The sequence below is a fragment of the Bombus impatiens genome, unplaced genomic scaffold (genome assembly GCF_000188095.3).
Source record: "Bombus impatiens unplaced genomic scaffold, BIMP_2.2 scf_0673, whole genome shotgun sequence".
In the NCBI taxonomy this organism is placed as follows: domain Eukaryota; kingdom Metazoa; phylum Arthropoda; class Insecta; order Hymenoptera; family Apidae; genus Bombus; species Bombus impatiens.
Window position 1 is genome coordinate 186,552 of NT_177092.1, and position 72,089 is coordinate 258,640.

General features: G+C 32.6%; 8 protein-coding genes across 8 annotated transcripts in view; 6 read left to right on the forward strand and 2 right to left on the reverse strand.

Moving 5' to 3' along the window:
- LOC100749928 (proton-coupled amino acid transporter-like protein pathetic) overlaps positions 1-524 on the forward strand; it is a 3,996-nt gene extending 3,472 nt beyond the window's left edge. Inside the window, exon 3 of the mRNA XM_024370235.2 lies at positions 1-524. This exon is cut by the window's left edge and continues 667 nt beyond it. The gene's annotated coding sequence lies outside the window, so the exon portion shown is untranslated.
- A 4,707-nt stretch (positions 525-5,231) lies between these two features.
- Positions 5,232-20,002, forward strand: LOC100748104 (proton-coupled amino acid transporter-like protein pathetic). The gene is made up of 8 exons (XM_003492319.4): positions 5,232-5,305; positions 10,699-10,764; positions 11,469-11,561; positions 11,895-12,252; positions 14,559-14,834; positions 15,300-15,478; positions 15,941-16,110; positions 17,306-20,002. The coding sequence occupies exons 1-8, from the start codon at positions 5,232-5,234 to the stop codon at positions 17,545-17,547; spliced, it is 1,458 nt and encodes a 485-aa protein (XP_003492367.2). The 3' UTR covers positions 17,548-20,002.
- A 313-nt stretch (positions 20,003-20,315) lies between these two features.
- On the reverse strand, positions 20,316-23,547 carry LOC100750049 (sensory neuron membrane protein 2-like). The gene is made up of 8 exons (XM_033322841.1): positions 23,383-23,547; positions 22,808-22,962; positions 22,262-22,424; positions 21,732-21,980; positions 21,244-21,451; positions 20,803-21,011; positions 20,501-20,743; positions 20,316-20,327 (listed from the first exon to the last, which is right to left on the reverse strand). Exons 1-8 carry the CDS (start codon positions 23,545-23,547, stop codon positions 20,316-20,318), a joined length of 1,404 nt encoding a protein of 467 aa, XP_033178732.1.
- Positions 23,548-24,367: 820 nt separating this feature from the next.
- LOC100748228 (endothelial zinc finger protein induced by tumor necrosis factor alpha) lies at positions 24,368-33,989 on the forward strand. Its single transcript, XM_003492320.4, has 6 exons — positions 24,368-24,508; positions 25,395-25,550; positions 31,505-31,746; positions 31,899-32,188; positions 32,276-32,567; positions 32,970-33,989. The coding sequence occupies exons 1-6, from the start codon at positions 24,368-24,370 to the stop codon at positions 33,247-33,249; spliced, it is 1,401 nt and encodes a 466-aa protein (XP_003492368.1). The 3' UTR covers positions 33,250-33,989.
- A 3,547-nt stretch (positions 33,990-37,536) lies between these two features.
- Positions 37,537-41,475, reverse strand: LOC100748345 (procyclic form-specific polypeptide B1-alpha). Its single transcript, XM_003492321.4, has 3 exons — positions 41,316-41,475; positions 40,511-40,774; positions 37,537-39,878 (listed from the first exon to the last, which is right to left on the reverse strand). Exons 1-3 carry the CDS (start codon positions 41,328-41,330, stop codon positions 39,447-39,449), a joined length of 711 nt encoding a protein of 236 aa, XP_003492369.1. The 5' UTR covers positions 41,331-41,475; the 3' UTR covers positions 37,537-39,446.
- Positions 41,476-48,380: 6,905 nt separating this feature from the next.
- On the forward strand, positions 48,381-53,461 carry LOC100750166 (putative cyclin-dependent serine/threonine-protein kinase DDB_G0272797/DDB_G0274007). Its single transcript, XM_012390001.3, has 3 exons — positions 48,381-48,519; positions 50,671-50,773; positions 51,327-53,461. The coding sequence occupies exons 1-3, from the start codon at positions 48,508-48,510 to the stop codon at positions 52,352-52,354; spliced, it is 1,143 nt and encodes a 380-aa protein (XP_012245424.1). The 5' UTR covers positions 48,381-48,507; the 3' UTR covers positions 52,355-53,461.
- A 10,319-nt stretch (positions 53,462-63,780) lies between these two features.
- Positions 63,781-67,644, forward strand: LOC100740065 (ataxin-2 homolog; the record flags this gene model as incomplete). Its single annotated transcript, XM_033322840.1, is given in 5 exon segments — positions 63,781-63,919; positions 64,590-64,847; positions 65,095-65,365; positions 65,810-66,157; positions 66,604-67,644. Coding segments are annotated over 5 exon segments (1,677 nt in total), but the record flags the coding sequence as incomplete, so codon positions are not given.
- Positions 67,645-72,055: 4,411 nt separating this feature from the next.
- The window catches only part of LOC100740189 (cell division protein ZipA-like), a 3,444-nt gene continuing 3,410 nt past the window's right edge, over positions 72,056-72,089 (forward strand). The window contains exon 1 of the mRNA XM_003492339.4: positions 72,056-72,089. This exon is cut by the window's right edge and continues 64 nt beyond it. The gene's annotated coding sequence lies outside the window, so the exon portion shown is untranslated.

The following is a 72,089-nucleotide window of genomic DNA, read 5'->3' on the forward strand; positions in this document are numbered from 1 at the left end:
AAAACCCAGTGATTATCGAATTTTTTTAATCAAAATGCCTTTTCCTCCATTTCTTAAACTCAATGCAATTCATTATTTTATTGCCTACGAATCGCTAATCGGACATTTCAACGTCGCGCGTTACGTAGTAACCGATACGTAAGGATTGGATCCTCTCTTTCCGCAAAATATGTGTTCATCATTTACTTATTTTCTGCACCTCCTCTATCTCGAGAAAATGCCAAGTCAGGAAATTCGAGTGTCCATCCCCAGCAACGTGCCTAACTTTAATCATTTCAACTACCAACTAAACACGAATTTTTAAACAAATCTAAGTGCGCTCCTATTTTGTTCTTTTTTTTTTTTTACGAAGCGTCGTTATATTTCGAAGTTCGTTTGCTGCATTAAGTTAGAGTTCGAGAGTTAGTCGATGGCGAGCGTGAACGATCGTACTGACACGAATGTGTATTGAATCAGCATGAATAATTTAATATGTAAAGCGTAGAGATTTGAATATTTATGCAGACAATTATAGATATACAAATGGTCTCTTATCCAAAAAAGACATGATTCTCCGCCTTGAATTCTTTTATATATATTTTTTTTATACCTACAAAATACATTACAAAAATTATATTGCATGTAATATATATAATAATAATATATATATATATATATATATATATATATATATATATTATATATATTACATGCAATATAATTTTTGTAATGTATTTTGTAGGTATAAAAAAAATATATATAAAAGAATTCAAGGCGGAGAATCATGTCTTTTTTGGATAAGAGACCATTTGTATATCTATAATTGTCTGCATAAATATTCAAATCTCTACGCTTTACATATTAAATTATTCATGCTGATTCAATACACATTCGTGTCAGTACGATCGTTCACGCTCGCCATCGACTAACTCTCGAACTCTAACTTAATGCAGCAAACGAACTTCGAAATATAACGACGCTTCGTAAAAAAAAAAAAAGAACAAAATAGGAGCGCACTTAGATTTGTTTAAAAATTCGTGTTTAGTTGGTAGTTGAAATGATTAAAGTTAGGCACGTTGCTGGGGATGGACACTCGAATTTCCTGACTTGGCATTTTCTCGAGATAGAGGAGGTGCAGAAAATAAGTAAATGATGAACACATATTTTGCGGAAAGAGAGGATCCAATCCTTACGTATCGGTTACTACGTAACGCGCGACGTTGAAATGTCCGATTAGCGATTCGTAGGCAATAAAATAATGAATTGCATTGAGTTTAAGAAATGGAGGAAAAGGCATTTTGATTAAAAAAATTCGATAATCACTGGGTTTTTCCTGTTTGTAAACGGTAGTCGTCAGTTGTTGATCGCTTAAGTTATTTCTAAAGACTCGATTTTATGATCTCACTGTTGCGCTACAACAACATGTATCATGCAAACTACATCTCGATACATAATTATTTATAGAATTTTCTCGTTAGCCGCATGCTTACGTAAGAGTTAATACTTCCGGAATTTAAACATCACGCCTTTCTGATGATGATTATATTACCGCTCGAAAGTACCCAGAAAAATGTAATTAATATCGTTGCTTTTTATAAGATGTATTTTAATTATAGAACTACGGATAAATCAACTACAATAATTTAATTCCTTGTAACCATCACAGTTACACAGGATAACATGTTATGATCCCATTAAATTGTTTTTTGAAACCCAGTATGCTGTAATAAAACTATAGTTTGTAATCGTCAAAGCTCGTAGAAATATTTTATTGCTTGATAAATCTTCTATCTTCAACTTTTGATTTTCAATTTATAAATCAAAATTGCAGAATCTTTTAAACTGATAAAAACATTTCTACGACTTAAAAAGTTCTTTGATATAAATACAATCACTGATTTAAATAGTAAATACGTGTATATGTAACATGTACACATAATAAATAGTAAAATATGTTATTGTTATGCTATTTCGTGGATAATATAGGATTATAATTCGTAAAGCTTGAATAATAAAAACGAGGTTTCAGTGTGATTATTTTATCTAAATGTATAAATTATGCGTCTGCTTAAAATGAATTTTATCTTTGTAATTTCATTATCTTTATTTTGTTTCAATATTCCAAGTTACGATTATAATTTCACCTGAACATATCTTAAGTGGAAGGAGAATTAATACCGTCTATATGAAATCATTATTGATTGTCGCAAACATACCTGATTGCTCCATTTGTTAGACTTTTTTAACTTTAACTAACATACGAATAAGTGATAAAACAACTTATTCATTCGAAAAATGTTTTATCTATCGTATTTGTAAAAGAGACCCTATCACTGATAGAAAATATTTTCGAAAGGATTCATTGGTTGATTATAAAAAAAATGTAATTTAACTCGTAAGACAGTCGAAAAGTTCACTTTCAAATTTCACGCTATAGAAATAAATATATTTAATTGTGAGGCAAGAATAATTATTATTAATTAAAATTTATTGTAATTTAAATTATATTAATTACTGTTAATAGCACCCATACAATAAACATTTCTTTGTTTGAAATTTTGTTTCATTTAAAGTTTTTGTTTCGAGACGGTTGAGTTTAAACATACGTATTTATTTAAGAACTTGTCGAATTATTCGCATTCCACGAATTTTCATATTCGTCTTTAGGCCTTGAACGAAAAATTCTATTCTACATCTTCTTAGGTAGTTTTACACGTAGAATAACATCTCGTCCCATTTTACCATTCTTTGTATAACGTTATCAATCACTAATCATCATTATCTATCACTTAGTGTTAGCAATTAATTTATTTATTCTTAATAATTAAAAGTAGCCAAAATTTCTTTCATTTCTGAATGTAAATCAGTCTATTAATGCAATTACGTAAACACGATTATCGAGAGGCAAAAATCTGAAGACAAATTTCTACTAATACCAATTTATGATATTATTGCCAATCCTAGTATTTCCTCATCATTAGTTTTACGTATAGTTACTTACGAATAACCATATAAATATTTAAACACTAACGAAGTCTATCTTTCATGAGGTGTTAAATTCCTGTAACTATTTGCCTGTAACTCGTAAATTAAAGTACATGGGGAAATTATTAAGTACATTGACGTTGACAAAATATTTCAACCTTATTAAAATCGGCAAGGTGTTCCCTATTCTAAATAATTACTAGGCTGCAAATATCTGATGTTCATGTAAATCTGAATTTTTGTGAACATAGTCAAAGAAATAGAATCTAAGTAGAAGGGTTTATTTAATCCAATAAATATTGTCACAAGTGCATATATTTTTATACTTATAAATTAAATTAAATATATCAATATCCGCAGTTTAGTAATTCCCAATTTTCCTTCTTCTAAGCAATTTCAAGACTATGGATATTTATGGAAATTCATGTTTCTATAAATATAATGTACAAAGTGAAAATTACGTGGAAAATTGTATTGTTTATTAAATATTGCAAAGGTTACTGTACTTCGTATATTTTATATATCTTCGCATGTTACGTGTATTCTGTGCATTTCTCTATCTTCAAATTTCCCATAAGTTCATAAAAATCCGCAGTCTAATAATGGGCAATCTTCTTCTCGCGAACTATCACTAATTACCCCATTTCCCCCATAAACCAAATTCTTTGACATTCTCGCACGTCGAAACTGTATCAGTGCGGCGTGATTCATCCGCTTGAGCCACTTACGCAACGTTCGAAATCACGAAGTGGGTCGGCGAAGAGGTGACAGGAGGAAAAAGAGCGTCGCCAGGGAAAAGAGTTCAGGAGATCAGTGACATTAGAGAGGGTAGCTCGATGGAGGGAATGATCGTTTCAATTGGGCGAAAAGACGAAGCTGATTTGAACGGAAGGAGATAGAAGGAAGGTGAAAGGGACGAGGCGAAATACAGACGATACGAGATCGGCTTGGTAGAGCAAGAGTCGATTCGTGTGGTTCCAGTGGCCCTCGGTACGCGCGATCGTCACGATGCTAAGGACGACTCGCTCGAACGACAACCGTCTTTTCGCGAGCACGTTCGATAGAACATATTAGGAGGACGGCCTCTATCTCCCCTCCCTCGAGTTACGACGTCAATTCTAGCGGGACACTAGCGAGTTGAATCGCGCGTCTCTGTCTCTATACACACCGGCTCGTATATATACCTGCGTAACGCCGAAAAAACCTGGCCAGTCGTGTACGACGCCTGTCACCGTTCCACGCGCGAGTTTTCCTGCGCCGCGTTTCCTCCTTGCTAATACGTTGACACTTTTTCAACGTTCGTGGACGATATCTTTCATTCTTCCTGCGAGAACCTCTCCAGTCAGATCATTGGAAAGAAGACGCGGATTAAAGAAATATCGAGGATTTCCTGTAATTTAGCAGGAATTTTGACAAATTCAAAGGAAAAAGATTTTTAGGAAGTCTACAGTTTACTAACAGTGTTAGTAAAAGTGGAATAGTTGGAAAGATTTTTTAAACGTAAGAATCAGAAAGTAAATTAAACTACGCTCGAAGAATTAGGGAATATAGAAAAAATTGAAGGTTATGGAATTGAGAGTTCCTGCGAGACGCATAAAAGGAAACGATAGAACAGATCGTTCACTGACAGTGGCGAAGTAAGTACAACGTCAGGACAACGTCTCGACGTTAACATCAACGCGGTCGCTTGAAAAGCCCAAATTCATCAGGTTTAACGCTTTCGCGTTTCAAAATTTTTATCGAGCTGTACCCATCAGCAACGCTGTCTTCTTCGTTGAATTGACAAATTTCTGCAGTTTTCTGTATACGTTTAACGCACGTTTCCTCGCAACGGTGACAGAGCGACTGCCGTATGAATTTTATTGCCCTTAAATCATCATAAACCTAGTATAAACAAATAATTAACGGTGATAATAAAATATCAATCATCGAAAGACGATCGAGAAGCTGGGTTGTGGAAACAGAAGCACACTTACAGTCGAGTTTCGTGTGTGAGGATCATCTAGCGCTGTATCAATGAATCAATAAATCATACTGCACGATAGTAGCCAAGACTCATCTAAGAATCGCCGATAAATCGTTATCTCCTGCGAGATTACTATTGCGTGTAGAAAGGTAAATAAGATACGGGAAGGAGGACGAAATAATTCAAGTCTTCAGGAGGATCGAATCAGTGAAAAAACGATTCGAGGGAGAAGGATCTTTTCCAAGAGGCTCGTTCGAGAATGTGAATTGCAAGTTGATCAAAGATCGAACTTTTTTTATTGATGTTCTTGGCAGAACAATCGGAAGGCATCAGCAATTTCTCAAGAGAATTCGGAATTAACGACCGAGAATACAGGTAAGTACATTTATGTAAAATGTGTTAGCAACGTATTTCAAGCTAAAAAGAATCGTTTAAAGCAATATGTAAGTAGCTGTTGATAATTCGCGTTATGCGACGAAATAATCTCGATATTCGTTTCGCGATTATCGAGAACGTTTATTGATAATCAATGCGTTCCGATGGGCTGGATATCTCTAAATCGAAAACCAGACTTTCGAGCGTCACAATTTCGATAAGATTTGCCCCACACGAACGATTCGTTGTGCTTCCTATTCAAATCGTTTTTGAATCTTCACCTGAGGAGATTTTATGTAGAGATTACGATGAATGTATGTTAATTAATTTTCTATCGGTAGATCTCGAGATTTTTTTAATTTGTTTGTTTAAAGAGCCCAAGGTATATGAGATTGATCGAGAAAAAGATTGAATCCGTAGAGCTGAAGTACAATTATGTTTCCTTAAGTGTAATTGTTAAATGAGTTAAAAAGAGTAGGTTGTAAAGATAATATGTCTGTTCATTTACCATTTGAAAAGACAAGCGATTTTAGAGGGACATATGTAAGACTCTGGATTTATTTTTATGGATCCTGAAATGAATGCACGTTACGTAAACATTGCAACGTGTAGTCGTGAAATACATTTTCGCAATCGTTTGATATGGATTTTGAAGTGGCTTTGTTTATTTCCATAAGTTGGTATTCTTGTACACGTTTGAAATTTAACAAGAAAGATTAATTAAAATTGTTAAAAAAATCATTTCTACCTTTTCAATTATTTTCTAAAGTTTATATTTAATATATCTATCACAAAGATTAGAATTTAAAATGAAATTATACATGCATTAATCTTTATCCGATGCAACTATCTTTAACGTACTAGAATTTAGAAAACCTCCAAATTATTTTAATTCTATTGAATATAAATATTAATTTGTTTTTTAGTAGAACGTATAGCTGCAATCGCCTGTTGAAATCTAAGTAAAATCGCTAATTATAAACTTGTATTTTATTAGGTATCTTTAAATGATAATTTGGAGAAAATGTTACAAATTTTTATTATTCCTTAAAAAATAGAAATATATATTATTATTATCATTATTATAAAATGCTAACATACTTTTTTTTGTTAAAAATGCTAATATACTTTGCTTTAATATTACCAAGTTATTAGTTATTATATATGAGGTAAATTGCCTTAAAAACCAAAGTATCTCTTTTTCTAGAGACTATCGTTTTAGAGCATTTTTTATAGGAAATGTCTGTTTTTCGCCACAATGTGCGATAGAATATGTATCGCTGGAAGGCTCATTTTTGTGTTCATGTTAATTGCCGTAACAGAAATCTTGACGTTAACATGTTTTTCGCAATAATGTATGTAATTCAAAGTTCATCATCACGATTTTCTTAAACCACAAATCTTTTTGTTCACAATATACATGTGTGTATTTCCTGGAAACTGCGCACCACATAAAATCGGGCAATTTCAGCGCTCGATACAAACGGCATTTACAATTATGTAAAATTGTCGATAGTAGGAACGTATTATTTGTGAATTTTTGCAAATAATACATTACATCAAATGATATCTCGAATAATTGATGGCTTAATATGAAAAATATTTTGAATAAATAATTTAAGATAAATTCTATAACAACAAATAGAAAATTAATTAATTAATATAAACTATTTTTAATGACTCACAGTCTTCTTGCAGACTTATACATATGATTCTTCTAACGTAACTAACTACAACTAACATAAATGAAATCTACATTTTCCAAGAAATGGTTAAGAATATTAAAAAAAATCTACTTTCTTCAAAAATAAGAAAAAGGTTGAAAGAACATAGTTTTCAATATACGTATAAAATGGTAAAAGAATAGCCATATTGCTTGATTATAGATTCATAAATTTTCAATTTGAGATACGAGTCGCGTGCCCGCCGTGTGTACCGGAAGTCAACTATCATTGCGTTTGTGTAATAGTGTATCGGGTGGACATTGAAATGTGAATTTATCGTAGAATGTGGTTAACAGGTGGGAAAATAGGAAACGATGTGTTCCGGGATAATTGAGATCTGCGCAATTACATATGTATATGCACGCGATAAGGATTTATGACGAGCAATTTTTAAATTTTATTACTACGCTGTGAGTTAACTCTTTCGCATAAGTGAACGAAATATCTTAACAGGCTATGTCGTTCACGTGATACTTCGGACGAGATATCTCGGGGCCATACAATGTCGTCTATATCACCGTACTGTCGGAAAATAATGGGATTTCATAAAAATGTTCAGAAATTTATAGGTAATAAAAAAGAATAAGAAAAGATAACAATATTTTCCAAATAGAAAATTGTTACCTATTAATATTTTAACGAAAGGAGACAATTTCTTTCGTATCGATTTCCTTGCTTATAGATTCTCGCAAGCGCACACTACCACTTTCTATCATAAATCTGTAAGTGAAACTGTCCGCCTATAAATTTGCAATAAATAACGGAATATTCGTATGTAACAGCGTTACTAAAATATAATGAAAGTACTTTCGTACGAAATAGAACAGCTCTAAGCACAATAATAGCGCATTATGCAACATTTTACGACAAGAGGAAATCAATTCTAATGTGACCTTTCGTAAATCACGCTCGTGCGAATTTGCACAAAGCGGCCACGACAATTCGTGCAGACATTATCCTGAGATATCGACATTTTCAGTCCAGGATTCCAGATCTCATCGGATTAACCATACTCGTCGAGCTTGGTATACCTAGAGCCTAATAGTAAGCATAATTTACGTTTAAGAAGCATTGTGGTTATTCGTGACTCCTTTCTGTCTCTTGCTCACATCTGAATATTTATTAGCTACATCGTGAACTGTTTTTGCATCCTTATGTTAGAAAATCCCACGTAGATTGTGTATCATAGAAGCATTCAAGAATATGTCTGAGTTGGAACGTTGTAATCGTACGTACGATCGGTCGATTGCTTAACGAGTCTTGTCGATACCTCGATCTTGCGGGTTTAACGGATCACATCATTGTGATCACGGAAAAATAAATAGAAATAAATAGAAAAATGGATATTGTGAAATTCTCGTTACATTGTGGCATTCGTATCATCGTGGTATTAAAAAAGTGACCAGACAGATAAGAACGAAATAATTGCAAGGACTTGCGAAGTTTATGCTTCTTGTGCCTCGATTTTTCAACAACTGTCCTTCGTCGTAAAATTCTCTTTTCTTTTTCTGCTTTATTCAACCGACGATAATAATCGTTTACTAACCTTGCGTAAAGTAGGAAAAATGTTATCACAAATAATCTAAAATTCGTAAATGCTGACATTAAGCTCTATTTTGTATCGAATGATCGAATTAAACCTTACGTCGTAGCATCGAATGTTATGCAACGCAATTCTGATCCATCTTATCCATTCCATGACGAATGTTTGCCAGCCATTTGCACCTGCTATTAACGCATATTAGTATGAGAAAAACATGTATCTTTTTCTATAATACAATAACAATAAAAACCATTTTGTGAATAAATTATCTAATACAATGCGATAATAAATGTTGAATCATGTGTTATATTCACAATTCGCTTATGTTAATTGTTGTCGTTAATAAATGTAAATGTACGTTCTGCGATATTCAGATGCAAGTGTAACTATTGTGGAGCTGAGATATTGCGTTTAAAACATTTTGTAAATTTTTTTACATAATATCATGAAATTCTTTTGTATAATGTTGATTCGAAATGGATAGCATACAATTTTCTTTCATTTAACTTTTAATCTATTTTCTCTCCTTTTCTCCGATTTATTTTGTAGCTGATCGTTGTTGATAACTTAACACTGTATGCAATTTCGTGTTTGTTGATACCGGTTCCTGAAACCAAGCCGAATTCTTTTGAATTTTTACAATTTTATAATCTTATCATGTCTATAATTATAATTAACATTTGTATATATTATACGTAATCGTATTTTTCAATGCCACTTCAAATATGCATTTTGAATTTGGTATCCACTTGAAGTCGCGTTACTTGAATCAATATAATTTCAAGTCGAATAGCTTGACTTATATGAACACAATTTTCAATTTAAATCACTTGAATTCAAGTCCCTTGAATCTAAGTAATTCGACTAATCTGAACAAACTATAGTTTTCAAGTTACATGAATTTTAGTAACTTTGAAATATATTATATTATTACTATTAAAATATTAAATAAATAAATAAATTTATTGAAATGCATTATAATATACCATAATAATGAATTCTTAATAAATATAATGGTGAATCCAAATATAAAAGTGAATAATGCAAAGTGAAATTCATACCAATAAAATTACTTGAAACCATATGGGTTCAAGCAACAAAGCGCTATGTGATATGAACTTAAAGCTTAAAGCTTTTTAAGATAATCGATCAGAGAATTAACAGACATAAATTTTTTTAAGTCATGGAAATAATCTAAATGATAAGTAAGAAATGGCGATCCATATCCGTATGGAAAATTTTTATCGATAAAAGTAAGACCTTCGCCGATTGTTACATTGGTGCCGTGCTTAAGTCTAACATAAGTACCTATGTACCATCTTAAAAATCATTTTGTTTTCAAACATCATCGTTATCAATGGCAATCAAATTAAACTTGAGACATTGTCATTGAGATCATCATCATTTTTGATGTTGATATTTGTGACGTCATATGATAGGCAATCGTATAGATTTTAATCATTGCTGGTTTGATTATCTATTTTAACGATATAAATATTGCTACCACGAAATTCAACTTACAGAGATTCTATCTTAATCGCTCCTGTATATGATCGATAAAATATCGAAGATTAGTAGCAAATGTATTAATTGTGATTCTAGAAAATACTTTTGGAAATCTGATGTGCTTTTTAATTAGGACAAATGCAGTAATGAGCGTAGATACATAAATATTGAAGTTAATTAATACGCAAAGTTTTAATCTATTTTATCGAAAGTATTATTTGCATAGTACTATGACGTATAATATATACAGTTAAGATTTTTAGATATTGGCACTGATATATTATGTATTATATAATGTTAAATATTTAATTTATCTTTTTGTACTGGTCATATGTGAACGCACTCCTAATCTTTTCGTGAAAGTTTTAGATAAAAATCTGCATACAGTTGAGGAACTGTTCTTTCTCTTGTTTTATTCATGTTCGTTTTAGTATTATAAGCATCTACAATATTCGTATACAAAAGGAGCACATATTTATACTATAGAATATAGTTTTTGGCGAATAGAATTCAAAAGTAGCAGTCTTAAGGTGCGGAGATCATTATTTTAAAAATTATGCGTGTATGTAGTAAAATGATATTGCGATATTAATCAGATAATTGTGTATATGTTGTTTTAGATTCACCATGGGGAAATGTACAAAGTCACAACCTACAGAAAGTCCTATGCAGGAATTTAATAGCAGGTATGGATTAACTTGTGTTTTATTCGCAATTTCATTCACGTTAATTAAATGTGCAATATCAAATTAAATTTATCTTAAATTGACAATTTTGTAGGTTTTATTAATTGTATCATTCCTATCGATAGACGTAAAACCTCTTTGATAATGTCATTAGTATTAATTTTCATTAAATTCATTAATTTCATAAGTGAATTTGAATTTTTATTGATAATTCTAATCTCAATAAAATTTTCGTTATCAATCATTATTAACGTAAGGCACTGTGTATTGTGTATGTTGCTACACGTTCTATATTTATGTCAATTATTTGTTAAAACTTAATGAAACCCCATTCTCCAATGATAAATAATCATTGATTAACTAGAATTAATTATAGAATCTTCATATTTAGATATTTCTTGCGTATGGTACTTGAAAAAAGAATTTACATTTACTTTCTTCTAATATATATAACCAAATATAAATAAATATAACCAAATTGAAAAATATAGGATCTTTCAAACAGATTATAAATGAGTAATGTACTCCAATTAGAATAAAAGGTTTCATTTGATAAATTTCTACGTCGTAAAATATTATACAATTGTCCACTTTAACCTCCCATGTTCCGAATTACTTTGAAAAATATATGATAGTATCAAGAGGCACGAAACAAGATAGTATCTTCGACACATAATGTAATGACGTATTTTTTCTGTGATCAGTACAAAAATAGCTACTGTCATGATCGGAGAATACAATGAGAAGGACGAACTATACAATCCCTTTGAACACCGTGATAAGAAAAATACCAATTCGTAAGTTATCTTTTCTTCATATCAGAACATAAAATCTAGTCATACTATTGACCAGTGAATTTCAACATCGTTTACACTTCATTGTTACGATATAGGTAAATTCAATATATTTTATTTTAATTTAATTAGAGTATCTGATACTATACGAAATAGTACAAAATAACTGAAAAAGATAGTTTTATTAATTACCGTCTTGTTTGACTTCTTTTATAATGTCATTGGTTATTATTACTCTGGACCGGCAGTATACCGTTTAAGAAAAGAACTATCATTAGAAAAAGAAATCACGAGAAATGTACAACATAATAAATATACAAATTGTTCTTGTTACAGAGACTTCGGTGCTCTAGCTCACCTATTAAAATCGTCTCTTGGCACCGGAATCCTTGCTATGCCAAATGCGGTTAAGAATGGCGGAGCGTTATTCGGTGGAATCGGTACTATAATAATCGGTATAATATGCGCGCATTGTGTTCACATACTGGTTCGTTCGTCCCACGTGCTATGCAAGAAAACGAAAACACCACAGATGACATTCGCCGAGACAGCGGAGGCTGCGTTTTTCAATGGACCAAAAACATTAAGGCCATTCGCGAATGCAAGTAGAATATTAGTAAATATTGCATTGTGTGCGACTTACTTGGGCGGTACGTGCGTCTATGTGGTATTCATATCGACCTCGATCAAACAGGTAAATCTTACACGCTGGTTTCCAACAGTTATTATAATAGCAGTCTGTTATATTGTGCAGTCGTAGAAAAAAACAATGGCAGTAGAAAAATATAAAACGAGTTTCCTTGTACTCACTTGTCATTCGTGATAGTTAAAGAAACAATAAGTACACAATACCCTGCTAACAAAGCAAATAATATACTTTGACCAAAGAGTCGTTCGATAAAAGATAACCAGTTGTAGAAGTTGAGACAAATTTAAAACGCAAATAGACAGTAAAACACAATATTCCGCTAAAAATATTAATACGCCTCGATTATATTTCCGATATACAAATAGTTGAAGTGCTGGTGGAGCATTGATATCAATGAATTATATTTAAAAAATGCGACAATTGGATCGAGTGTTGAAACAGCATGTCGGTGCTCGAAAGATACCGATAATTTGAATATCAGTCCGATAATGCCATTTCAGCGTTGAAACATTCGTTATCCACAATTTTAACTAACGAGTGGAAAATTCGCAACCTAACAATTTTATCTATCTACGTAAATTTGCCGCTGCGATCAATAGGATCTTCCTTTTTACTACTCATCTTTAACAAATTAATAAACGTGAAATTGTTCGTTCTTTTAATGAAAAATGTTCATATTGGAGTATTTATTTATTAGCTTCGGCTATTATCATTTTGTCGTTTATTTCCCCAATTTGAAGAAATTTAAAATAATTTATTATGTTGGTATCGGTTATTGGCAACGTATACTATAAATAATTAATTGTATCATAAAATAGTGTTATATTAATACGTTTTGTGCTGATCTCGCGAAAATATCTTTGCCATTTCCGCATTGATATATTAATATTTTAGTAATTTTTTTTGCAATGTAATTTTACATTACAATATAGGAATTTGTTTATAGGAAAGGCGATATCAACAGTTGAATACTAACATGACAAATTTTTTCGTGAATGCTGAGTTTCTGTTCTTAATATCTGCCAATTATACATGTACAGATTCAGGAAAGTATTTGAACAGTTAAAGAAACCTTATGAATTCCCTGTAAAAAGTATAAAAGTTTTCCATTCTATTTCCAAGTAGTCTGTGAATCACCGTATCGGTTACATTTATAAGCCATTAACGTGGAAGTTTACTTAAATATATGCACAATAATTCCTTGTTCAGACAACTAGTCATATTTCATTATTCATTGCCTAATAATTATTCATTGTGCTGTTTGTGAATATCTACGTATAAAAGCAATTAAAATTTTTGGTTTCAAAATATAATAGCAAAGATATTGCTATAATATATTGCTGTAATGGTTACTAAAAATTCCATTTTAGAATTCGAATTAACAAACATTATTTTTAACAACATAACATAGTAAGTACGATATTATGATTAAGTTATATATCAAATTAATAATCTACCATTCTCTCTCTATGTTTACTGTTCTATAATCTACAAGCGAATAGAATCTGTAAATAATATTCATCTCCTTAACCACATCAAAATGTAGATTGTAAAACCACTCTAATCTGCGATCGTCTCGTTTCCTTTGTCCTCGTTCATCGTTGCACGTGCATCTTTCTCTTTTTTCCCTTGATCACAATTGAAAATCTGTGCCAACGCGTAGCCTCAAGACTCGTTCTGACTCGTTTAACCTGCAGGGTCCACCTTGTTTGCTTGTCCGTGAACAAAAATTACGGTCTGAATGGATTGTAACTAACTAATCGGATGATTCAACGCTAAATAAGACAGGACGTCCCATCAATTCTATTTTATCTGCAATATTTCATTTCTTTTCAGTTCAAATATCGTGATCCACTTGTAAAATGTGAAATAAAAACGAAAAGATTAATTACGAAAGCTCTATACGATCGTATAAAATAGTGACAATAGTTTATGCGAGTTACATTTTTTCCCTCAAACGATATGGAAATTTGTTATGGTAAAATTTGGATGAACAGCGGATTTTGAATGAAATATTTCTAGGATACAATTATCATAAAACTGAGTTTCTATTGAATTTTCGTATTTTCTAAATTTTATTACTTTTATAAGCTTTACACACATTTTAATTTGAATTTTCTATTTTAAATCATTTCAATTTTTATAAATGAATTTATTAAGATCTTAGTGCCTGACAAAATAGATGCTTCCTAGAAAAAATAAGTATTCTAAGCTCCAAGAGTCTCGAGACCTCACGAAGTTTCAAATTCGATTTTGACGAATTTGAGAATTCAATTTAAAATGACTCGTTTCTAATTTTTGCTCTTTGTAATAAAAGTTTTCTTGCGAAATTATTGGTGGTTCTGTTTTAGGTTGTGGACTACCACACCGGCATAGACATATCTCTTCGCATGTACATACTCACGTTGATTCCTGCGGTGTTGCTGCTGGGACAAATTCGAAATTTGAAGTATCTGGTACCATTCTCCATTATGGCCAACTTTTCCATGTTGGTCGGTTTTGCGATAACTCTGTATTACATCTTCAGTGGAACTGAATCACCACAGAACATAAAGTTGATAGCGCCGGTCGAACACTTGCCTATATTTTTCGCTACTGTGTTATTCGCCATCGAGGGCATCGGCGTTGTAAGTTTGAAACAATAACTAAACTCTAGTTGTTTGTTAAAATAGTCATAGCTGTAAATCATAGCATAAATATGAGATAGTATCGTTTGGAAAAATAAGTCTTTTCTTCTTATTACCATGTACGAAGGTTTTATGAATTAATTTCTAATTATACAAAATTTTAAATATCCCATAGTTTAAACATTATTATATAATGAATAAAATATTTCTGCAACATTCTGGATATAATAATATTATTCTTATATGATATTTGCTCTTTTTGTTTTTAATACAGTTCAAAAATCTTAATACAGATTCGAAGTCCAGGACATTTAATTAAAATATGTAGCAAAGTTTTTTATCGTGATAAGTTAATTGAAATTGAAAGCTTTCAAATTTATTCATTTCATTTATAGTGGTATGAATTTTATAAATATAGAATTTTATAGATTTCGTAATGGTATAATAAAAAGATTAATTTCTTAGGTGATGCCTGTTGAAAACAGCATGCGGAATCCGCAACATTTTCTTGGTTGCCCGGGTGTCCTGAATATAACGATGACTATAGTGGTAGCTTTATACGCTACACTGGGTGTATTCGGTTATTTGAAATACGGGGAAGCAGTTGACGCAACTATCACGCTGAACATACCAATAACAGAAATGTAAGTACGATTACGAATCAAATATTTATTAAGTTGCTTGTAATTGAATTCAAAAAGTAGATAATCTATTGTGTATACTGTATACGTATATGAAACATTACTATTTGTTATTTATCTTCAATTCAATAAAGATTTACGAATTAGAGTAAAATATTTAATTCTGAATAAAATAATCACGATTTTCTAAATTCAATTTAAAATTCACTTAATCAAATTTCTAAATAAATTTCAATTTATAAATGATTTATAACATGAAATATACGTAATTATTCACGAGGAAAAAATTTATGATTGTATTCTTGGAGTTTAATATTACACATATGGATAGCTTTCGAGGTATCTACAATTCGCAGAATTTTTCATAGAGGATACTTTATCATAATTTTATACACAATATTTAAATGTTCTTAAATGCTCTTAAATGGAAATAAAATTTGTATAAGCCAATATATTGTTTTACAGCCCAGGACAGATGGTGAAACTACTTATCGCTCTAGCGGTTTTGTTTACCTACGGATTGCAATTTACCGTGCCAATCGATATAATATGGAAATTAATGAAAGAGAAATTCAGTCATAAATATGAAAGAATATCTGAAACAGCGATAAGAATGTTCATAGCTTTGTTTACAAGTAAGTTGCTTTCATTTCCAAACAATTATAATCTGAGAAGACTTGAACTAATTTCCTACAAACGGATTTTGAGGAAAATGACGGAAACGATGATAAATTCTAAGGTCAATTGTTAAGAAAGAATATTTGTAACGTTAGTTTCCTCTACTTTTCAATTTATTACGATACATATGTACACGATTTTTTACTAGTTATATAGTTACAAGACGCAATATGTTCTTCCCTCTCTTACTTATTTTTACTCGTAGAACATGTCGACACTGTTTGACAGGAAGAGCCTAAGATGCAATTAAATCACAAATTGCTGTCATTTTCCATGTGGTTTTTTTCGCAACAAATTGTTCTTATTAAGCAGAGTCACGATAAAAGGATTAACGTTTTGATATTGCCGAGATAACAAGCTGTGATTACCCTTCTGGTTATTACCGGTTTACGCCACTGAGTGTGTACCAGACATGTGTGTTATTTTCCTAAGGAAGTAAGAGAGGAACGTGAATTGCAATAGAAAGACGTAGACCGGGTTAGGGGAATACTTGTTGGCTTCGTAACCGCATGACTCACTGTTAACCGTTCAATGACTCGTTCGCATTTAATTCATTGAGGATCTACCACTTTGATATTCACGTCCTTGCTGTTTACGTTGTTGATGTTTCGACTTTTCGACGCGATAACTCTGTCTCTTTATAATGCAAGCTGTGATTTCCCTCGGTTGTGATGTTACTTAATAAGCTTGTCAAACAACTGAATTTAAATACACCAGTTCACTGATTTCTACGTAGTATTCGCTACACGCAACTTTCTCGCAGCTTTTTTAAATTCCGATATATTTTTTCATAATACTTTACAATATAATACCTAAAATCTTCTCTATGTTCGATATTTAAATTGAATGCATAGAATTTTCATATATATGAATTTGAATTTTTTAACGAATCATTAAATTTTTTTATTTTTGTTAGCTAATTTTTCTGCGACGACTATTATGTAAGAATTGCAAAACATAGAATGTTGCCTCCCTTCGTAGATTATTCTTTTGGTTTGAAGAACGACAAGTGTATTTATAATAAACTTTGAAATATCAAGACGAACAAATTATACTTTTCTCTTATATATTTCAATAAGTACGTATTTTAAATGTTTCAGTGTATAGACTTTTGTTTATAGAGTTTTATTTAACAATTTCTTTTCCTTTCAGTTGCTGTGGCATGTCTGGTTCCAAAACTCGAACCTTTTATTTCCCTAGTCGGTTCAGTATTTTTCTCCATCCTTGGCATCGCAATCCCAGCAACCGTGGAAACAGTTTCGTGCTGGGATGGCCACTTGGGTAAGTATAACTGGAGACTTTGGAAGAACAGTGTACTTTTAATATTTTCTCTCTTAGCGTTAGTATCCGGTTCATGGATCTCCGTCATAGATATAATCAAATTGTATCAATAACGTAATGACCTAAATCTATTTATAATTGCATATGCAAAAAGGACTTAATGTAAAATTAACACGTTCATAAGTATCAGAATACTGCTCGTTCCGTACGAAAATTAATATTTGATGTAGATTATCGAAAAAACGATTACTTCATCTTTTTCAAATTCAAAGGACCGAATTTTGTATTCACACAAGATAATGATCCAAGACACATAATGGGGCTGACAAAAACTAACTAAAAGCTCATTGAAAAAATTTGAAATGAAATTATTATAAGTAGGAAATTCTGGCCAAAATCTGATTTTAAGAACTATTTTAAGAACTAATTTTAAGAATATATAGTATTCATAGAATCAGATAACAATAAATGTAACAGGAAAAATGATGACACGAAAGAAATTTTTGAGATAATTGTCGAGGATATTATTTTAATGTTTCATATACGAGTTCCTTACGATGTAAGATTTTTAATGAGATAGTAATTCTTAATGGTTCTAATAATTTCTTTATAACTATTTAAGTTCTAGTTTTTCGTTAATGTTCTAATACTTATGAACTGTGATATAGTCTTACGATATACAATATATGTGATACCTACTTATCAGACGTAGAATACAAATTAAAGATCGCGAAATTTGTAAAAGAAACTTTTATAATAATTTATGTAAAAAACGTGTACGTATAAGTGTATACGATATAAAAATCGATTTTGTACAAAAATTATTTGTTAGCATAGATTATTAATGATAGAAATTCGATAAGAAGTGAATGTATGAAATTATTAAGATTAGATCTTTTTTAAGACGCTGTCGAATATCTGTACAGTAATCGTGACATATTAGCTATCATTATTTATCATTAACGTAATTCACATTCCCATGGAGTATTTATTTTTAAGAGTATTCGTGTACATTGTGTATTTATCTCTGCGTTATACTTAAGCATTTTTGTAATTTACGGATTTCTTGTAATTTAAAGAATATTGTAAAATCGTGAAGTATTATAATTAATTTAGTGATCATAAGATTAGATCGTAATGGAAGAAAAATCGAGAAAGCGTATCTAATTTTAAAGAGGATAAACAGATAGGTGTATTATATTCATTGTAAATATACAAGCTAGAGATACAATATTTTTTAAACTATATAGTACGCTTTGAAATGAGTTTAGCAATAAAGTAGATTAGCGTTCGTGGACTTACTGTTAATGTAGTAGTGGTCGCATTTTTAAGTTGTAGTAAATTTCTAAAAAAGAAGGTAACATACAGTTATTTATTTACTTGTATAAACGAAAAAGTAATTTTCTTGCCTATGTGTATAAATTTTAATAAACAATCTAATATTTCTAATTTAAGCGAACGGATGCGACTGTTACTACATTAAATTTGTAAGAGTAAATAGTATGCAACATCGTAAATTGTAAATTTATCACTGTATAAAACATTAAATCTATATGCATTTTTTAGAAATAATCAATTATTTTTAAACACTCTAGTGCGCTGTAACTTTCTTCGTTAGCATCGTGTTTACTGTTCAAAAATATCCGAACACTTGTTTAATATTTTAATCATAAAATTCCGGATAAATCAAACTGTAATGATTTTATTCTGTATAATAGACATGGCTGTGTATAATAGAATATGATGATGCGATTAAATTTGCTTGTAAATGGTAACACGCAATAACAAAACTGACATTTGTAAATGTCAAACCTTTCAGAATTATTTTATTATTTGAGAAGCTTTTTATTTTCAAATCAATTTTTGACTTGTAAGTCGGATTAACATGATTTTTCTAACTTGATAAAAAGCCTTTGGATGTCAATACAAATAATGTTTACATACATGTAATACGTATACATGTTTAATAACCAAATGAATGTAGTATTGCTACGTTTGTTAATGGTTAAGCTGTAAAAAGAAACTAAACTAAACTAAACTAAATTTTCACAATACTTATGAACTGTAGTGTGCATTTATTGAAATGCCTCAAATGCTTGTGCACGTGAGGGTCTCTGTGCGATATTATCGGATCGTGAATTTGATGATATTAGTAACGACTCTGCAAATGTTGGTTGTGTTTTGCGTTTTGTACAATTACAATACATTACAGCGACGAAAGTCAAATGAATTCCAATCATCAAAGGAATTGTGTTTATATATCGAAAAATTTTTATTAGACGAAGAGTTTGATATGTGAATCCTATAATCTCTAACGTTGGCGTGTTTCCCTGTAAAATATTTATTAGACAATTAGTTCGTCTATCGATATCTGAGAAAAATTGTAATTATATTTTGTACATTTTGATGTGATCTGGACTATGATGTAATGAAAGATTGTATTCATAAATTAACATCTGTTTGTAAAAATGTATAATGTTATTCAATTTCTTTGTCAGAATTTTCCAATGACGACGAAATATCAGACTTTCTTAAGAATGAAAAGTGAATAAAATATATTGAATCAAATCAGCTTCGTTGCTATGAAATTAAATTCCCTGCCTACTGATGGATAAATGTTAATTCAATATTATTTTATTGCACAATATAATGATTGAACAAATATCAAGCACAACTATGAATCCGTCGAGGGGAATTAATTTTTTGGTCTCTAAGATTCCCGAATATTATTCCATTATATTTTTACTCTTGTTTATCATACTTTCATTTTTAAAGAAAACGAACAAATACATACATAACATAATAAATTCAATTTTTAGTAAAGTTCTTTTCTTATTATCATTCGCGAAATACTCTGGTGCCAACTTTGAAATCGAAAAATCTACCACATTCGCTATTCATAATAAATACAATATAATATAAGTATAATATTCATAATAAATTCATAATAAACGATATGTCTTGAGAATTGAACCGTATAATTTTAATCAATTGCATTTCGTAAGTGAAATCATATATGTTTAGTAAACAAGATAAAATGATAGGAACTGTCTTGAAGGATCTTACATTTCCGCACCATATAAGCGGAAAATATCCCTCGCTGACATTTGAAAGCAACTCTACTGACTGTTTTCCCAAATATAAATTTAGTTGCATCCTTTTCTGTCCAGAAAGAGGCGTTCCGGTATATGGTTCGATAATGATGTAAGTTTCATGCAGCCTGTCATCAGGGTTTAAACCACCTGCGTACTTCAACAGCTGTGGATCACCGTGTAAAAAGTGTGGCTCTGATAAGATTACCGGCAGTTTCTGTAATAATATTAAATCTTAAATTAAAGGAAGATATTTCTATTTTGTTATAATGTTACCTGACATTCCCAGACATCGATTAAGCCTTGTGGTAAACATTTTGGTATTTTATTTTCTAATAAACAATAGCACTGCGTCGTGTTTAAAAACCATGTCCTTTCCTTCATGACGAATCGTGAGCCAATTAAACCTCGTACCGAAATTTCATCTTTATAATCCGCTTCGATTGTTCTACACATACATCTTGATAACTGATACGGTATATTAACTTAAATAAAGTTATTTTTATTTAACAGTTAGCCAGTGTAATGAAGTAACAACAAATTTCAAGATAAAAGATTTGAATAATAATTATTTCTCTATTCTCAAGATTTCTTTCTTCCTGATATCAGATACAAAAAATACATGGTTTAAAAGTTTTATAAGAAATAATATTTCGTATTACATGAGAATGTGCATAAAGTTTTTAGTAATACTTTAAAAAATAATGTCGTACCTACATAAATCTGGTATAAACGTTGAAACAAAAGGCAATGGTTTTATTAATGGTGCCCAAATGATTGAGTCAGTTCCTCTTATTATATTACAATCTTCAGAGTTCCATATTTTTTGTTTTCTTTTTCCCATATAAGATGTTATATCTCCTAATCTCATTATATCATTAACACCTCTGTTAACAGAAAATGGCCCACGAAAAGTAGCGTTTATCTACCAATTGGGAAAATTAGTATTATTTATATACGCATTTACTTAAATATTACTATGAATATTTTTCGAACACCTTAGAAACATGAAACATTTTGTTAGCTGTTATGAAAATATCTGAATAATTCCTGCATTCCTTGACATTATTGTCTAAATTTGAAAGTAGAAAATGTTGGAAACTTATTATTAAAATATGTAAAGAATTTTTAATAAAAATTTTTATGACAAAGTATTAAAAATACAAAAATATGTTGCATGTTTTGTTTTTGCAAACAATTTTTACCCTCTGAAAGATACTGAGTAGATAAACATCTTGCTTGTCGGTTTTTCTCAACACTTGTGGCAGATTACTGCCTAATGTTTTGCATATCACATCCAATTCAGGGAATTTTCTTAAATCGCACGAAACTTTAATTCCATTGAAAAGCAGATCGTTAGGATTAGCTTTCAGAAAAATGGAACTACGGTTTGGAAATAGTTTCGGTATGTTATTACCATATTTTTCTATATATCCAGCAGGTAAGCTGGAGAGCTATACAAATATAATTAATTAAAATTATACATACCATTTACAGTTAAAGGTAATTAAATAATTCAGTATGCGAAAGGATAAAGGTTTAAATAAATCGTATGGACAATATTTTACATATTAGATTACTATAGATATTCTGTGTTAATATAATAATATTAAACTATTGAATAATTACGTAATCGATTATTGTCGAACTAAGAAGTTATTTTTTTTTAACTTAAATAGAAGGTGTCTAAAAACCGAGTTATAGAGCTTTCATCTTCGTATGCAATTATACTTGCCATCGACATGGTACCAATGTATGCAGGATTTAATATAGTGATTTTGTCATGTTCAGATAATTTCACACTCAAGTCTTTGTTAAAACTGTACATAGACTTTGTTGTATATGTAATTTCATCCATCGCATCGTCCACATCTATAATTTGTTTCTCGAGTATTTCACTAAATGTATTATAATATACATGTTAAAAAACGAATTAACAAGGATTGATAAATATTTAAAAACTTATTAGATCCAAATATTTACGGTATATATGTATTCAAATAATTAACTAAAATTAAACGATAAACACATTTTTTAAGATATTACTCATCTAAAATATTCCAAGATATAATATCTTTACGATACTATAATATTTCCTAATTAATACACTAACTAGCAAACATAAATTAGAAATATAAAACATGACGTATGACAAAATAGCGTATTCGAAACAATATGTTAACAATAAATACAATTGCATTTCTAGAAAAATATAAATTTCATTAAAATTTAATACACGAGACGTACAACGTAAGTACTTTCGTTCAATTTAATCTCTTACTCATAAGTAAATGGACCAACTTCATTGAAATATGGATTACTTCCACTCATCACTTCATCGGGATTGGTAACATTGAAGAAATGACACGTAAAAGTTAACTGCATAGGTGACTTCCATGCTTTGTATATTTTTGAATCTTCACGCAGTGATAATGCCTGTAAATTGTTATTTTACATGAGTAAATTCTGTGTAACTTATACGCATTATACAAATTTCTAATTTGAGCGAATTATATCATATCTTGAAAGAGCAATGTTTGAACTTTTATTATACTGAATTCAAATGTGTCATCGTTTTAAAAGGATGATTGAAAGGTAATTTTATTATAATTTGCAACTTTTCCAACGGTGTTCATACTATTCAATTTTCATTAAAACGAAGAACCATTTTTTGTAAAATACGAAAATTTATTTTACATAGTAAATTCAGTCTCCAAAAAAAGAAAAATAACATCATCTCGAAAGAAACATTATACAAAAATATTGATATAATGTATGGTTTCATAACAATGAAGAAGTTAATATTCTAATATCACGAATATAAATATTTAAATTAATATAACAGTTGGATCTTACCTCGGTTATTTTACTAATAAGTTTGTTCGAGAATAGCTCGGTTTGAGACACGTATAAACCAAAAATAATCCATATAATTGCACAACCGTAATAACACCACATTTTATAAAAATTACTGCGAACTTTTTCTTTAAAATTATCAGTTTGTCTATTATTAGGAGACATAATGCCAGTATTTTATTTCTGTATATGTATATTCTAATATTTATTTCAGTATTCTCAATCTTGTGCACAAACCAAATCTCTTCGCAGAAATTAGTAGGAAAACTCTCATATATTCGGTTTTTATACTGAACTTTGCAATGCTTGCAGCTTTCGTTATTAATAAATAATACATTCGTGCAATTATGGAATATGAATTCATGTTACGAACATAAACGATTACATAAATTATTTATATATTATCTACTAAAATCTCAAATCAATATTCTTGTTTTAGATTATTTTATACTTATGATCAATGTTATTTGTACTCATTTTTTAGTGATATTATTTTTCCAATTATGTACAAATACTTTTTAATATGTCTTTATATAAAAAAAAGTATTTGTGTAAATAAAAGTATATCAGTAAAATAAATAATCACAGTTTTTTAATTTTAGTCAAATAATTTATTTAAAAACTTTTGCTGCTCTCGTTGCTGTTTCTACCTGTTTTACCATCATACGCAACCCTTTGTTGTTACCTTCTCCACCCACCAGATGGTCAAGCTTCGCGCAATGTGGGATCAGGCATTCTGCACGCTGAACAACAGTGAAACGGCAGGAAAGAAATGGTGGCGTTACTTTAATTTTGTTAGAAACTTCTAGTTTTTTAATATTTAAAATTTTAACCAACTTTCATTTCTCGATACGTTCACGAATAATAATTCTGTGCCACTTTCTCGCTAACCTTCGTTGTCTCGAAAAAGTGCGTGGAAATACACCTCACAGACATTATAACCTAACAATTGTTCAGCGTTTGTGTTTAATCGTGAATCATAAGAATGGCAATGAACGAAGATTTCAGTTTCACTGAATTGTGTAGATTATGTTCGTTGAAGAGCAATCACCAGCTTCAAATATTCGACAAAGAAGGCGAACAGAGACAATTACTTTTTAAAATACGCTCCTGCATTCCTGCTGTAGTAAGTCATATTTCTTGTTGTATTTGTAAAATTAGTTAAGATTTACTGTCTTTATTGCTAAATTTAACTAATATTTGTCTCTTTGGTAAACATTATGTTACAACGTTATGTTAAAACGAGTGCGTATAGGATATTGGAAATAGAGAACTGTAGAAACCTGCTACAATACGTTTTATCATTGCTCTAATTAGAAGTTTATGCCGTAAAAATATTGAATGAAATAGCAAGCAAAAGTGTTCACAAAGTAATACGAACTTTCATTGATTATTTTGAAAAGAAGAATCGCAAACTAATTTTTAAATGGTCTGTCATAATAATTCTGTTTTTTAGTTTACAAATACAGAAATTTTCAACAATTACAACTTAGACTATGTATCGATTTAATGATTTTACATTTTGACATTTATAATTATTACACGACTTTTTTTACATATAATAATCAATATAAGTCACTTTTTAGGTTATTGTGATATTTCTTAATTGTAATACTAATAAGGGCAATTAAGAAGTAAAAGTTGACTATTTACAAGAAAGGGAGATATATAGTAACTCCGAAAACCTTTCAACAATTTAAAATTATTATTTATTTTAAAAATGTTAATTATGACAAGTCAAACATGTTAAGTTATATATGCTTAAATTAGGTACTCATACGCTTTATAATATTTTGTTAAAGAAATATAAATATACTGTTGTAATTTTATTTCCTGAATTTCACTTCAATTACTATGTTATATATATATTTATTTATATTTATATTTCTTTAACAAAATATTATAATGCGTATGGATATCTACTTCAAACATATATAACCTAACATGTTTATATACATATTGGAGATTATATTTTCTACAAACAAAATATTCAACCAATAATATTATCACAGATAACGAAAGAGGACGCTTTGCCCAAAAATATTTGTCAGAGATGCGTATACAAATTGGATATGTTTTACGAGTTTCGGGTGAGCTGCATGACGACCGATACTGTGTTAAAAAATTACGCGGACAGTTTGAAGCACCTCGCTGCATCTGTAAACCAGGTAAGTCTAAATGTTTAAATTAATCTGTAATTCATTTAATTAACAATTAATAATTTAAGTAATTCGTGAATGAAAAGCTACAAATAAAATTTCTCCCATTGTGTAGTGTGAGAAAAGCATGAACGAACTTTAATTCTAATTTTGTTGAAATAATTTTAATTTTACATAAATCAGATTATTTAATATATGCATAAACGAGTTAAGCTAAATATGGGTGTTAATTCTTTACATACGAAATTTTCATTTTGATTTATAATGTTAGAAGCTAAGTAAATATAAATTTAGAATATAATATTTATTATAGAAATATTATTGCAAACAAATTTAGAAATATGCAGCATAATTATTTAAATTTTTATATAATAATTTAGATATTTTATAAAATAAATAACAAATATAAGATTTTTATATTACGTAGAAAATGAATAGGTAATAATCTATGTATGCTTTTATTTGTTTTACTGACATGTATTTATGTGTTTTACTGACAAAGGTTCAACCGGAATCTAAATTTATTTTATATATAAATTTATGGATGCATATAATAGTGCATGACTCAAAATAATAAACAAAATGTTCTCAAAAATTAATTTCTCCAAAAACAAACATTCACTAATTTCTTGAAAGTTATACATTAAAACACATGTTACTGTTTCTTCAATATCTTTAATACCAAAACAATAATTATACATCCCATTATTATTTTCACATCATTCAACGACCAATGCTTATTATTATCTACGACATTAAATTATATAGTTAAAAATAACAGATTAAATTATATGTATAATATGACCCTTTTTTAATCTATAAAAAGAAAAATGTATATTCTGCTCACATGAATGGTACGTCTGTATACTTCACTTAAACACAAGAAGTCTAGTTAAAAGTATATTTATAACGTTACCACTAAATATAGCAACAAACGAGCAACTCGTAGGAATACTTGTTTATGGAGCACCAGTTTATTTGCTCTTAATTGATTTCATGAGACACATCAGGCGCGTTTAATATCCTCGCGAGAGCACGTGGTTTACGACTGGGAGCAAGTGCCTTACAAATGGAGGAGACAGCGCGCTTAATAAAGGTAGATTAAAGGTCTGACATAAAGCTCATGGTATCTCGTGGAGGCAACGACGAAGAGAAAAGAGGGAGAGAGAGCAAGAATTTTTTCCAGAGCAACATTGGAAAATTTATCGTTGTACGAGCCGGACACGAATAGCCAGAAGGAATCAGGCTATCCCCGTACGATGGGGGTCGTACGTATTCTAGGAAGTACCAGAGACTCTTTACAAGCTCGTAAACTCGGGTGGCAATTTCCGACATGACGCGTTAAAGTGACTTTATGCGTCGAATGGGTGGCCGACACGAGTTCCACATTTCGAGCGGCGTAAAAAGCCCTTTACGCGACACGCGCTCGCGTTCTACCACCTCTGCCCAGTGTTGTCTCTCCGTTCCACCTTCTTTCGTGCCGATTTCGGCTCTGTACTATGCTCGATAAGCGTACGAACGTGCGCGCGAGAAGAGACCGCAGCAGATGAAGAGGGTGAGAGAGGGCCATGCGAAACCGTGCAACCGACTAAAAGAAAGGAGAGGGAACGAGGGGCGTCGCTGATCGGTAGCTCGAGGTCCTTGATTCTCTCTCTGTTCCTCCTTCGCACCCCTTGCTTAGCCAACGAAGCATGATCCCAATAATTCCACCCTCACACACGCGACTCCTCGTGCAGAGAACCCAGCTGGAGGGGATAATATACAGATAAGCAGACACGGATGAACAGATAGGGCAAAAGAGAGACAGATCACGCGACCAGTCGGGATAGAGGGTTTGTAAAAGGTACGCATGTGTGTGCCTATATGTGTATACGTGTGTGCAACCGTCGCGGCGCTATTGATCGACTCTCCATAGCTAGGCTGCGTCGCGCACAGAAAGCGAAAGTCAGTTCTCCTTTTCTTCGACGTCTCGCCTAGTTCCTTCTTTCTCACTCTTTTCCGTTCACGGGTACAACGTCTCCGTTCCCTTCTCTCCTTTACCTTCGTCTTCTTTTCTACCCTTCCCCTGTCCTTCTTTCACCAGCTCCTCTCTGTCTCTATTCCACTACGCGTCTCGTCGCTCCCCAATCCAAGATTGTTCGATCCCCTTCCCTTGCTAGTTGGCCCGTTGGATCTCCTTGTCCCGGGCACAGGTGCAACGAGGAGCAGACCTATACACCTCTGAAAACCTGTTTCGAGGTCTGGAATACCCCGTCGTAAACGGCCGACGAAGTCTCGTTACCCGGTTGATCGTTGATGCGGTCAACCGAGGAGAGCTAGGGAGCAAAGAAAGCAGAGGAAGCGAACGGTACTTATATACTGCTAGGTGGTTGCTCGCGTTTATGTATCGTGTTTAGTTTAGCCTAATCGCGCATATGTACCATCCAATGATACGTCACTCCTTCTAGTCTCTCTCTGTCTCCTTATCTGCCTGTTTCTATTTGATTCTGTCCTCTCCTACTCTCTTTCAGTCGCTCGCTTAGTCAATGTCAGTGTCAAGGTCAGCGGGCCGACGCACTGCAGAGCGCCGCCGCCGACGCCGCCGTCGACTGGTGCTACGCTACTCTCTTCCGTCATTGTGTGTATCCGGCAAGCGAGTGACTCGGTAGTCTGTGTATACGACACAAGGTATACACGAAGGTCTCTTCGCGCGCATACTTGCCTCTCTAGGGCGTCCCTGCCTTTCTCTTTCTCTTTCCCTTTTTTCTTCCTCTCGTTCTCGCTCTCCGAATCTCCCCTTCTTTTTCGCTCTGTTTCTTTCTCTCTCTTTGTCTCTGTCTCTCTCTCGCGTGTTCTCGTCGTCGCGCCAGCCACGATGCATTCCGCGGGGATCTCCACTCGATATCGTTGCACCGCGCCGTCTCGTCCGCATATCGCTTCTCCCGTGCCTATTCTTCTTTCCCTTCTACCGGTTCAGTATCGCTCGGTGCTTGTTCCCGCACCTAGTCGCGCCAATTTCGCTTGCTCACCGGGACGCGCTTAGTCTCACCGATCGAATAGAACCGTTTATACCAAGTTCGCGCATACTTGGCTCCATAACCCGAGTGTCGCCGTTCCATTTCCCTCCGCCTCTTCCTCCTTGTTTTGTCTTCGTCCGATCGGTGCACCCTGTGTGGTCTTGCTCTCCACAGCACATCGCCACGGTGCATTCCGTGGAGACCTCCACTCGATATCGTTACGCCGCGCTGCATCCGTGTGTCACCGGCTATCTCATCTCTCCCTTTCTCTCTCCCTCCCCTTTTTCTCTCTTACACACACACATACACATTCTGTCCCTCTTTCTCTCCGGTTTTTTCTTTAGTCGCCTTCGTTTCCCTCGTTCCCTCTGAATATAGCTCGTTCTTTCTCCAGTCGACTGGTCGTTGCTCTCTTTCCTTCTTCTTACCCTCTCTGTTCTCCTTCCCTTCCTCACTCTCTCGCTAGAGGGTTATCCCCTCTGCTTCGACCAGACGTTTTTTCGTCTCTTTGTCCTTGCATCCTCCCGCGCCGGGAATCGGCGGCTAGCTCCGCGGGACACACTCTGGTTGCCCCGTAAAACGCGAGATTCTTTCGTGGCGTCGCGAAAAGAAGGAACGCGCGTGGTCATAGAGTTTCCGTTGTTCTTCTCAACGTCATTGTCGCGTTAAAAATTCTTCGTTATCGGAGTCTAAGGCTAACGTGTTCTGGTCTCTACCAGCCACCTCCGGTCTGGACGACGAGCCTCGTGGTCGCTCAATTTTTTTCACCCAGTTCGGAAACTCCCAGCAGAACGGGCGGCATGACGACGCGCGATGGACACTGATGTGATGTGCCGTTGAGTTGCTCGCCTTGTGACGGTGTCAGTGATATCTTTCCTCGAGGACATCCGACCCAGTGAGTCGATTGGGACCGTGCGGTTTTCCTCGGCCTCTGCAGGGGAACAAAGTGTGTGTAGGTACGTGAGCCGGGAGATCAGCCCGATAGCGTTTGCTCGTCTTTTGTGGGAACCTTCGTGTCTGCCTTTCTGTAAGCTAACTTCTTTCTCCGTCTCTCTTTTTCTTTCTTTCTTTCCCTTCTTTCGTCTTCCCGGTCGTTCTTCCCTCACTCTCGTTTCCTGTCTCTCTCGTTTCGGTCATCGTTCTTTCCCGGAGGACCTTGACGGAGCAGGCTACGCGAACAGATCTTTTCGGTTCCTTCGAAAGTCCCTGTCTTTTATGTATTCGATGTCGTCTCTGGGGGATACAGGCTTCTGTGATGCTTCTCGGCGATACGACCATTCTCTCCGGCTTGTTCCGATACCTTCGTGTCGCGAACCAGCGTCACGTGGACGAAATTTTGATTTCTCGACAGCTTCTTTTATAGTATATTAGAGTCTTCCCCGGTTTTTATGCAAATTTTTAATCATCAGCAATTTACAACTAAATATTCAATATTCTTGTATTCCTACGAGTGGCTTTTAGAGATTATTGCACGATTTTCACTATTTAATCAGCTTGTTGAATATCTATAACTTTTCCTTAGAATTCCTTTTACAAAACGTTTCAATTTTTGGAGAATTTACTACTTAAATTCTCGTCGAGATCGATTTCAATAATTGCTTCGGATAATTAGTGATTTTTGAACGTTATTATGCAACTTGAATTTTCTTATCAGTTCGAAAAATATTTTTGAACTTTGTCTCTAAAATTCTCCTTAAAAAATTTTTACTTTTGAAAAGCTTAATGCTTCGTTATTAGGAGAACTTCATCAATTATCACAACAATTAGTGTTTTTTTAGAGGAAATTGCATGACCAATTTTTCCATCACTTTTTTTACTTAAAAAGATATTCCTCCGAAGTTTTCATTTCTGGAAAGCGTTAATTATGTTTCACATCAGTTCACAAGGAATCGAATACGTTCCATTTAGCTGAAGAATTATTTGAAACTCAGTTTCTGGTAAATATCGATTATCGTTAATAGATATTTGGCACCGAGTGCGGCTTCGTGCATGCTCCGCTCAGCTCAGTTCCCGTGATTAATCGTTTTCCCATATCGGTTTCGAAGCTGTTACGCTTTTGTGCTCGAATTGATAGAAATGTCGCAAAATGCTGTTCATTCCTATAGATTTCCTTCAATTTTACAATCAAATAAACGCATTGTGTCGATAATTGTATTTTGCAAATATATTTTACTAATACAATGACCATTGTCCCAAACATTGTGACAAGTATCAGTTAGTGAAAATCGTAATACATCTGTCCATTTTTCCCACTTACTTAGTTTCTCCATCGTTTATGATAAATTTAACCACAATCTCCTTTTTTATGATTTTACATAATCTTATATTTTATGATTGTTTTAATACGAATCGAGTTTATTAACCTAATTAATCTCGTATTTTTATACAACCAAGATATCTCTGGAAGCGTGATCCGCATGTTGCTCAACTAAATTGATAATTCGTGATAGCAACATTTCTGAGAAAGTCCAGTTCGAAATTTGAAATAAATCGATCTCCTTGCATCAGTTCTTTTTAACCGCTTTAAGTTTTTAACAAAAAGCTTTATATATCTTATCTTGTAGCTGATATGATAGTTAAAGGTCCTTTTATCGCATATCCACCATAACGGGATCTACAAATCGCTATAGAAATATTTAAAAAATAAAAATTTTATTAATTTAAGAAGTTGCTACTGTAGGTTATACTGTTAATTGTTGAAAAAATAGTTAAATTATATAAATATGCTTGTTAAGAGCTACTAATATGCAGAATACCTGATAGTGGGCATTTTTCAAATTACCGCAAAAGTAAAAATTGGTAAGGTCAGTTAATCTCTTATCATCTACGAATTAACATCTAATTTGCTGTGTTTCAATGACTAATCAAAGAAAAAATTTGATGAAAACTTAAGAAGGCGCCTGTCCTTCTCAAAAACGACTTATACTGGTACAAAACATAATGCAACAATAAAACAATAATTAATAGGGCACTGATAAGGACAAGATGTCTAATGGTAGCCAGCAACAACAGCGATCGGCTTATGTGGAAGCGCATGCCGTGGCTCATGCTGCAGTACAGCAACATATGGCACAACAAGCTGCACAAGCGAGGCTTGCTGGCCCTGGTCCACCTGCGACACCTCAGACACCTAATCCAACCTTTACCTTACCCGACGATGGTTTGGGTTATGACGATGGTGTACGCGTACTCCGCTCTATCGGAACATGGTAAGTTTTCCTTTTATGCTAGTGTCAAATCTTACAAGAAGTGAGATTGTTATGCTATTCGTTGGAATGATTTTTTTTTATAATAAGAGATACAGTAATTATTATCTGTCAGAATATAAATGTTAAAATATTGATTGCAAAATTCGAAATAGGTCTCCAGATTATTCAGCAGCAATGCGCCCTGGTGGTGTAATGCCTCCATTTCCTGGTGCAATGGATCAGCAGTTTGGGAGTAGAGCCCCTACAGTAAATCAGCCATTAAGAACTACAAACAATATAACGTCTCGCCCGGGATTTGCGTCAAAGGCCACGAATACAGGTGAACCGGCGACAAAGGCGTTCGCTTGCACCGTTTGTGGCAAAGGTCTTGCTCGTAAGGATAAGCTCGTTATTCACATGCGTATTCATACAGGGGAGAAGCCGTATTCCTGCGAAGTTTGCGGTAAGTGTGTCTAAACTGTTGCTTTACATTGTACGATAATTTATGTACTTGTTTGAGTTTAACTGATGTTACGGCTTTTGCTTCTAGGTAAAGCATTTGCCCGCAGAGATAAACTAGTTATTCATATGAACAAGTTGAGACACAGACCGGGAGTGGCGCCACTTTCTACACCTACAGCTCCGAATTCGGATCAACAGCAGCAACAACAGCAGCAACAGCAACAAGCTCAGCAACAACAGCAACAAGCACAACAACCGCAGCAGCAGCAACAATCTCGGCAGGATACTATACACAAATTGAAGGAAGAACCAGTTAGTTGGGCGTGTGAATTATGCGGTCGAGCATTAGCCACAAGAGATGAATGGATGCAGCATGCTCGGTAATTTCTGTTTATGTTTACATCTGTAGTAGTAAATATAAATATTTAAAATTTTATTCCAGAACAATATTTTCAATATAAGAGAAATAATATTTATTAATAGAAGATACTTTTATTAAATACAATATTCATTAGCGTATAAGAAATTTTGAAAAATTTTTGTACGCAATTATTATAATAGCTTCAATATAGAAATTCATGGAATATATAAGTAATATAATTATATTATTTAGCAATATTTAATTCTCGATATGTTGGGAAAAATGTTATAAATAATTGAAAAGAAAATAGAAAGAACATATTTCTAACTGTTCGTAATGAACGTATTTATCTCAAAATACATACATCATCATTAATTGTTTGATAATTTATTGTTGTGTAATTGAACATCTTCTGTTACAGTTCTCACTTGGAAGCATCGGCTCCGCCACAACATGCAGCACCATATTTCCCGGGATCTACAGCTCCTCCGCAAGCATACGCATCTGAGAGGCATTTCTGTCTTATGTGCCGTACAGATTTTACAGATAAGGCTGAATTTATGTTCCACGTACGTTCCCATTTCGAACCTCACGCGCAGCAAACGCCATCTCAGCATTCGAGTGGTAAACAAGGAAGCGATCCTGCAACGGCCGAATTGATCGCCCGTGGACTGGTCGATCCTTCGGGATTATGCAGCTAGAATTATCCTTCCTGTCATTATGCGCCATCGATTCGTGTCTTACCATAGTACAAGTTCTCTACTCCATTTTGACCAGAACTTCTGCATAGGATGTCATGCGTATTGTGATTGTAATGAATATGTACTGATTTATAACGAGAGATACACAGTAGTATATTTCTCTATAAATATTAACGGATACACACAGTTTATCGTTTGTTTCACGCTGCAAGGGAAACTAAATACAGCTTTTAAAAATTGTTGTACGAATCCTTTGAATATCGCATAATTCGTTCGTCCGATAGTTGATCACAAGTCAATAAACATAAAGTGCACTGCTTTCAGGAAATAACAGAGAACAATATTTTTTTGCATTGCACATATCACCGAAATTAAAGATTTCGAATTAACATAGGAGTACTACTGTGTATCCCGAATATTATATATAATAAATTGGGACATACATTATATTCGTCAGGTATTTAGGTATTGACGCGATACTGATTTATATGGTAAGAGATTATACTATTGCGCCAATATTTAAGTATGATTACTTAATAGTATACGTTCCTACATAGCTAGCTTTCCGCTATCTTTAGCCATTAGCAATATCTGCCATGTAACGTACAGGTTTGTTCTCAATGCTATTATAGTTCTTTTTACACATTTTACGATCAACGACCTGTTTCGTATGTTTCACAATTTGAAGATTTTATTGTTTCGAAGTAATTATATTTTTTAAATTATACGTTTCGGCGCTTTAAAACGGTACGTATATGATGTGAAGAAATTCTTTTTAAATAGAAATTTTTTGTCTAGTTTAAAAATCATTTATTTGACTATCTGTTAAGGTTATATTCTAATTATATGATTATTTTTGTTCTTTTTTAAATGAAATTCATTGATCTTCCAAAGGCGATGTATTATTAGCCACATTATCGATTTATAATACCAAACGTGTAGTTTTTATTGTTGTGTAGCGTAAGTGTTGATACACAAATATTTTACCGGATACGACAAAACATACCCAGATGTTTTATATTCTATAATCTATTCTAGATCAAGCAGATTTCTTTTACTGTTTGCTTAAAAACTTGTTTATTGTTACGATTATCCTTGGTACCTGAAGTATGAATATGTACTTAACCAGGGAAGGGTTTATATTACATATACGACAGATTTTCGCTTTATTACAGTTAATGAGAACATGAAAAAACAAAAGTGTACTTATAAGTACGTGTACTTATAAGCTTGAGTATCTAATGCCTTTTAATCTTTCAACATTCTTTTATTACACTTTATCGATTTCCAATTCAATTTTAATCAATGGAAACCTCGTACGCTTTTTTTATTACTCAATGTAAAAATTAGCAGCAATGTCGTTTCACAATATTAGTTCATCGAGTGCCCGCGAGAGACATGCATTGTGAACAAACTGTCTCTTCCAATAACTTCATAGGATTCGCTTCTACAGCGCTTTCTTCCTCTCGTCTTTAGAATAAAACATTATATAGTCAGCGAGAACATAATGTTGCTAAAACTGCCGTGCCTCCTGCCTCACGTACGACTCATTTCCGGCTTATTTTCGATCCAAATTACTTCCAGGATAACGGTGCCTAAAATGGTATACTTCAAAAAGAAAGAAAAAGAAAAAAGCTATACCTACCGTTAGGTATATATTTTGTATAATTCTAACTAGTGCAATATAGTGTTAATCGTATCGACAATAGTTGCGATTGTTACGAAGAAAAGGAAGGACGAAGACGAAAAATGAAGACAAAATGTGAATGAAAAGACAGAAAAGGAGGTTCTGCGAGTAATTTTGATAGAAAACGTTCGCTGACACTCGTGCGATAAATATGCATGAACAATAACCGTTTATAGCGGCTTAATTAGTAACGATGTAAAGGAAATGGAGAAAAATAAGACAAAAATGCCGGCCTTTCTTCTAATGCAGTTAACGAGAAACATCTTTTACATAGTTTGTATGAATTTAGAATAGTTGGAGTTAGGTCGTTGAAAATTTGATACAAAGCTGAACGATTCGTGTAAGCGGATTCCACTTTTCCCACGTCCGTCTATTGTGTCTGATGTCACAATGAATCAGTGATAGAAAATTGAAGAATTAAAAAGAGGTGATTAAAGGGATTAAATGGAGCGATTAAACGGAGTGTAACAACGACCGACACGAAGGTGCAAATATGAAAACTAATTTACGGTCTTGATTTTTACGAACGAAGAGTACCAGAAACCAGCATGACATAGTTCGAAAAATTATGCCTGCCATTTGCACGCCGTCGATGAAAATGTAAATTTGTAGAGATTGCAATAATATGTCTATCGAGGATCTAACGCGATCCAGCGTTTCTTCTAGAGTTTTTCTTTTTCTTGTTTCGAAGAGAATTGCATGCGGGAATGAAACGTTTATGCGATGTAAAGCGTAATGATTTATAATCGTGGTACTTTGTACGATCGAGAGTGGAATATTATATTTAATAGACGTATAGTGCCTTTTCTCTGGGATTTATCCGATTTCGTTTTAATCATTTGAAATTGAAACGTGTTAAGGAGGCACATTGGCATATGAATTTTTAAATAAGTATAAGTTTAATATAGATAAGATGAGAGTTGTTCTTCTCGTTCTTTTATGTTTTTTTCTATTTCCTCTTTTATTACTATTATTTTCTGTTTGTTTCTGTTGTGAGGAGTGAATGATTGATGCCACTGCCTCTAGCAGCTGTTTTTAGATTACTTTTATACTGTTGATGTCACGCGCAGCTAATCAGAGTCAGTATATTACTGCCATAATCATGAAACGAAATGTATAACCAATATACCTTTATAAATAAAAGACAACTGAAAAAGTAAAACATTGCCTTTCACATTACTGAAATATATTCGAATGATTCTGAATTAATATTGGAGAAACGCGTAATGTAATACATGGCATACTAGTTTTCCTATCTTGTTTGTTTTGTATAGCATAAGAATTTTAAGAACATTATTCATATTATAAATATTATTCAACAATATTTTTTGCGTTTCATTAAATTAATCAAGCTTCAGAAATTGATATTTGTTATAAATAAGCTATTTGATAACTAGATTGGGTATATTTATGTATTTATGGGAAATTTAAATCTCCAAAAATTTACAAGACGCGCGTGATATACAAACATTTTCGAAGTAAGTCACTTATTATGATATTCAGTGAATAAGACAAATTTCTTATACAAGTTGTCTCCATAAAAATACCTACGAATTTGAATAAAAATTCAGTATACGAGCAACTAATTTCTCTACGTTGAAACATACTAAAAGCTTAAAAGCTTGTCATAATTCTATCTATCAACTTATGACAGTAGAATGGAAAAAGAAAAAATGGATGAAGTGACCAAATGTAACACGGATGCAGGGCATTCAAGTGGCTCGACAAGTATGTAACCGGTGCTCGCATGCTGCATCCAGCGTGAACTGCACCCGTTTGGCCATAAATTAACTTCGTGATCGACTTTCTTAAAGGACATCGACGTGACGCGAAACGTTACGGTATGCGTTTCTTTGGGTCCACTACTAAGGATATCGAGTTCCTGCTTCGATACGGCCGGTTTGCCTTGCCGCACCCGTATTGCCAATACTGATAAACGGACGCCCTGTTCAACTACATTTTTATTTTCGTTCCAACTGCACGGGTATTATTTGCGAGCCAGCATAATAAGATAATTGTCCCTTTGTCTAAGTTTTCTTTGTCTTTGCCTAACTTTCCTTCCGTTTCGAGCTGGGCGTAGTTGACATGACGTGCCAGTTGCATTCAATGACGGATAGGTCAGAGCAAAAGTATAGCGTTTCAGCAGATGACTATTAAGAGACGAATATTGTACAAATTTCACGAGATAAATTTGAACGATTAGGGTCTAAATATGTTTTTTGGAATAAGTATTTCTAATTTCTGTTTCTATTTGTATATGTACTTAGGTACGTTTCATTCTAAATGCACACTATTTTATGTGCTTATACTTATTTTGCTTGTGAGATTTCATTTACGTGATACGCTACTATAATATTTCGATTGAATTTTAAATTACTAGTTATTATTTAATAATATTTATCCGACATTTAATTCTCTTAATTGTTCATTTGTTCAACTACTGCCGTCTTTTATTAGAATTTCACACATTATTTCAGTATATTTTATTTATTACAATATTTTAATTATAATGAGCTGGAGATAATATCAGAGACGAAAAATGTAGTAATACAAGAACAATAAAAATAAGACATTATAACGAGGAAATGAGATCATGTACATTTTTATATCAGTTTATTAGATGTAGAAATTAGTTCGATCACTTCTATCCTATTTTAGTCTTCTATTCCAATTACAGAAATAGATATAATACAATATAGTAGGATATGAAGCATAATTGAAATTATTGTAACCTACTGAAACCTGTTTCAAGAGGCGATGCCTTACACGTTCAACCTATATTTACAATAAGGTATGAATCACACCTAAAAGATCACGTATCCTCCCTCGTGGATCGTGGGATCCCTCGTAGATCGTTGCAATAGCATGGAATACGTCAAAGGTTGTTCAATGAAAGTAACGTGACCCCAAAGTGCGCGGGATAGTGCTCGCATTTGTAAAGGGAATTGCTATGCGAAACGCAGGGCGTCGTCCAATCGAAGCGATTAAGAAAATTCGATGCAATGGAGTTTGTAAAATGCTGAATAGTTTACATGACGCCGCTGCTAATTTCACGCGAACTGTCCGATCTGTCGGAAATTCCTATCGACATTTCTTATTTAATGCTTCTCCTTTCTCTCCATTTAAATTCATTCCAACACTTCAGTGAGAAATTTTAATTGGTACTCTTCGCCTTACGCTGCTGAAACGCTACTCAAACTTATCGTCTACATTTTCCCTCTGAAGTATAGAATTTATAATTTCTTCGCTTTTTTAGGAGTTCTTCTAGGAGCCATAATGAAATGACACATCGATACACGAAGCATACTTTCTCCATTTCATGGTACACTTTGCGAATGTTATGAGGAAAATGCTTCCTTGTAATTGGAAATTTTTATTCTGGCTAATAGAATATTTGCGGATATAAATTATCGAACTAAAAGAAACTTTAAGTGAAAGAAGTCGATAGAACTTTCCAACTAATCTAATCTATTCTATCGCGAATATTTGCCTGACACTATACCCATAATTAGCGATAACGTAAGTGAACGAAGGAATCCTCCCTAATTGGAAAAATAAATATTGTATTCGTTTCCTCAAGAATTTATATAGATTGTATGCAGTGTTTCAGAGGAAGTTCAACTTGTTTCACGCGAGGTACCTTGCAGTAAGATCATGGACAAGGCTCTGGCTACCTACAATCTCCTAATTATGAATGCATGCTCTCACATTTAATTTATCGTTTGTTAATTTCCGCCTATGATATTTACGGATAGTAGATTTCTTAGAATTTTTCGAAAATTTTGTGATACGCTTGGTTTAATAGATTTTAGATAGGCTATCATTGAAAAACATTATGTTAACTATTAAACTACGATATACAAAATAAAACGTGGAAATTCTTGAAAATGTAGCTCTCTAAATTCAGAATAAATGACAATATGAGCAAATTAGCAAATATTCTAAGGTTAGTTCTACTCTAATAAATTACAAAAAGTACACAATATATTACACAATACACAGCGAAAATCTATATTATAATACACAGAAATCTCTTGCGTCATATAATTTCTATAATAGGATTCCAGAGACTTATTCACAAATTAATAGAATTATTCTAATTATTCTTTCCATTTTTCCTTTCCTCTTTAAGTATAATTCACACGATATTCAATTTTATCCTAATTTATAAGTACATTCTATTTCTGAACCCAGTAAGTTTTAAATATTAACCATACACCTCGAAGAAAATCGACAAAATGATAGATGCATACAAACTAACACATAATAATCAATTAATCAATTCTCTCTCGAGTTTAAAATAGATCGTTAAGAAAAAAGACGATTTTTTTTTAAATTTTAATATGAACGAATTTCGTCAGATGAAAGTTCTTTATCTTTCTAAATTTACCTTATAAAATGACAACCTGCGGCCTCTCGTACATTGTTCCATTCTTCCATATTATTGGCCAAATTTTACGAGTGACAAATTACAAATTAGAAGTTACTCCCATTCCTAGTTATCTTTTTCTTAACTTTTATTAAACGTGTAGGAGTAGCCATCCGGAGTCCTATTGAAGTTCAACTTTCCAGGTGGGTAAAACCTTCGAGGTGGTGGCGTCGTTATAGCGTTGTACTGTGGTAATGGTCTAGCCGGAGGTTGATACTGTGGCGGTGGATTGTAGGAAGGGATGGATTGAATTTCAGGTGGTGGTTGAGGTCTAGGTTGGTATTGTGGTTGAGATTGATACACTGGTTGAGGTGGAAGGTGAGGTTGAGGTTGAGGTTGGGGCTGAGGCGCTGGTTGTGCTTCATAAACTGGTTGACTCTGACGTTGATACGATTGCAAGGATGGGTTGTATCGCGGTGGTTGATAATCGGGTGGGTTGTATTGCGGTAGAGGTACGTACTCTGGTTGAGGTGGAACTTGCGGGGGTGGAACGGGAATGCCGTCGCCTGTGGCCTGTTCAAATAAAAGAGGAAAAGTGCATCGGAATAATATTTAAATGTTAAATAGTAAATATCAAAGAAACTATTGTAACGTTTACTATTTACTATTTAATGTCATAAACGAATCATTTCGCTAGTAACGAGGGAGTTTTGCTATATGAGTGTGACATTCAAATAGCTATTAATAATGTAGCTTATCGTGAGAAAAGTTATTCAAATTGTGTACTATTGTTAGAAGGTGTTTTGTCTTAATTGTGCTTCAATAAATTACCGTATCTTTGTAAACAAGTGTGTAGGAGAAACTAAATGTTCCTAAATATACGGAGGGTGAACGATGAATTGCAGTAGCGGAATTGCGATGATTTACGAAAAATATAGAAAGGGACAACTTTATTATTAATAACCATCAATCAATTAAAAAATTTCTTATACAATATTTACTTACAAATTTCTATCTCACCGAACGAGATATAAAACTAAGCTATAATAATTTTAGTTTTTCTAACTTCAAAATTTCTATAAATTTCCATATTACTGTAATAGCTTAGCTCTTGTCAATATTGATATTTTATTTTTCATATGTAATAAAAGAAACATATGTTAGATGGAAAAAGAACTAGGATTTTCTGCCACATTCTAACGTACCTGAAAGCCATTTTTCCCAGCCGTATATGTCACTGTGCGTCTTTGACCCGTAGGATCGACGTAGGAGTAAGACCCACGGCGATTCCCGTAAACGTCGCTTTCCTCTTTGAATTCCACACCATCTTCTTGTGAATAAGCGGCGCCAAAGGTTCCATCTCCAGCTAGATATCTTGCGTCACTCAAAATTGCTGCCTGTTGAGGTGACTGGTATTGTCTATTCGTCGATTGACACGAGACCAATGCAACCGTGTAGAATAGTAACGCCTGGAAATTTAAGTTCATGACTTTAGAAACGACAAAGTAGAGAAGAGCAAGATATGTAATTGTTGTCACAATGAATTATACAGTTCAATTAATTTGTATTCGATATCTTATTTTATTTTTTAAGTTATACTAAACACATTATATTTGCTACGTGGTAGCAAGATGTCTAATATCAGTTAGCCAGCAATATTTGAAGATAGGAAATAATTATAGAAGCTTAAATAATAGATTTGAAATATTTAATAAAACAAAATGTTCATATGGAAATCATTTAATACAGTGTTCTGTCGAACAAATAAGCATCTCCTAAACAAAATTACTTATTCTTTGTATTTCCTTCGAATTAACGCTCGATGAGATATAAATGAACTGCTACAAAAGCGGGGCGAGTTAAAAAAGTAATAACGATGAAACGAGTGGCATATTTGTTACGTGGTATTACAAGTATACCACAGATGCAAAGAAAAAAGTAATCGATTTTGTTGGATTTTGACAATGCGTGGTGAAAAGTTTCGAAGTAACATTGAAAACGAGTACTTACGAATATCGCATACATAATGGAGAAATAACGACAACGGGGCGACGAGAAGTACAACAGTGCTCGAAGGACCGTCGAGAGGGGCGTTTTATACGGCAGATTGGATCACGTTGACCTGAAGAGTCCTTGATGGCCGCCCGCGCGCCTCAGCTACAGAATAATGCAGATTGCACTCTGATCTTCTACCACGCCTTTCCACCGCCACTCGGCTTTCCTCTTTCTAACTCGCTCTGACATTTCTTGAATCAGCATTTTCACTGTTACACTATAATATTCGATGTACAATAAATAATTATGGTTATAGATCGTAGATTTGAGTGAGAATTGAATTGAGAATCTTGTTGCAGAAAAGTCGGATGTCCTGTGGATGTCCATTAAAATTATAATTATTTTAATGTAACTTTATTGTAATGTAAATTAGTTTAATGTAACTTTAAGTGCAACAATGTTTAAAGAGCAAGAAATTTTGAACACTGCTTCCGTTGTATTGAATAATGTACTTTGATGAAAGAATCGACTATTTCCATTGATGTTTAATGTGCTATAATCAATTTTACATTGCATTTTGTTTTTCGTTTTATAGATAAATTTTTTGCCCATTTGCAATTTTTTTTGTTTCAATGAAAAAATTTTTCGTAATGTAATCAATTAATAATGTAGAATGTAAAATTGTAAGAATTTAAAATAAATTTGGAAATGGAAACAGCAAGATCATTAGCCCGTTTGATAAGAGAATTAAGATTAGTTATCATTGTTAACGTTAAAATAATAGCGCAAGCCCTGACAAAATATAGGTGAGCACAGATGATCTATTGTTTGCAACTGTAGGTAGTGCAGTTCCGATTATATTAGAACCCTTACTTACCGACTTGTATATTATCTTATGAGCAGCGAGTAACTCGTACAAAAGGTTCGCGATTCTGCCGCTTTGCGCTAGTGTCGAAAATACAAAATAATTATAAAATAATATTTTAAATCGAACTTATAATAGAAAATTAATTAACGCAATATACGTATATCGATAGAAATCTTTCTTTATATTTAACTAAATAAGAGTCAATAATGTAAGATGGATTATCAAGGAAGTATATATATTTAGATAACATATGACATACATGGATTATACGTATACATATATATTATGATTTATTATACATACGTGCCTATATTAATTCCGAAACAATAGAAAAAATAAATTGCAACTCTCTTTACTTTCGCTATAGCAGAACAAATAGTCAACCTATTTCTACTGAATTATAAGTAATCGACTTATATTTCTCACGTTTGCTTTGGAACTTGGATATAATGTTTTATGCATTTCTACAAATCAGAAAATTGAAATATGGCAATTGTTTCTTGAGAATATAAAACCTTCTTATTAATGTTAGCATCCCCTTGCAACATCTCACAAAGTCAGTTTCTTCGCTATAACGAAATAGTAGTCAAACTGGGTTACGAAAACTTGATTTATAAAGAATGTTTATTGCAATTCCGCATTACGATTAACTAATGAGTATTTCACCACCAATCTGAGGTCATTCTATCGCTACTTTTTGTTCCTAAATTCGACATCCGCTTCACAAGCGTTTCTCTGGATATAACGAAATGTATTTTTACGATAGCCTTCTATAAATTTGTTGCTTTATATTTACGTTTGTTTGAATATCATAAAGAGAGGATTTCAACGAATTTTGTTCATTATTTATTTGAATATAAAAGAGGAAGATATTCATAGATACGATTTTAACAAAACGGCAGAGTTTTAAAGAGAAGCGTAGGAATGAGAGAGAATAGAAGGTAACGTACTTTCAATCTTAGAATATCATAATGTATAGTTATTACGTTTTTTAATCTCGTTAGATAATTTGCCACGTTATGTATCTTTCTTGTAAGATGAAAAGTAGTTCCACTAATTTTCATCTTACAAGTCTCGCGTTCGATTACGTTTTTCGTAATAATATTTCATCATTTCATATGCATTTTTACATATACATTCTATACACGCAAAAGAAAACGATTAGTAGTTTTTCTTGTACAATATGAAATGAAATTAGATCATCAATTAATGGAATAATTTTTAAATTGAAATCAGTTTTCACTTCTAAAATTTCAATATTGATTAAAAAAGATTAGATAGAGATAGTGGTATTAAAATATATAAAATTATTCTAATTCGGATATTTTAATATTCAACTTTTTAAGAACCGTGACAGGGAAATATAATTTTTTTTCGATCGTACTTTATCTTTCTGCTAATACATTCATTTTATGAACTTACAAGAATCTCGGGATCCCCAATTCTAGTGTGTAATCAGCGAATTTAGTATAATTTCTGGCAAAACGTTTCGCAAGCATCAACTGAAAACACCTGCATACTCGTGATATTGAAATAATTTTAAATTTATAGCGTGAAAAACGAAAGAAAAATTGCTTAGCTCCTTGTACTATTAATTAACTTTCTTACTATTACACAGCACACAACATAATATCCTGTTACTTTTTCTGGTATTTATGATCTATTGATTGCCAAGATATTCTCAATATTGCCACAGACCTAGTGCACCTTGAATATATCACAACAGATAAAGATACTAAACTGCATAATAAGGAAATTTGAATTTAAGAAAAACACGATTGTTTACATTTCATTTAGAAGATAGCACATGAAATATCTACAAATTTATGTTGTAAATATAACATATACAGGGTAGTTGGTAACTGGTGGTACAAGCGGAAAGGGGGTAATTCTACGCGAAGAAAGAAGTCGAAAATATAGAATAAAAATTTTTCGTTCGAGGCTTTGTTTTCGAGAAAATCAACTTTGAATTTTTGCTCGGTACTCGTGCACTTTATCATTTCTCGTTATAACGGATCTTACTGTAAATCGTTGTCTCGATGGAAAAATTAAAAAAAAACAAAAAAAAATTTTTATTCTATATTTTCGACTTCTTTTTCCTCTGTAACCACCCTCAACCACCCTATATATTCTATTATACATGTTAAATATATTTACAGAAACCATTCCTTCTTTGTCCTATGAGCATTCGCTTCTAAGGAAGCGCGTGTTTAATGCAGTGTCCAAACGAGCCACTTTCCATTTCCTTATAGGCAATCTTTAAGAGCATTTACCTCGCATCAAACAAAAAGGAGACAAAGAGAGAAACTACAGGAACAAATTATCCTCTCAGAAGTTATCTATTTTCTATACGTATTTGTTAATTTATAAAACTGTAGTAGTTGCAACGTGTGATCGATATCAATTTTATTCTATCGTTTCGCTACGAGCCAATGCCAACGTTTCACAGTAATAACTTTTGATTTCTGCAATTATCATAATTAACGTTCTTTCGGTTGCCGCGTCATTACTCTCCTTTCTTTCATTTCCATATTACTATACATCTTGGTGAGTCAGCCAGTCAACTTTTACAACATCATCGAATGAGATTTTGTTCGATTTGATCGACGCAATTATACGAAGCGTAGTGCTCAAAGTCTAAGAATCATTTAAATAAAATATTTGACAAATTATTATTTACTTAAATATATACATAATACGAAAATTGAAAATTATGAAAATTGTCTTTAAATTAAATCCATTATCCTATTCGAAAGTACCGACTAAGATAAAAACCAATTTCAAGAAATGAAATCATTTCATTTAACTAGCCTTTACATAAGCTAAAGTTACTTCTCTTTAATTATTTTCAAAATAGAAAGATAATAACTTCACTAAAATTCTCATTATTTCAAACGAAATCTTGTACTTTAATTATTTCTTTTTAATTAGGAAACCTGCTAATGGCGATGTTCCATTGCATAACTTCACTTCAATCAAGTAAAAATGTAATTTCATCATGCACGTGGAATGAAAAGAATCGCCAATTGTTTTAATATCCAGCAGTGAACATCGAACAACCTTCTATTTTTGAGCAGTTCCGTGGAAACGTAGTTCTTACTTACGATGGACTTTCTCCGCCCATTTCCGCAGAATGTATCCTTTTTTCTCGTCAAGCCTTTCGAATATCATCGAAGAACTTTCCTCGCTGATGGTTCGTGCTGCATTTTTTGGTACGTTGTGGAACAAGGCATGCATGATTAATTAACTTCGCAAGAACAGTCTCTCTTCCATCTCGATCATTCGGCTTTGTAACTCCACTTGTTCGCTGGGTCTCTGTATCGTCGACTTTTTCAAACTCTACGGAACGCAGAAGATAATTAAACGGAGACGTCGAATAACATTCTAAAATATATTTATCACGTTTTAGGAAAAAATGATTTTTCAGTTACACTGTTCCATAAGTTTCCAACGTTCAACGTGCTTCTTGTGTTCAATATTATACACGTCGACTTTTAAAGAAATATCTGCCACTTGTATTCACTGAAACGATCAGAGGACTGTAGAACGTTGAACTTAAAACGTTCACCAAAATACGCTGTATAGATCGTTTTCGAGGTTTCCATACAACCGGTGAAAAGTTTGGGAAAGTAGCGACATTCACTGTGATAGTTTATCAATACAGCGGTTTGGCAATAAAATTATTGCTACTAAGAAATAATAGGTCTCATTTATATTTTATACGATTTTTGTGTGAACGGTGTATCTACAATTTTTATACTAATACCCGAGTTTTAGTGTTCTTATTTTAATAAAATAAAATCTTCTCAGGTTTTGTATGCATAGAAAGCTTTTGATCGTTGGGCTTCTCAGTTTTCTCGGTAGCAACTAATCTCTACTTAATCTCCGGTGAAATTAAGCAATTGAGGGTAAAAATACGCGGAGTATGTAATTTATTTCATTTTTTCTTCCTGGATTGTTTGTTACAAGTGCATTGTGCTGAAGGTTTTTCTGTTTTTACGTAATGCATTCTTTCAACCTACGTGTAAGGGAACAGAGATTGTTTTATGATAAAATAGTTATGAATGTGTTATAAAAACTTCATTATATTTCGAAGTTAATATTGATTAATTCCTGTATTTATATGTTTCTATCAAATATTATATCTAGATCGCGAAGCATATGCAAATTATGGTCTTAGATAGAGATTACATAAATCCCTATTAAATGGCGATTAACTGCACCAAGTACATTTGGACCAAGTTTGGATATTCTACTATATATTTTAGCGTATCGTATACATTTTGTATACTTCTATCTATACTTTCAAATAAACGTAGAGACGTCTGTGCTCTAATCCTAACTGTATAAATATTACGAAATCAAATTTATAAATATATATAAGTACCATCTTTCTCAACTGAGTATTGCAAAATGATGTTGCAATCGGTCGACTTTTGTATAATGGGTGCAATAACACTTCATTGCCGTTTGAACGAGATACAACTGTTAGTATATTAATTACGAGCATGCTTGAAACTGAAATTGATGTAAAGGAAAAAGATTACGTTCTTGGAGTTCTTTGGGTTAAAGCAAAAACTTCCTGCTTTCGTGTTTCTGTTTCTCTTGAGAAGTACGTGTCGTAATGATGGTAACAAGGATCTGGTAATTTCGAAAATTACCGTGATTTTTCTGGTCCGATAAAAAAAGCCGAGGTTGCCCCCTTAGAAGTCTGGTTTATGAGGTTCTTAGAGTTCGTTTAGAACGTATTATGGTTCCCTTCTATAATGTCCACATAATATCCTCTAATTTTGCGCATTAGCTGACATTTTTTCACACTGATCGATTTAATAAATTTTCGCCTCGAAAACAAGTTCCGCGAATCGTGTTTTCGCAACGAGGGGGCAACGTTTCTGAAAATTGCGTTTAACAAGGTTGTCATCGAATATATTCGAATGCTGATAGGATAAGTACATGGAACGTTCTATACAGTGACTACTAAAAGCAGAAACTTTTTACTAATGATATATACCTAATAACATACGTAATAATAATATCAGTAATTTTACCAATTTGTAATTTTATTTTAATTTAAATTATACATTAACTCGATTCTGCTATGTAGTATCTAAAAGATCTTAAAACAAGGTGATAAAAATGTAATACATGATAAAATGTATACATACGAGGATCTCAGAAGAGACTCGATAAAATCTTGTATTGAATGAAATCGATCGTACACGTATATTTTCATTGAGATGCACATACGTACACGAGAAGTGAGGATACAGCTGTAGATCTTACAACTCTTACAATTTACGGTTTGCCCTGTCGTATTTTTATAGTTGAAAGTTCAGGGATACAGCAGATGGCATCTACTTCATCCGAGAATGTTTCATCAAAGCTCGATGATTTTATTGCTACTTCGTATTATCGATAGCAAATATAAATTTTTACTTCACTCTAGTAAATATTTTTGCGGCCATTATTAGGCCCCGTCAATAAACATTGTTCGTACCAATTCTGGAAGATCGTTTGCACGTTATAAACATAGGTATGCACAATCTATATGCAAAGCAGTCGCTTACGACACGTATGACGGAATAGCTTTTGTTTTTCTATTGAATCATTACATTCTGATTTGCAGATAAAGAGACTTTGAAAGTCTTTGGAACTGTATTCTCTTTTTTTTATCCCTTATAGAATGGCTCTATGTTTCTATCTATAATTAGAAACATTAGGTTTGTCGGAGAAGCATACGAATAACTTACATTTAAGTAGCTACATCGTTCATTTCTTTTTCTAATTCTTATCATATCCTTCGGAAGAGATTTTCTACAAATAGAAAAATATAACATTTATAAATATATACAAATATAATATATAATATATTACATGCAAAATGACCAAAAGAACGCAACAGAGGGGTAAATTCTTAAAAATTAAGTTAAATTATTTTGCTCGCCATTATAATTCTCTACCTTTCTTGGAAGTATCATCAATGACAGACTTTACCGTCGATCGTCGATCCTCCATTATCGTTCTCCCTATTGTTGCAAATCTCGGTAACCTCGGACACCCCAGTGTCCGCAGCTTCTTAGATCGACTTTGTAACGAAGTTGCGCCAGCGACGCATTCTTGCAATCGGCCCAGATAATATCCCGAGGGCCTCGGTGGTTCGCTCGTTACCGGAGGCAGAATTACTTTAAAAGTAGGTAGTCACCGGCCGTCTGCTTAGCCGACCAATTACACCGGCTCGACTCCGAGTATATAGAAGAGCAACGGTAGCTCCGTCGACTGATTTCCGCTCGTAGACCCGCGAACCGAGCATCCACGTTCATCATTTTCTCGCAGCCAGCCATGAGACTTCGAGTGAGTGCATGAAACCCTTCGACTCTGCTCAAAATCGTATCATGGTGATCCTAGTTTTTTAACTTTATCTTCTATTTTCTATCGATGTTAGATACAGCATATCAAGTGTCGAATATTTATATTGTTCCTTTACGATAGTCTTTAGTGAGTGACACGTATAAGTTGCAGTGTATTTGTGCTGCAAAGGGTTGTCAGTGATGGATCGCGATTTTACCGATACGTTGAGTCGATGAGTCGAATGTTTACGAAAAGTGAATACTACTAGTTAGTGTTCAGGAACGAGTAGTTTCTTTTCTTGTTGCTTTTTATCGTGATAAGCTCGAGTAGGAAAAATAGCAGTGTCGGTATTATGGTACAAAATTGTGTTTTGTAGATGCTTGGCACAGTCACTTGAATTTTTCATGTTGTTATCATTTGTGTCATTCGAAGAACTTATTTGCATGGAGAAATTTATTTTAATTTAGTTTTATATCTGGTAGTTTGTTTTATGTAGAAAAGTTTGTTTAATGCCGAGAGCTTGGTTGATTTAGTTATTTCTTTTTACACATTTGTAGACTTTTTGACAATTTTAATTAATTTAATGAAACTAGTAAGTAAACTAAATTAAAATTTTTTAGATATTTCTTTAAGTACATGAATCCTCTCACGTAAATCAGAATTTGATTTATAGTTTAAAAGCTTTATTACTTTATCTGTTTAGGATCTTGTTAATTACAAATCTTCTAATAGTTGTAGGTTATTTGAAATTGAAAATTACAGTAAATCGGAGCAGTTTGAATTATATTTGTGAAACATTTGTTACAACTAATTATTTCTAATTTATTTCTCTAAAAATGTATTCTTCTAATTTCTTCTTGGCGGCTATTCTGTTCCATGCATGTAAACAGAACCGTGAACAGAAATCGTGAATTAATTATGTAGTGGCTTAGCATTACGCTAGTTCAAGGTTCGATTCACTCATGCATGTTTCTTACTCTAAACTAGACGAATTCTCGTTTTTAGTATTAATAAAAGAAATAAAGATTGATTTTAATACTATGATGCATATAATCTGATATACTATTATAAATGTTGTAATTTATTATACGTGTGCATGACATATGATCGTGTTATAATATATACAAACTTCGTTTAGAAAAATTAATTTTAAAATATACAGAGTGAGATTCAATCTTGAATCAAGATAATCTTGAATCGACCGTAGGATCTTCCGAACAGATTTCTTTTCTGAAATTACACAGTAAAATTTGATTTCAACGAAGTTAATTAGTTTTAGAAGAAAATAATTATTAGTGAAAATAATTTCTAAAAGAGTAATGAACTTCAGCTTTGAGCAAAATTCTTTGTACATATGTATATAATTTATCATTTAAATTTTAGATAAATATGTATATCAATTATTGACAAAAATCTTACATTTTACTTACATGAGATTTAATTCTATCAAACGTTCAATTATAGAAAACAAATTGTTCAACATAAAACGAATGACAGGTAAGATTAAAAATCTGAAAAATTACAATTAACAATCTATATAGCTTTTAGAGCTGTCACAATCTAGAAACATTTAAAATTCCGTAACAACATCAACCGAACTACTCTAAACCACGAATATGCATAATTCATTCAAGCTAATCGGCGATCCAATATTCAAATCGATATTACGAAAGAAATCGTTTATTCGAGCCTAAACGTAGTCAGCCTTAATTTCCCACAGTTAAAAGTTATTAAACAGTCGTTCTGCGCGGTTCATAACGCTGGCGAACATAGTCTTAACTTTATGATAATTTCGAACGATTACAGAAGAAAGTGAAACTGTTTGACTGCAAAGACCCTCGCGTGGATCATTCTGTATAGCACAGAGTCAAGTTGATACAAAAGCGGGACAAAGGCGGAAACGTTTCTGCTAGTCAAATGTTTTATTGAACAAAACGATCGTACGAATTCGCTTCCGGGTGAGACGTCGTCGGTGGCGTTGATTTCCAATGAGCCGCGGAGAAAGACGACCGTCTAGGAAGACTTTACTTTCTAACGAATCCCATTACCTATTACAGCATCGCTGCGTTCGTCCTTAGAGAAATGGAGAACCTTCACAAAGGTGGGGAGCCTTCTCATAAGCAGTAATTTATAGGCGATTCAATCTGTTCGCAGATCCTCTTTATCGTTTTGGTTTCGACGACGGTGGCGCAAGAACAGAACGCGCAGCGTTCTGTTCGTACACCTCAGGCGCAAATTAAGTACCATGATCCAAATGGTGAGTAGAGCTAAGTTGAAAACTTGGACAATTAAATATTTTTTATGAATAATAGAGATCAGCTACTCAAAATCGGAATTATTTTTCCTGATTGAATGTACGAACTGATCGTGATTGAGTTGTTTAGACGATTGTCTTTGGTTCTCGAACAACTTAATTGGGTGTTACTAATGTACATATTGTACCGAGATAGAGTAATTGCTAGATAGTTGTGTAATTGTATATCGTTTGTTTGCCACGTGTATTGTATAATTGATGTAATGATTATGTAATTGTTTTCGTAAGAGGTTTAGAAAATTTTAGATTCAGGAAGTGTCTTTTATTGAAGATGATTTATGTATAAGGTTTTATTCGTTGCTAATGAAGATCTGAACATTAATTATGTATATATTATGTGTGTTAGATGTAGTATTAGATATAAAGATATTTAGAATTTAGTTAGATGTAGTATTAGTATTAGCTACAAAGATATGCATTTGTGCGAATATCTGCAGATTGCTTATCACACAACCAAAAACCGATTACTAATTATCACGCGCATCTTCCTTTACAGGCCTGAAGGTTGATTGGAAGTTCTTCGGCGCGCAGAACCAATTCCACTCTCGCCTAGAAAATTCCCAAATTCCTCAACAACAAGAATTAGCTCATCCTCAACAATCAGCTCATTCTCAACAATCAACTCATCCTCAACAATCAGCTTATCCTCAACAATCAGCTTATCCTCAACAATCAGCTCATCCTCAACAGTCACACGTGAGTCAGCAACAATCTCAATCTGAACTCGTGCAAGTCGAATCCGACCATTTGGAACATAGATCGTACTTACAACATCAAACTCAACCGGAACCTCAGCAAATTCCCAACCAGATACAATACAAGACATTCGCTCAACCTCAACCTGTACAAGAACTACCAGATCCAAACCAACTTCAATACAAAGTCTATCCACAACCTCAAGCTCCGGTGGGACCTCAATCTGATCACAATCAAGTTCAATACAGATACTCAAATGCTCCGTCTCACGCGAAACAAGTGATTCTAGATGACTTCAAGCCACAAAGTATCCATCCTGACTCAGCCTCTTTCGCTTATCCATCCAATGCTCCAATTGCTCAACAATACGATCAGCAACCAGCAAATGCTGGCATTTCTCAATACGAACAAGAGAATTATGAACACGAGGAACAGCAGAAATCCAGAAGAGACTACGCAGATAGAAGTTTGCAAGGCAAAATAGTGTACAAAGAGGACTACGAGCAACGAGAGCAACAGGAACCACAAGTGGAACATATATCAGTGCCAGTCGAGAGGCTACCGCCGCCAATTCCTCAAAAATTGGTCATCGACAAAAACATGCCAATGGAGATCCAACAATTGTTGCAGTATCAGGCACGGTTACCATACGAAGTTATCGCGAATAGTATTTCTTACAAACCAAAATCGTTGTTCGTACCGAAACCGTTTCCAGCTGAGACCAAAGGGCCATATCGGTATCGAAGCAAGGTTTATTACGTAAATAACGATCAGTACGAAGGCGACTATGGGACGGCTAAGCCTGTTGAAGAAAGTCAGAGGCATTGAGAGGACTGAAATATGAAACAGGTGGAGTTTATTTGGTTTATTTGGTGGATCGACGCGTTGAGATTGGCGGGTGGGGAGGATTGAGGGATTTGAGGAAAGGGTATCTGGGGATGGAATTTGGGGTTTAGAGCTACTTGTAGTTAGTATGTTGGATTTTGTGACTGTTTAGATTTAGTTTGAATTCAGTGTTGGAGGAAGTGAGGCAATAAACTATTTTATTTTATTTTCGCATCTATTTCATTATTTTAGATTTTATTCATTTAAAATCTGGAATAAAATTGGATATTTTGTTGAATTTAGCATGAAACGAATATTCGGAAATCTTATTTTTCTGTCGGTATACAGTGAATTTGAATAACTCAGTTCATTTTTGTTACAGTTCTACTTTAAATTATTCTTCATCGCTACAAATTTTTAGAAATAATTATTTATCACTTTTATAAATTTACTTACAATCTCATTTTAGAATTTTCATGAACACATTCAGAACAAATGTTTGTATTAATGAAACGTTCTGTATTTTTTATACAATCATTAAATAAAGTTATGAGAAGATATTGTTCTGAAAAGATTACAGAATATCTTTGATCACGCTTGTTTTCAAAGTTATTAGTTACTTGTGATAAAATAAGTTGCCAAATTAAATTAAAATATTTTCCTCAAACCTTCAATTTTCTCCGTCGCACAGAAAAACTGCTGAAGATTAATATTCTTCGTCTTGACGCGTTAAAAAACAAAGACAGGTTTACACTTCCTGGCTAAATAACGAAGTGTACTCTGGTAATTCCAACTTTCAACTTTAACATCTTTTTTTGTTCTTTTCTATAGCTTTAAATAGATACGATTATTTGTTAATCTTTCGATTTGGATAATAACTGAATTTATAAAATTCAATTTTATAAATTTTATCGTACGTTTAGAACAAGAAACATAACCATAAGTAGAATGTATAAAATTAATTACTTTTAGAAGTAAATACTTTTTCAGACCTTCTTTACATTCCAACTAAAAGAATTAATCTCTACATAATTTATGTCGCTATACAATTCACACTAATTTAACAACTATAATTCATTAATTACAATTGATTGTAAACAGAAAATAACAAGTACAATCTTACTTTTATACAAAAACTGTATGTTTATTAACCTTACCGTAGTCCTCGAATCTTTTAATTCTAAAACAACCTCTCGTGTACGGTTGAAACAAAAAACCCGAAAACGCAGAAATATTTTTTCATATTTTCCTGACATTTAATAAACCATTTAACTATAGAAAAACGCGATTCTATCGAAAGTGATCTAAAGGATGTAGCAGGGTTAAAATAAAAGAAAGCAACTTTGCTCGGATACTTTCTATCCCACCAAGTCCTTCGCTTTATCGTGCTGGAACGTTTTCCCATACTGAAGTGGAAATCATTCTTCGTTTCCATGAAAACGTTTCTCGCGTGTCCGCGCGAACGAATGGACGTGGCGTGAACGGAACTTCCGGCGTAAAAGTAACTCGACCGTGATTACGAAATGGTTATCGATCTCTTGAGAACCGCTTCCGAGCGGAATTTATTAAGATCGTAGCTCAAGGAAGAATATTTTCGCGGGTATTGCCGATCTGCTCGGCTACTCGTTAATAAATCTGCTCTCATTAAGTGTAACGTAGAAAGTCAGATGGTTTCCACCTTTCTAATAAAGACGCGTGCTCGAACCACGATTATAGAAAGCGATACGTGATATCGAACGTTGATCGACAGATGGAAAATAAATACAAACGATTTGTTTGCATCGATGATCATAGGATCTATCGTACCGATATTCCTTGAGATATCAGATGATATCTGGATAGAAACTTGGACTTCAAGCTTCTGGAGCTTATGAACAGTATAAGGAAGTAATGATACGTAATTCTTGGCCTCGATGTCGGTTCGTTAATTAGATAAAGAAGTGGAAATATCTGCGCGTAACAAATGTTCTAATTAGAAGACTTTTCTTTTTCCGATTGGAATTTGGTGAAATCACGTAGAATTGCAATGGTTTTTTTTTTTTTTTTTGATTAGGAAAGCAATTGAAATTTTTGTATCGTAGATTTTCTGACGGAATATATTAATTGTTTTCTTAGATTTCTGTATGTTGTGTTTTATGTTATTGTATCTATTTTACACTATTTGAAGTGGAGTGTAAATTTCTCCAAACATAAGGAATATGATACTCTGTGGCTTCGTACGTGTCGTAATTAAAGTGATAATCGAAAGCTGAATTTATTTCATTAGATTTCGCAAGTAAAATACAATTTAATTGCAGAAGAGATAAGTAACAGAAACGTAACCAATAATTCTATAATAATATTTCTGAAAGTTTCACGTTTGAACGTTTTCTACTGTTAATAATTCACATATAATAATTTGTAACATATCTCAGAGGCTCTTTTTTTATTATCACTCGTAAAATAATACTAGTGCTTTCAGTAATTTAATTAATTTTGATCTTCAAATTCTTGTTAATTAAAGTTTCAATGAATTTCAAATTATTTAAAAGTAAATATTTAAATCTGAATTTAATTACGACACTTCATGTTCATTCGAGTTTCAAATAGAGAATAACTTTAACAAATGTTCTCGTATAATAAATAATTTTCGATGTGATAATAGAAGAATAGAAACAAACCATTTCTCTAAATTATAAACATTTGTTATGCATTGTTGTATACAAATAAAATGACGATTGAAGATTTGGTGATAACAATAAGTCAAGAATATGTCGCAAAATTTTCATGACATGCAAATACAATATACAATCAAGTATAACATTTTCATTATTGATCGAACACCTCCTAGAAGAAAAGCTGCAAACATATAATTAACTTAAAACATATAATGAAGTACACCACATAACCATCGACCTCGATGTTGAATAAATCCTTTCATCACTCAGCAAATTATAATTTATCTATCTGTTACCCTCCTTATTTGTTACACGGACGAAATTATAATGATTATAATTTCATCGACCTTTTCTCAGATCGACGAACTCGAAGACATGCTGGTGAATTATGCATTTGTGTCTGTGGTCAGTGGAAAAACGAAAGTTGCAGCGCAGCAAAGTACATTGAACGCGTGTATGAGTGTAATCGCAATTGTCGAGAGCAACGCGAATCCGTTCACGAAGCGTGAAGGCCACGAGACCGATTTACATGCTCTTCCGTGTTCAGAGAAATGCTGTCACTTTCATTATGAAACCTAGCAACACAAATTTTTCGTAAAATTCTCAACGTACGAGAAAATATATGAACTGAGGAGAACGATATCATGAGTTCGGTTCTGTTTAGTCCAGGCTACCTGTAATTAAAAAGGTCTCACCTCGTTTGCAAGTGGTGCAATACCGTAAGACCGGAAGTTTTGCAACGGACAGAGACATGGCAATTAATCCCTTCGCCTAATTGATTCATTCGATGAAATAGAAAATATATTTAATAAATTAGAAGTTATCTTAGTGATGTGCGAAAGGATAATCGTTTTCAGTTTTTGCACTTTCTTAGAGTGCGCAATTTGCTTTTTTTTCTGAATGATTTATCAACTAATAATATTGGAGAATTGACAGATCACAAATAATAAATGGTAGATTTCTCTTTTATAACTTTACAACTTCAAATGAAGTAGAAGAATCAACTGATTTGTGATTGATAAAATATAGTTTTAGAATTTCATGTGTTTTACTACCAAGCTGTTTATTGTTGTGTAAGAGAATTTATTGGTACTACAGTAACGTGTATTTTGCAACTTGTACGATTTCATTAATAATAATATTTTTTAATAATCTGCTAATGTTTCAGTAGTTTAGTAAAACATTAATTTCAAATTGTTCAAATAGATGTGCGTTTAATTTACAAGAAACTACAGGCAACCGTGAATCATGAGATATTTGGTTTCATTCTAGATCCTGCGAGAACAGGAAATCGATGGGATCAGCGTGACTTGATACGTGAAACGTGATTGTATTATGCTTTCCTTTTGCTTTTCGTATTTTGTTCGGATCCTTCCATTCTCTTCCGGCAAGATTGAATAAGGAGAATAAAATCTTCGATATGATACGATACACTTTAACAAGATTGCAATACATTGTTCGAAACGTAAAAACCATGCTGCACGGAATATCTTGTACTAGTACGTGATCATGCTGAGTTGGTAATTTGTGACTTTACGACTTCCTTAAGTACTTTCTCATTCATTTTATGCCGTGAAGGTTTATTTATTTCTTATTTAATCTGATGCAAATACGTTCACATACATCTTACGATCGTGTTTCAATGAAATTGATCCGAAGAAGAGTTTTACTATAATTGCATGTTGGTTATTTTCATGAATATCTAATGAGTAAGTTAGAATAGTAGGATAAACGAATTGTCAGAGTTAGTCACAGATTCACTACAGAAGCTAATAGTCAATATAGAGGCTGGAATTTATTCTTGAATACGAAGATAAATACCTGCTGTCATGCGTTACGTAAGGTCTTATGGCAACTGCTTGTCGCATCAACTTTTCGCATAATTTGTTTAACGAAGTGTTTAATAAAAAGGGAACTCTACTACATGAAGCAATAATACAGTAAATATAGAATTCTAAATAGAATGCTGTTCTTCATGGGTGACTTATAAGAGCACTTATACATATATGAGAACATTATGTGAATATAGAATTTTAGCAGACGTCCTATATCGTTAATTGCATAAAAAGATACATAAATTTCAGATTTTAAGATTTTATGTGCTTTGTGATAGCAATTGTGGTAGATGCTTCTAATCTGTTTCTAAATAAAAATTCTTTTGGACAATTAACTTGTATTCTACCAGTCTTGCTTAATATTCGTTCTTTATCTTTTTCGATGCGTTGAGATTCCATTTACGACCTTATTCTGCTATTTCTTTTTGCCTTTCGTAGTTTCTAGTATGGAGAGAAGGTGAATTTCTTTTGGACTGCTGAATGTGAGACACATATGGAGACTATACCAAAAAGGCACGAGTCTGTTTTTGTTGATTTTCCATTTTTTATTTGATGGTTAAAGAAGCGTACTTTAATACGACTTAATTGAAATGGGCAATGACTTGTTAGTTTAGCTACTTTAAGAGGTATAAGTCTGTTACAGTAAAAAATAAATGGTAAATTCAGAAAGTTATATAGAAAATAGGGTGTTATTTATATTTTAACAATGAATATTTTTGAGATATTTCGGAGGATATCAGACATACATATTTAATCCTGAAGTTCAGAAAGAAATAGATTTAATAACAAGGAGTTGCTTAATGGTACACTGAATTTTAAGATTGTTCTTCTATAAAGAACAAAAATGATGCGTATTTGTCTTATTTTCCTTATTGTTGCTTGTTGTCTTATTTTCTTTGTTTGCAATGATTACTTAAGTTACATAGTAACCTTTGAGTGGTCGCTATCTGGGAAACGTGTCTTTAAATTCCATTCCTTGTCGACAGCTTCAGCATTTTCTAACTATGCAATCGAGTACTCCTTCACTAGAAACGAGAAACCATGTAAATGTACTTACGACGATGCGAGCTTCGTAACATTTGTTAGTTGTTGAAGTGCACATGGCTTAGGAATGCAACAGTTCAATGTAATTTCTTAAAGTGTTAGGGAAAAAATAAACATTGATGAAAGATGTAATCAAAATGCACAATTTTGTTATCACGTCTGAAGAAATATGGTAGAATTACAAGGAAGTTAACAGATGAAAGATAAACTTTTAACATGATCGGTAATGACCACATAATCTTCTTTTGTATCTTGATATAGATTAGTATAGTTGATATAGTAAGAACGATGAAAAGAATATAATTACAATTTTAATTAAATTATTTACACGTGTTAAACTAGTATTTTATCTAAATCAGCGGCTAAAATGATTTAAAAAAATAATAAATTATTCATTGTTATTATTAAGCTATTTCAGAGAATTAATGATAATAAAGCAAAATTATATTCTCAATATATTACATGGAAGTAGCAAAAATCTGTATCTCTATAGATTTTAACATGTATGTGTAATGAAAGTGAAGTAAAAGAAATCTCTTCCGTGTTATAATTAATTTATGATTTTGCTTTGTTTATCCACATTATCATTATTTATATCAATATTATAAATCCTACACTTTTTTTAAATTTCATATATTCTATATATTTAAAAATGTATTAAAAAAATATTTATTATTGTATTCAATATAAATCCATTATAAATGCAATTCATAATAATAAATAAATTATAAATCCATTTATAATTGGATTGCATGTTTATGCATTTCTGACAAATTTAAAGGTACAAAAATGCTTATTGTTAGTATGCATCAAATATGCAAAACACTCAAACTATAGTACCTAATCATTCTAATATTTGACAGCTGGAGCGAATCTTTCTAGAGTAATTAAAACATTTCCTGTTACAATATTTCCGGTATCACAACAATATATCAATAGTGAAATATGTAGTAGTCGACCATAATTGTTATCCTGTTTTGCATAGAGGAACCATCGCTGTTGGTAGTGAGACTAGCTGATGGGAACCGCGGGAAAAGGTAGTAGGCGAATTGAAAAGCCAGTTCCGTGGAACGGTAATCCAAAGAGGCGATAAAACCGGGGGCTGGTGGAGGTGGCACGAGAAGTCACATCCCCGTCGCCGAAAGGCGCCTTTTACGTAGCCGCATATAAAGTTGTTCCGGTGACCGCGCGGCCGCCTCAGATACACTCCACCCTTGAACGCATCGAGCAGCTTGCTTTCTCGCCATGAATTTGCTCGTAAGTAACTCTTTTCCGTATCTTTTATACGCTTACTAACCATCTAAACCAATTCCGTTTCATTTCAATTTTCTTTAAAATTGAAAATAAGATGAATTTAATTTCTTGATGATAGAACTTTTGCTCTTTGGTTAGTGAATTCTCATTCGGACGAAGGGAATTATTTAATGCGTGATTTTATTTTATCCCTCCACCTCGCTTTATTTTGTGGTTCATATTCGAAGTATGTAATATGCGAAGGAAAATTTAGACGTACGTGTAATAGGTGTCTAGGATTTGAAAATTGGAATGTAGCAGAACTAAACGTGTCGCGTGCGGTTAATTACCACGAGATGTCCCACATCGACGCGCGTTTCCGTAACACGTTCGTAAAACGATATACGAGTTTACGCACCGTGGATTAATTATACTGAGCACGGGTTGTTTGTCGAAAGGAAAGTCGTCGCGTTTGTGCCGTGAACGTAGCATGAAATTGGTCGTGAAATTATTTCGGGGTGAAATTACCTTTGTATTACGTTTACGTGATGCTGAAGATAAGAATTGAATTTAATGTAGTAATAATAATTTTATGATCATTCTGGGAGCAAAGCAGATAGGATAGAAATTAGATGCAAGAGATGCAGATCTTAATTGCAATTATGGTGTAGATTATGGGTCACTTAGAAATTATAATATAATCTAGAATATAGATAACCATATAGTTAATGCTTTAGGGGAGTATTTTTATGAATTTAAGGCACTAGTGTGTTAAAGAAAAGTTTGACTTCAAAATTTCTTTGACTAAGAGCTTTGTAATATTGTACAGTGATATTTATCTTACAGTAATAAATCTGATTTCATTTTATTAAATAATAAGGAACATTAATCATTTCATTTTGAAGAAAAGATATTATTTTACATCTTTATACAATAATTAAAACTATAATTGTGTCATGTAAAACTATGCCGTCAAAAATATGACAAACTAAGTTTATATTAAAATACGTAACAACTGGAATGTATGCTTCTGCGAGAGATTCACAATCTGTCATTATAATTACATTGTAAGTAATTTCTCAGACAAGAAATGAGTACATAAATTTATTTATCGATGGTTAAGAAGACATGGTTCTCTTCGAAATGTCACGCTTTCCCATTTTACGAGTACAACAGCTGAACGTGACCGTAATATTATTTATGTTGCGCCGAGAATTGTTGTAATAATCGGTTTAAGATAATCGAATAAGATAATTATTTTGATGTTTATCGAGAAAATCTGGGATACCTAGAAAAAAATAGACAATGAGAATTTTTTGGAGCATAAATTTCCACTTATTACTATTATTATTACTACTATTATTAAAACTAAAAATAGGGTTATTCATAATATTATGTTGAATTTATGAATAAGCATTTCTTTGTTTATTGTTTATTTACAGCTTGCCGCTGTATATCATATGTTTCTAATTTAATATTTCTTAAATAATACTTCAAAAGATTGATTTGTCGTTAAATTAATTGCTTGTCGGAATATAAACAACATATTGCATTCATTTATCTTAATAAATAAGTAAGTATTGAAATTAAAAAATTTACATAAAAGTTTTAATTCTGTGCAATAAAAGGTATGCATGGTTTAGATATTATTTCGTTAACGAAGATTGATTTTGTAAATTTCACAGTTAATTTGCTTCGAATGATAGTTCGAAGAAAGCCAAAAAGATAATGATAGTAAACTTGAAAGATAATCTTGTTCGCATTTGTACTGTTTTTAGTTTCCTGCTCACAGTCACTATTTAAAACGTGCAGAATGAAAGTTCCATAAAAAGTAACTACAGTTCTGTATCTTATACCATTTGTAGTTTTAATTCTTTTGTTTGCTTTACTAGATACCATGTCTTACAGTTACATGACAATTAGGACAAAAACAGAGCACATACATATTTTAATGTCATTAGTAAAAGTGAAAAGACTTTCTCCCATTCTAAATTGAAGATCAAGAAATGCCCGATACAACATCTCCCAGTTTATTTAAAATATTACGTGCCGATTTTTAGAAAATAAAAAAATGTTTATAAAACATGTGCAATAATCCTAGATAATAATAATAATAATAATAATCCCTTATCTTTGTTTGTTACATATTACATTTATTATTCTATATTTTCTAGAATCCTATTATTTTATATTTACTATTCTATCTTATTTTATAATTATATTATATTATCGGTATTTGACTATCCTATTTAAAGTTGAAAATATTCTGCACGATACTGATAATTGATTTTAAAAACTTAATTCGTATTCTTATTATGGCTTATATAGAACGTTAAGGAAGAAACAATAAAATGGAACAAAAACTTGTATCAATTGTTTCAATTAAAATTAAACGAGGAAAGTAATAAGCTTGATCAAACCAAATTTTAAAGGGAACGATAAAGAAAACGATCTAAACATACAGCAGAATGTTGACCTGGAAAATTTAATATTCTGTGTCGCGTTCGACTTTTTAATATTGGTTTGACACGGAGTCGCTTCTAGACTCTAGACAAGTTGAACTCGTAGCGCAGATCCTTTTTTCTTGCACGGATAATCGAAGCAGGCGTGTCCTGCCGGTTAATTTATATTTCACTTTCTACCGGCGAGCGTGTAGTTCTTGCAATGCTGTGCTCGATAGTTGCACGCTGTACTGCCTTAGTCCCGGTTTCCAGATAGATTTCGTTCCTTTTTCTTGCGAGTGGAATGCTCGAAGGAAAGGTATAGCAACTCGTCGCCTTTTCCCGATTACGGAAATTGCTGTTGCTAATCGAAGACACGCAAAACTTTCCCCTCTGGAAACTGGCATTTTATCGGGTTCAGATCTAATTAAACTGATAATTACCAAAATTCACCTTTCTCCAGAAACTTTAACTACAGATAGTAGAAATATTGAAAAATCTGCTTTGGTACCGTGAAGACCATTTATGACTGGCGTAGTAAAGTTCTTCAAGATAGAACATTTTATGGAAACGATGCACACTATAATATGTGCTTGGAAATTTTCTAAAACCTTGGACATTCGATACTTATTTATTCATCGTGCTTTCAAAATATTAATAAAATAATTTTTATCGATTATAAATCCTATAGTTATTATTTAACTTTCAGTAGAATTTTATTCTTTTGCCGAATCCCTAAACAAACAAGAATTATTTGAATAAATAGAAAAATTGTAAAATTCTAATTTTAATCGATTTCTTTCTAATTGAATTTAAAATGCAACTACTGATCGTGCAGATAGTCTGTTCTCTTAAAATAGATTTCAATGATACAAAGCTACTTATCAAAGTCGTTGTACATCGTTATTTATAGAATTGTACAAAAAATTAATTGTTTAGTGTATAAAAAAGAATTTATTATTAAACGCTTTGACAGTTTCGATAATTGTTGGAATTACCATCGAAAAATAATATTTTAATCCAAATTTATTTATAATATTTTCTTGAAGTGTTTTTTGTTTATTTAGGACGTTAATTATAAAAGAAAATAGTTAACATAACTGTTAACATAATTAGATGACAATGCATGTATACATGTATACATTTTCATGTATAAAATATCATTACAGGAGATGCTGTGAAATTAGATAAATCATTCGACACGTAACTTGACTAATCTTGATTTAGCTCGTTTAATTAACTTAATGAGCTCTAATGAATGTATTAACCTTATCCGATGGTTGTAGGTAAGAGGCAATAGTATGTATATGTATATGTGCGTACGTACATTATTGTACGTTTGGGACATTTGCATAGTTTGAATAAGAGTAATCGTTGCTTGAATCATTCAAATGTATCAATTTTCATTATAGTCCTGAAATGTGTTATTATTAGCTTGATCACGAAGAATCTGGTCTTGAAGTTACCACTTTCCCTCGCAGTCACGTTGCCCCGCTCTCGAAATGCAATTCCATATAAACGTACACGACATGAACTAGTGCGTAATCGTAGCTGTCACTGAACCAAGCTCCACCATATTAGATAATACTATGATTAGAACTTCGTGTTACACAATCGAATTATTTCGATTTTTTTTTATTATTATTGCTCCTTTCAATATTACTGCGTCAATGAGAATATTTGTAGAACAAAACACTTCACTGCCAAGGATACTTGCATCTTGCGAATGATCTACGAATTATCTACGAATTCCTCGAAGTTCCTTTTCGAATCGCTCGAGTTGAAAGTTATCTACGATAATTTTGGCAATAATTACACTCGGTACAAATCATTATCAATAAGGAAATTTATTTATTTCTTCCAATGAATATATCTATTAATAATAATGTTATAATTAACTGATGTATACCGGTGAAAGAATGAAAAACTCAATATTGCGTTGGTATGTCGTTTGAACTTTGTTTAGAATACCTTAAACACTGTAATTAGAAAGTATACGGCTCTTGAATCATTGTGTAATACAACCCTCTTTTGGATAGCAGGAAACGCTTAATAAACGCTTAATTAATGGGTTGCTACTCAATACGTTCAGTTAGCACTTCCTGATATTTAGAAGTATTTTCATATTACAATAAAATAAAATTAAAAATAGATGAAATTCAATAAAGAAATAAATGCTGACCATACAAAGACGAAATAATTAATTTGTATTTATAATCTTTTTGTAGGTTCTTTTGTTACTAACAGTTCCAGCGTGCTTGGCACAATTCTCGATACAAGGACCCAGTGACGGGAATCGAGTCGCCCAGGGTTTACGAATAGAGGAAGGGAAAGGAATCCAATACACAGATCAAAACGGTAGAAAGCAGATAAGATATCGATACCTACTACTACCACGAGAATAAAAATCTTTCTGCATAATTCATTGCTCTATTTTTCCGGCTGATACAAATTTACGATCAGATTTGCCCAACATCGTTTGTTAAAGCCTTGTCGAAGTACTTTAACATTTGTATTATAGTTTGGACATATTTCGCAAATTACTCTATAGTGTTTCAAATAAGCTGTTTTTTAATTAATATGTTCTTCTAATTTTTAATGAAACGAACATCGTTACATATTTGAATTAAAAGCGTACGTACATATATTGATTCAATTTAATAATTATTATTACTATAAATCTTTCTGGAAAATTCAAGAAGAGTTTGGCAATATATCTGCAAAAATAATCTACGAAAGTAATTGTCTTACTTTATATCTTTCTTTGTTTGGAATTATTCGTATAAAAATGTACTGAAATAATTTCGTAAAATAATATCTCATTGAATTTTTAAATATTAACTAAAGAATTACTTTATAAGAATTCAAATTTTCAAGTTGATAATGAAGACATACACAAGTATTAAGTACTTTTCTAATAATATTCGTGCAACAATATTACATGTATGAAGCAAGTAATGATCTCTCTAACTTAATTTATTTAAATTTTAACATATAATTTACCATGTTTAACCTTTTTATTTTACAGAATCAAACGAAGGTGGCTTTAGTATTACAGGCGCAACAGACGGTAACGCTCAAATACAAGGTGCTAGCGATGGTCATTCTAATTTTCAAATTCATGGTGCCAGTCGCGGCCCAGCGGAAAGTTACAATGTGCAAGGACCTAGTGCAGGGTCATACAACATCCAAGGATCAACGGATGGACATAGTCATTCAATTATTCAAGGCTCCTACGATGGTAATTCAGGGTCTGCGAAATCTCTTCAGTATAATGATCCCAGTGGTAAGTGAATCCATAGCGTTTTACCTCCATATTTATACTTGATAATTACTGTATTCATTTTCACTGTCACAATAATTAAAACATAAACGTAAAATATCAATTTTATGAAAGTAGTCTTTTATAATGTATTGAAAATCTGTGGAATGCTTTTTCCCGGAATAAGTTAATTTCAATCTAACACACGGAAGCAACAATGCGTAATGTCTTCTGAATAAGTCAAAAATTAAATTCCTTTTCTGCTTGAAAGGACTAAGAGTGAACTGGAGATCATTTGATCGACAACCACAGCCAAGAGCGCAGCAGACAGCACAATACTCGGAAGCTGCAATTGCAAGTGCACCAAGAGCGCCACATCGGCAAAGGGCTCATGCACCAAGGCAACCGCAACCACCACCACAACCCGAACCATTTGCTTTACAACAATCGAGGCCTTTGGATAATGCACCTACGCAAATCAAGCAACTTCTCCAATTGCAAGCACAACTTCCATACGTTAATATCATTCCTGAACCATATAGGTAATGTTTATATTACATAATAAGATAATACTTTTTAATTTCTCCAATTTCATTTTCGTATTTAGTTGTTTTAAAAGATCTAGAACTAGTACTGTGAATATTAAACACTGTTATATAAAGTATTATCAGTTGCTAGATGACGTAATAAGGATAGCTATCTTACATGTAATGTAATTATGTAATAGTATGTTAATGTGATATAATAGCGTCTCAATGTAATACAATGATATAATATTACTTATCTCAATCCAGTTTGATGATATAATAGAACCTTAACAGTATCTTAGTAGAATGATTTCTAGTATTATTTGTTGACGTATTGAATTTGGTATAACCAAAACATTTTATTTAATTTTTTTTAAAAACGAAATAAATAAGAAGATTAAATAAACAAAGGAAAGTTGTGATCTATATACATATAATACATTGTAAATATTTTTGTAGATATGAAAATTTGTTAGCATCACAAGGTAATCAACGAGCTGAGTATCAACCTGAATATCAACCTGAGTATCAACCTCGCTATCAACCCGAAGCCCAAGAGGAACCGGCCCCTTCACCACGACGACCAGCTTATCGTGGTAAACCACGTGGTCCGCCTAGACAGAGGCGACAGGCGCCACAATACAGACCGGAAGCTCCTGCTGCACAGCAACAGCAACACCGCAGACTTCCGCAACCACCGGCTGAACCTCAAATTAAATATAATCCCAATCTTCCGCCTCAGCTTCAACAATTATTGAAATACCAGGCCGAAACTCCGTATATCAACTTAATTCCTGAACAATACAGGTAAATTGAATATTTAACTAGTAAAATTATCCATGTTACTTAATACTAGGATTCATTGATTACCCTTGTATATCATTGTATTGTATATAGGATAATTATGCAAAGAAATGTCAATTGGCCTAGTAATATTATATTATCCTACATTTAATTGGACTAGTTGACTAATGTGAAGTTCTAACCGGTACCTATAGTCACCCTTTTCAATGGCGAATAAATTCAATTGATTACCTCTCGTTCAAAATTTCAATTAATAATTACAAATTAAATTATGTTGAATTTTTATATACTTTCTTATTCTAAATTTTTTCGTATACTTGCCACTATACATCTAGCTCTTGATATTGCATTGCTATAATTACTCTTGAATAATAACTCTGAATTTAATCACCCTTAAATTAAACCAGTAATAAAAGAATTAATAGTTTTACGAAAGAATTAACTTTTAGATTTAATCCTGAGCCAGCCGCCCGAATGCAGGTAGAGCAGGTCCGTAACTACTACCAAGATCTTTTAAGACAGCAACCAACATCTCCTACCGTACACACAGTACCGCCAGTGGTCGCGCCTGCTCCACAACGAATACGAGGTCCACCACAAGATCCGCAATCAGGTTCAGCATATTCTAGACCAAGAAGACAAGCTCCACATCAACGACAGCTACGACCGCAACAACTACCAGCTGAACCAGTACCACAATATTCCACCAATGTTCCTGGTCAAATTCAGAGTTTATTGAAATACCAAGCACAAATTCCTTATAACATTATCGCTAATCAAATCGATTATCGTCTTGACAAGCCATACGTGCCTCAACCAATTAAACCTACTGGCGCTCCAGAAGTTCAATATCAACCTCCAAATCAATATCAAAGTCAAAGTCAATACCAAGGGCAGAGTCAATATCAAGAACAAAATCAATATCAAAGTCAAAATCAGTATCAAAATCAAAACCAATATCAAAGCCAGATTCAATCACCAGACGCGTACCAAGGTCAATCAAGTGGATACAGCCAAGTCTATGCATCGCAGTCACAGTATACTCAGGCTCAATTTGGAGCACAAGAACCTGAGCATGGAGTTCGTCCTGTTACCGAAAGACAATATTGAAGATAATCGTTGGTTCAATTAAGTTGTATCTTCTATATTTGCTTTTGATTCGATATTCCGTTTTATTTTTAATTGGTCGTTTCAATTATTTGGATCGATGTCTTTACGTTTCGCACGTTGGAAAAGATTGTCGCCGATGGATTCTAGATTTTCGGTGCGATTACAAAGATAGAGTTAAGGTACTTGATATCAATTTATTTGTTATTCCGTTGAAGTTTCATTATTAATTTCGAATTTACGTTGAAAGAATGAAAACGTTTATTCTGTTGATTTAAATGTTAGTTGTTTGATAACAGTTATTATAAAAATTGGAATTGTTGGAATTGATATTTTCGATTGACTCAGAATTGAATTTTAAACTGAATTGCAATTGAACTTTAAATTAAACGTTTTTAATTCTTTGGTTGTATAAGAAAAGTGTATTTTGCCGCGACAATATTTTTATCAATGTCAGATTCGTTTCACGTGGTATGCAATTACAGAGAAATCAACGCTGTCGCTGCGATTGCATTTTATTTTATATACTTAAGTTACTCGTGAACTGAAATACTCAGATAATATTATATTCTACATGTTAAGAAGTAATTTGTTTTTGTTTCAGAAAAGTTTTCTTCTATACTCATTGAAAATAGCATATCTTTAATTATTTTTAATAATTAAAAAGTTACAGTATTTATACTAACATTTTCTGTCAAATTTTATTTAATCAGACATTTATAACAATAGCAGCGATGAATACATATTTACTCGTCGAAGGAAGGAGCTTTTTGCTTGCTTTTACAGTTTGCTATACTCGAAGTAATATTTATTTCAACATACGATATTGTTTTCTATTTTGTTACTTATGTCATTAGTTGCTTGTTTATGCAAATTTATATTTTTATGACCACATCTGAGTAAACGAAACATAAATACAGTTCTGTTCCATCTTTCAAATAATATTTTAATGAATATTGTATATTTTTTAAATATTTGTATATTTTTTCGCATAATATTCTCTGCATTTTTGGATTTTTAAATTCTCGTAAATGTATAAATATCCGCAGTTAGTAATTGTGGTCGGTGATATGTATTTTTAACATATTGTATTGAAATTTTAGATGTATCTAAATTTCACCTATAGAAATCGAACACTGCATCACAAAATATTCGACGTTTCTCTTTCGTTTAACGACGTCAGAACACTCAATAGTAATTTGTAACAACCATGAAATGGAATGAAAGAAAAGTATTGCTATAACGGAAGTCATTTGGTGCTCCATCAATTTTTACATACGGAAATATAAGCGGAATATACACAGTTCCCTGTTATATGCAATTTCCGGTGAAAGAAGAAAAAATGAAAGTAGAGCGCCATATTGTGAATTCCTTTAAGGACCTATTGCATTGCGATTTAACGCATAAATACGTGGTCTTCGATTAACGACAATTATTGTGATTAAATTCAACGATCATTATTCAATAAGCTTGTCTGTTTTTATAGTTTTTATATTTCAGCGTTTTCTAATAAAATATTTTTCACTCAAACGTATTTCAATTAATTGTTTCAATCGATGTGACTGGCCAATCATTTAGATTATAATTGTACGCGAATGAAACGAATGAAATGAATTTCGTGGTCAAGTTTACAAACATGAATCCTTGTAAGTTTAATTATACTATAAGACATAAGTACATATAATTAAAATCATGGACAGATAGTTATTCAATCGTAATATTATACTTATGAATGTATAATGTAACGCATTTTAAAGATTACTTTAAATAATGATGATCAAGTTTACCACAGGAATTATATTTCGATGCGCTAAATCGCACGAGGTTTCATATATCCGGTTTCGCATATGATCCACTTTCACTCGAAGATTTTCCTTCGAACGTGTAATCTACTTAACCCAATCATCCTCGCGATTTAATCAAGTTAATCTTTTTGACCTCCAATTTTTAAGAATGAAACAGACACAAAGTAGCAGATTTATTATTCACGAGTATATACATAATGATGTTTAATTATTAGCGAATAAAATTGGAGCGTTTTGCATAGTGTTAGATTAGACAAGAAGTAGAACGGTGAATGTAGAACATTAAGGTCAATTGTTTCCGCGAGCAAGTTGTTCAGTCATCGATTAAATCGTGGCTTTTTTTATCGAATATAAAATGTCTCCGTAGAAACGGTTCACTTTATGCGAGATATTAATACGGTCGACTTAGGAATACGGAAGTGACCGATGCATATGCTTCCTGCAATCGGTAGCTTTACCGTTACGTGACTAGAAATACGTCTTTTACCTACCATGCACATGTTTTATTCATTTGTGACTTATATTTACGTCGATGTTAACTTTTGGTTTATTGGAAATAGATTTTATTCGATTTCGTCTTAATCCTATGTTTAATAAGATAGCCTATACTAAGATATAGAATTATGTGTTATTGTTAAAATAAGAGAAAAATAGGAAAGAATAGGTATAAATTAGAATTTGGTAAAGCACTTAAACAATAATAAATTAAACTCAAACAGAAAACAAAAATAGAGGCAAGAAGTGCATAAAAATTTGTACGTAGTGTTTTATTAAATTAAAAGTAGATACACAATCATATATTCACAATTTTTACATTAATATAAATTATATGTGATACTTATGTAGATGAAAAAATTCATTTTTTAAATATCATCTCTTTAATAGCTTTATTTTCATCAAAGGGTACCCATGGACAATTTTTAAATGTCTATTTTCCTTACTATTAATGTTGTAAGTAGGAACTGAACATTAAAAGTCTTGTATTATTCCATAAATTGTGTACTCTGTTTTAAGTTAGCAATTTAATTCTTATTCCAGTCGATTTGATTTCTTGACTTTTCTGCCAAATCAAGTCCCCTTTATTATTTTTTCTTTTTACAGTTCGGTTAATCACCGTCAAGTAAATTCCAAAGTACGGTAAAGTCAATCACGTTCGAAGAGAAAAGCCGATCAAACGACTTTTACGTAACTTTAAATTAACCTCTGATATACTACGCACTCAAGAAAAGCAGTTCTGGTTTCCTAGCGGTGTAACGAAGGTTTTCCAGGAAAAGTTCATTTAAGGGAGCTGACATTTTGATAATGTAACCTAAATTGAAACCTTGTATGTGGTTGAGGAATATATATCTATATAGTGGCAGACAAAAGAAAGTTTAAAAAGCAAATAGTGCGATAAAACAACGTTATTCTACACTTGGAAGGGAATGCTGATTGACAAAATTTAATATTGACGATATTGACACATCAAATTTAAACTTAACGATACTCATAAATACAAGTAACTTTCTTTAGCTTGCCATAGAATCTAGTTTAATTCGAGTAATCTAATTTGTTGCTGTTTAATAATCTTACTTTTTCTATAATGTTATAATTAGAACACGGTATTTATAGATCTCATTTATTAAAGACTAGCTGTTCATATTAATATCCACGTACTATCCATAAAAGTACCCATGGCATGTTCAAGTAACACTACAAAATGCGAAAACAACAGCCACACAATTTGTGTTACGGGCGAAATGCTAATAATAATAATTATCTATATATGACTTTTACATTTTAATGGCAGCAACTTTCTCGTGACTCTAGATTTTTATGAACGAACGACTGATAGATATTACTTTGGACACAACACGATTACGGACACTATTTCCCAGCATAATAGTGCGCGAAATAATAATTAATACTAAAATTGTTGAAAGCACTACAAAACAAGCTTTATTAACATCACACTTTTCTTAAGAAGATCGTATAATAATTTTATACATATGTATTTAAAAAAAAAATTTTTTGTAGTTGATACAACACTAATAAGAAAAAGCAGAATTCTTGAGAAATAGATACTTTGTACATTGAATCAATATGATTGGAAAAAGTGAGCATCTAATTTCCTCTTTGAGAATACGTAATTGTCGCCGGAAAAACTTTTCGTAACGCATTTTAATAATAGTTGGCAGGTATATATTAGAAAAGAGAGATACTAGTTCCTCATCATAAATCACATAGTAAAGTAAGCTACATCGTATAATACTAATTAATACTGATTTTAATTACTACTAACAATTCAGCCATTCAAAAGTCACATTGGTCAGTTGCATAATTTAAAAAGTAGAGAAAAATGAAGACACGACAAATACTGCTTTTCCAAACCCACCTTGCAATTTACTATTATTTATATCATCTCCTGATTATAAATAAATTTTTGGAAATAAATCATTAATTTTTGAAACATTGAATATTGATCGTGTACGTAAGTAACGATATTGCAAACACGTATAAGAAATGAAATTGTTCACTTTGTCTTCTGAGAAATTTAATTATTAACATTTTGTGGCAAATAAACATTGCAGAAGAAAAAAAATAAATTATACACAATCTTCGATTCTTTTACTTTTAATAAAATTTTCAATGACCTTTGACACAGTATCTGTGACACAGTAACAAGTAATTATCCCTCTGCCATCACACTTCAATAACTTCAATGAAATATCTAGTGATCCTTGACCAAGTGGAAAATAATCGATTTAAATGGACAATAACCCATCATTAAGCGAGGCATAATTTCAAATGGAATCGTCACAGTTCCAGGTTTTCTGGTACACCTAGTCGAATTACTTCCTGGGTAACGGCGACAGAAATATTGCATACCGTTCATATGAGCCGCGTTTGTTACGTGACGAACGGGCGGGAGACCTGTATGATGGAGAAAAAAATTTCAGTCGAAACCAACCAACCGTGAAAGTTAGTGGTTGGCCGGACCATTTACCCTGGAAACGGTCGCCCATATAGAAGTGCGTCGCGTT

Excerpts from the sequence above, each read along its gene's own strand:
- LOC100750049 (XM_033322841.1), bottom strand. The coding sequence starts at position 23,547 with ATGTCTCCTAATAATAGACAAACTGATAATTTTAAAGAAAAAGTTCGC. Across the intron at positions 21,452-21,731 it reads TACTCAGTATCTTTCAGAGG|ATAAACGCTACTTTTCGTGG; the intron begins GTAAAAATTGTT and ends CCCAATTGGTAG. Across the intron at positions 20,744-20,802 it reads TCGATGTCTGGGAATGTCAG|AAACTGCCGGTAATCTTATC; the intron begins GTAACATTATAA and ends ATATTATTACAG.
- LOC100750166 (XM_012390001.3), top strand. Across the intron at positions 50,774-51,326 it reads TAAGTACCATGATCCAAATG|GCCTGAAGGTTGATTGGAAG; the intron begins GTGAGTAGAGCT and ends CTTCCTTTACAG.
- LOC100748104 (XM_003492319.4), top strand. The coding sequence starts at position 5,232 with ATGTTCTTGGCAGAACAATCGGAAGGCATCAGCAATTTCTCAAGAGAA. Across the intron at positions 10,765-11,468 it reads ATGCAGGAATTTAATAGCAG|TACAAAAATAGCTACTGTCA; the intron begins GTATGGATTAAC and ends TTCTGTGATCAG. Across the intron at positions 16,111-17,305 it reads GTTCATAGCTTTGTTTACAA|TTGCTGTGGCATGTCTGGTT; the intron begins GTAAGTTGCTTT and ends TTTTCCTTTCAG.
- LOC100748228 (XM_003492320.4), top strand. The coding sequence starts at position 24,368 with ATGGCAATGAACGAAGATTTCAGTTTCACTGAATTGTGTAGATTATGT. Across the intron at positions 24,509-25,394 it reads GCTCCTGCATTCCTGCTGTA|ATAACGAAAGAGGACGCTTT; the intron begins GTAAGTCATATT and ends ATATTATCACAG. Across the intron at positions 32,189-32,275 it reads GTATTCCTGCGAAGTTTGCG|GTAAAGCATTTGCCCGCAGA; the intron begins GTAAGTGTGTCT and ends TTTTGCTTCTAG.
- LOC100748345 (XM_003492321.4), bottom strand. Across the intron at positions 39,879-40,510 it reads CTGGGAAAAATGGCTTTCAG|GCCACAGGCGACGGCATTCC; the intron begins GTACGTTAGAAT and ends TTATTTGAACAG.